This window comes from Diceros bicornis, chromosome 4 (genome assembly GCF_020826845.1).
Source record: "Diceros bicornis minor isolate mBicDic1 chromosome 4, mDicBic1.mat.cur, whole genome shotgun sequence".
NCBI lineage: Eukaryota > Metazoa > Chordata > Mammalia > Perissodactyla > Rhinocerotidae > Diceros > Diceros bicornis.
Genome location: NC_080743.1, coordinates 73,034,975 through 73,107,063, shown reverse-complemented (window position 1 = coordinate 73,107,063; position 72,089 = coordinate 73,034,975). Strand labels below are relative to the sequence as shown.

At 39.2% G+C, this 72,089-nt stretch overlaps 1 protein-coding gene and 1 pseudogene across 3 annotated transcripts; one reads left to right on the top strand and one right to left on the bottom strand.

Moving 5' to 3' along the window:
• Window positions 1-32,840: 32,840 nt before the first annotated feature.
• On the top strand, window positions 32,841-61,828 carry LOC131404738 (membrane cofactor protein-like). Of its 3 annotated transcripts, XM_058539748.1 has the most exons (12): window positions 32,841-33,088; window positions 39,196-39,384; window positions 39,727-39,829; window positions 47,093-47,178; window positions 48,305-48,502; window positions 54,395-54,577; window positions 55,367-55,411; window positions 55,750-55,794; window positions 56,136-56,180; window positions 59,688-59,741; window positions 60,947-60,978; window positions 61,486-61,828. In XM_058539748.1, the coding sequence occupies exons 1-12, from the start codon at window positions 32,968-32,970 to the stop codon at window positions 61,501-61,503; spliced, it is 1,119 nt and encodes a 372-aa protein (XP_058395731.1). In that variant the 5' UTR covers window positions 32,841-32,967; the 3' UTR covers window positions 61,504-61,828. The 3 variants fall into 3 exon arrangements, with proteins under 3 accessions (XP_058395731.1, XP_058395732.1, XP_058395733.1); XM_058539749.1 differs by lacking the exon at window positions 55,367-55,411; XM_058539750.1 differs by lacking the exons at window positions 55,367-55,411; window positions 55,750-55,794; window positions 56,136-56,180 and having other exon boundaries at window positions 32,842-33,088; window positions 61,486-61,827.
• Window positions 43,833-45,069, bottom strand: LOC131404741 (ubiquitin-like; annotated as a pseudogene).
• Window positions 61,829-72,089: the final 10,261 nt, after the last annotated feature.

The following is a 72,089-nucleotide window of genomic DNA, read 5'->3' as shown; positions in this document are numbered from 1 at the left end:
TTAATGCCAGTGTTGAAATCTGTAGGGAATATGTGGGGAGGAACTACATGACATTTAAAAATACACCAAAATTTATTTATTAATTTATTTTTTAGTTTTCCCATCAAAGAATAACCTCTGTGGGGGATCAGAAATGGCCACCTCAAAATGTGTCTCTTTGGCTTATTTTTTTTTTTCTTGTGAGGAAGATCAGCCCTGAGCTAACATCCACACTAATCCTCCTCTTTTTGCTGAGGAAGACCGGCTCTGAGCTAACATCTATTGCCAATCCTCCTCCTTTTTTTTTTTCCTCCCCAAAGCTCCAGTAGATAGTTGTATGTCATAGTTGCACATCCTTCTAGTTGCTGTATGTGGGACGTGGCCTCAGCATGGCCAGAGAAGCGGTGCATCGGTGCGTGCCCAGGATGTGAACCCCGGGCCACCAGTAGCAGAGCGAGTGCACTTAACTGCTAAGCTGTGGGGCCGGCCCACTTTGGCTTATTTTTAAGAACAAAAGACTGTGAAAGAAATTGTGACCTCTCCCGCTAACTGCCTGAAAGAATTTAAGATAGAAGGCCTGTTCCAGGAAGGAGCTAATACGAGAAGATAACATTGTCTACAGATGGCCCAACAAACACTTGTTTAACAAACATTTGCATTTCCGTCTCCAAATAAACTGTCTTCTGCTCCTTTGAATCCCCAAACCAGTACTCCTAACATCCTCCTTTATCTTTAGCTGAAAATGGTATTTAAGGTGGCGACCTCAGCCATTCTGGCGAGTTGCTCAGTTTTCCTGGGTTTCTCCCATGTATACATGTTATAAAGCTTTGTTTGATTTTCTCCTGTCATTCTGTCTCATATCAATTTAATATGTAAGCCAGCCAGCCAGAAGAACCTAGAGGGTAGAGGAATTGTCTTCCTCCCTTACAGTTTGGCAACTTGGATGGGAAAAACTTCACTGGCTGGACGCTGCTCACTCCTGGACTACTGCAACTGAGAGATCCTGGACCCCTGACAGGAGCTGGCAGGAGGTAAGAGTTCTTACAAATCAGTCTACCAGATCTCTACCTGTACGGTCCAATGGAAGTGAGAGTGGTGAGTTTTATGTCCTTTTCTAAATTTATATCAGCAGGAGAAAATATTGGTGAAGCTAGCTTCTTGGACTCAGCAACTCTAGGACATCTGGTTTGAGTACTCATTGGTTTATTGATCCTTTTCCTCCCAGAGATGGTCACTATTTTCCCTTCTTCTGTCTTTTGTGTTGTTTATCATAAAAAGGAAAAACCATAGGGTAAGACGCAGGCATCTATAAGCGTGTTGTCTAGGAATACGCGTGTGACGTCAAACCTGTTGCTAAGGGCATCTTGGACGCCAAAAAGCCTGCAAATTTGGTAGGCATGGGTTGAGCAGTTAAGAGCTATTAAGGTGCTCGCCACTTCAAGAAGACTCCCATGATAGGATAAGGTGGGTCACGGAATGGGGTATATGATACAGGACCCCTGCCAACTTCAAGAAAATGTCTGTGCAATGATGAGGTACTCTGTAAAGCACACACAATCCCTAACCTGGCAGCACCTCCCTCCTAGGTAGTAATCTGGCTGCAAGAGACCCAAGGTTTAGCTGAAGCTGTTAACGTAATGAGGTTTTATCTTTTGTCTTGTTCTATGTCTTGAGAGCTTGGCTTTGTGACTTTCCTGGTCCCTGCCATCCGGTGGATGCAAGTACCAGTGTACATCTTGGCAGCCAGTCAAATAGACTGAGGTTCTGAGATGCACTATCTGTGTCTGGCTGTGTCAGCTCACAGGGGAGTTTGTCATTAGGGTCCCAACTGCTTTCATGAGGCGCCTTTGTAGTCTCAACCTTCCTTGCTTGTTGTGCAATGATGGTCTTTGCTTTCTTAGACTATTTTTGGGAGTGAATTTTCTGGATCTCTTTTGGGGACACCTCTTGTGTCCATGGTTAAGCTGATTGGTTTGAGTTGCTATTAAGATCCTACTAGTCAGTGTGGCCAGACAATAGGTCATGTAAATTGGAAAAACTTCTAAATCAGAAAAAATTTTTGAGAGCTCTTATCATAATTGTTTTATTGGTACCTATGAAAAGACCAAATTAAAACAGAAATACAAAAAAGAATTACTAACCTTAAGACCCTGACTCAGGCTACAATTAAATTGAAAAAAAAATGTAAAAGTATAAATGTTGATAAGATTACAAAGGTTGGAATGTTTGAGCAAATTTTATCAAAAAAGGTTATATCAACTTTGTCTGAATGTGTTTTGAAAATAGACCTTATATCTGACTGGGAATGCTTCCCATATTCGATATTATAAGACCGAGACCTATTGATAAGGCCCCAATGAAAGCTATGATTAGAGGTATAAGAGTTGATGGAATTAAGTGATATCATTTCTTTTTGCATGATTGCATTATAAATTGTATTGTGGGGATAGACATTGTGTCTCATTGGGGAACATTTCACCTGCCTGAGTGTAAGACAGTAAATAAATCTGCCCTTTATGTTAATTAGACATACTAAAGGGAAGTCAGTAGGGTTGTCTGAGCCTGCACTGTATGACATAAAAACTAGAGGCCAGAGGCCGGCTTGGTTGTGTAGTGGTTCAGTTCACGTGCTCTGCTTCAGCGACCTGGGGTTTGCAGGTTTGGATCCCGGGTGCAGACCGATGCACCGCTTATCAAGCCATGCTGTGGCAGGTGTCACACATATTAAGTAGGGGAAGATGGGCACAGATGTTAGCCCAGGGCCAATTTTCTTCAGCAAAAAAGAGGAGGATTGGCAACAGATGTTAGCTCACGGCTAATCATCCTCACCAAAAAACAAACCTAAATTAGAAGCTAATATCAGGTGCTAATAAAAAGGATAATAAAAGCACCCCCAAAGGTAAATTGGTCTAGTGTTAAATTGTACACTTGGAAAAAAGGGCCTTTGTCCTGAAGTTTTAGAACATAAAATTCTTTTGATTAACCTCTCAAGTTAAAAATTTCCCCAATACACAGAAGCAATCAGAAAAATGTAGCTGGAATGGTGGGTCAACCTCTTTTTGTCATTCAGACTGTAATCCAGTTCTTTGGGGAACTGAAAGCAATCGTCTTTGTCTTGCAAATCTCTGCAAACCTGAAGGTTTGGCTCTAGAAAGTAGTTCAAAGTTCAGTTGTCATTTTGCCAATCCCAAAGCCTCCCCTGTTCCTCTCAAAATGCTGTGTAGACTTTCTGCTCCCATCTTCTCTAAGACCTGAGAGCCATTCTTTGAAATGCAAATGTTTCTGATAAACTAGTGAGTTTTGTGTTGCACCTGATTCATAACAAAAATTTAATGGAGGCTATAAATTCTCTGTCTGTGTCTACCTGCATCTTCAGGTATGTCTGTATGTATATGTTGTAAATGTGAGATATTTTTCTACCTCTGGATGGTATGGCAAAAATTAAGAGCACTAATTAATTGGCTTAAACTAAGCACTAACATAAATTATTTCTAAACGTACAAGAAACTAACCCAAATGTCTTTCAAGTTAACATGATATGAAATAATCTTTGGTGAATGAAAGCTTGTTTAAGTTTGTTGGTTTGATTAAAATAGACATGTCCTCAGAGTTATCAGCATTGGATACGATGCAGACATGCAGCCTGGGTTTACTAGTGAAATAAGCTCATGTTATCCCTGTTACAAATTTGTCAGCAAAATAATAGCTTTAAATAATAGCTAATTTTGTCTGTCTCATGCAGTTTTTGTGGGTAATCTAAACATAATTGTCAGGAACAAATGATTTATATGTAAGTGAGATAAGAGTTTATAGACAAACTTTTAGCAATAATTATTGTTTAACACATTTGTACTTAAAGTAGCTTCCAAAATCTCTTTGGTAACTGAAACTTTGAAGTTTTGCTAGTTTAATTTAAATAATAAAAATTCATTGAGTATCTAGATCATTTCCAAATAACAGAAAAATTAAAACAGTAATTGCTAAACATGTTTAAGTTTACCTACTTTTGTCTTGTTACAGAGAAACTAGAAAGTGTGTGGGTCTATTGGTAAATGTGTCTTACATCTTATTAAAAGATTATACTATGAAGTAACATATTTCTAGAAATTATGGAACGTGTTTATAAATTTTCCAAGCCACAGAATACTGATGTAAAAGACAGTTTCAACTGCTTATTTAGTTTTTATTTAATAATTAAGGGTTAAAAATTAATATGTATGATTAAAGCTACGAAAAATTAATAAGGGAAATATCTTTCAATTAAAGGAAAGTAAAATGTATGTTTTCAGTAAAAAAGGTATAAATAATAGAAATATTTTTGGTTTTTTAGCTAAGAAACATAAATATGTCCTAAAGTACTAGGGGGAAAGAAAAAAAGGCATGGGACAAATTCTGAATGTAAGAAAAAAAAAAAGTTATAAAAGGTTTGTGGAAGAGGAAGCCTGAGAAAAGAGTTGTACATAGTCAAGTTGGCTAAGATTGAAATGTTTAATTAAATGAATAAGTTTTAATATCAAAAGTAAGCTGGTACAAAATTAAAATTTTTTTCTCTCTCTCTTAAAATAATAATTTTCTTGAACTTTTAGTCTCCTCTTGATAAAAGAAATAATGAAAGGTTTTTTTCTTTGAGTACTCTACCAGAAGGGTAGGGATTTTATGTTTTATCAAAATAAATTTCCTGTATTGTTTTTATCAGGTCTTTAATCACAGGTGCTAAGGTTTTTCTTACAGCTATTTAATCTACTGCATTTGCCTAAAAATCTTTAATTTTTAAAGATTTTTAAAGTCATCATGATTAAATGGACAACAAAACATTGTATCATAGGGACTTATGATATTATGTGAGTAAATGTTATTGGTATAAGTGCTTTAAAAATTATACAACCTTCCTAAAATTCTAATCTGTCCTGGTTATCAGTCATAATTCTAGTTATTATCTTAAAGTGTTGTATGTCATAGAAATAGCCAAGTTTCTTTGTCAATTGCCATTTTACATCTTTTGTCATTTACAGACAAATTTTGTTTGACTCTGCTTTTACAAATGTTTTCATCTTTAGAGAGATTTATGGAAAGGACTCTGACACTTACTCCAGAATACAAATTACTGATAAACTTCCAGATCATAAAACTGAACTGGGTAAAAAATTGCAGAACTGTAACAGAGAAATTACTGACTTGATGAAACTGCTAACGAAAGATCAAGATCAAACATTGATTATGTGGGAAGGAATGAACTGATAAAGATAATTATAAATTTTATGACTGTTTGAAATATTGCTGATTTTTTTAAATGTTTTGTTTTTTTCAGATTTAAGGAAAACGTTTACTCTTTTCTCTTAAGCTAACTATGATTCATAGAAATTTGCTAAATTATACCTTTGTAAGCAAAATTGAAACATCTATCTTTTTCTCCCTACCTGATCCCTCCAGAATTTGAAAACCCTTAGTAAGTGAATATTCTTATTTCATGGCAATATAGTTATTTGTGTAAGTTCAATAAGAATCTGATCTCCTTATAACAGGACACAATTGGAATCATTGGTTATACTATCAAAGCTTTGACTAGAATGTCATGTTTGAGAGAAACAGGCATAAACTCAGACATGACCAGACAGCTTTTGAGCAACAAAGATTGGACTTTATGAAATAAAGTCACTTGGAAATATTGGCCTGGTACCTTATTGACAGGGTTCCCAGCAAGCTTACCAGCTGAGTAAAGAAGGTCACTTGTCTGGCAGGTGCCTGGAACCTCACAATATTTGGGGGATCTCGAGAAGAGAGAAATTCACCCAAATGTATAGGTATTACAGTCAGAGTCTGACAAGTCCTTGGCTTTCATGGCCTCGAGAGGCCTTTCAAGTTCAATCTGAGATTCCTTATTAAAAGTTCCAACAAAGCAGATTTAAAAGAGCCTATATGATCAATTGCTATTCTTGCTGTACTTATGTAAATAATTGGGCCACACTTATTAAAACTAGACTTACAAACCAGTTAGTCTTAATTTGGCTATCTTTGGTAAAAGTGAGGGTGATTTTAGAGAGAAAAATTTTATTTCAGTAAAAACTATAAGACACATTTGTAGATATTAGATTCTAGTTTTGTTAATTGTCTGTAAAGGTTTTCTACCTATAAACAGACTGCATCTTGAATTCTTCTAGTCTCTTGAAATATCTGGCTACAAATCTCCAAACTAACATTTTCAATATTTTTTCCATCATTTTCATTTGAAGTCATTGAGAACTGAAACTACCCTTTTTCCTGAAGCCTTGCAAACTGAAGCTGGACAACTTGATGTAAACTTTGCAGAGATCCCCACAATGGCATGCCTGGTGCTATGGAAGCCACTCAAAAGGATACCTAAACACCCACAGACATCATCAGAGAACTTTCAAGCCTCAAAAGATACTTGGACCCTGACATCTAGAAATCTTGACTGTCTCCTGGGTTCAAAAACTGGTTTATAATTCACTCCAACCATTAACTTTGTTTTTCTTTTTGTTTCCATAGAAATGCTTCTTATTAAATACCTTGTTGCTTGCTTCCACAATATAGGCCTAGCTTTGGAGCCCAATTGCATCACAGCCTTCTGAAATGAATTTAAGTGGGCTGATCTATTATCAGGACTAAGAAATGTGTTCAGTGACATGAAACAATCTACCAACTCAGCTTCTGGACTATGAAATTTCTTAAACATTCAAAGGACTATGAAACTTAAAGTTTCAAAGGTGGGACTTGGGGGATCAGAATTGGCCACCTCAAAATGTATCTCTTTGGCTTGATTATTTTTAAGAACAAAAGACTCTGAAAGAAACTTTGACCCCCCCCCCCACCTGCCTAAAGAAATTTGAGATAGTAGGGCTGTTCCAGGAAGGAGCTAATACCAAAAGATAACATTGTCTACAGACGGCCCAGCAAACACTTGTTTAACAAATATTTGCATTTCCTGCTCCATGTAAGCTGTCTTCCTCCCCTTTGAAGCCCCAAACCACTACTCTCAATGTCCTCCTTTGTCTTTAGCTGAAAATGGTATTTAAGGTGGTAACCTCAGCCCTTCTGGCAAGTTGCTCAGTTTTCCTGGGTTTCTCCCATGTATACATGTTATAAAGCTTTGTTTGATTTTCTCCTGTTATTCTGTCTCATATCAATTTAATTCATAGGCCAGCCAGAAGAACCTAGAGGGTAGAGAAATTGTCTTCCTCACCTACACCTCTCTTAAATGTTTATGTCCTTTTATCCCCCACATCTCTAAACTATTTATTCAGCCTGTTATTTAGTCCACAGTATTTACTGAGGAAGGGCTTCCCCTGGGCCAGGACTTACCATGTGGGGAGATGGCTGAACAGGAAAGTCTTATCCCTGCTGTCATGGAGTTTATTTTCTACTTGGGGAGGCAACAATGCACAAGAAAATAAATACGGAAACAAATAAAAATAGAATATATAAAAAGGTATGCTAAAAAGCGGTAAGTGTTATAGAGAAAATAAAGCAGAGTTACAAGATAAGTTAGTATGGTGCAGGCAGGTGAGTCAATATTTGAAATGATGAGGTGACATGCCCTTAATTTCAAAACCACCTGCTTAAATAAAATTCCAAATATTTGGAAACTGATAAATAGATAAAAGTGTTTCATACACCAAGACATTACTAATTTATCCTACTCTGTTTACTAAAGCAAGGCAAGACTTTGTTTAAATCCTATTCCCTAATGATTAAAAATTGTTCATTTTAATTTGGATTTCGTTAAAATATCTTTGAAATACCTAGAAATCTATTTGGACCTCTTATGGGATAATAGTGGAACTTTATAAGAACGTTCAATATGTATAACTCAGATATCCAACAAACTCAACCTTCCTGAGACACATAAAACTGAAAATAAGTATAGAAGTAAAGTTTTGACAAACACAAACACTCAGATATAATCCAGTAAGGGAAGTCTCTTGTTGTTTAATGCACTAAGGCCTTTACTTTGTTTATTCACACAGTTCTGACAAGCTTGGGAATCTCTTCCTAAATCCATATCAGATTAGAAGCAGCAAAGTAGTTTTAGGGTGAGAATACTAGAAGCAGATATACTAAAAGCAGAAAGAAATGACACCTGATAGCTTTGAAGAAAGAAAAATTCACACACACACACACACACACACACACACACACACAAAGGCTCCCTGGAGCCAATTAATCTGGCTATAAAAAGCCATAGAGGAATCAATGTATTCTGATGACACTATTCTATCTTTGGTATTGGTACTGAGGATAATGGTCTTGAGTCATCAAGAACACTTACATCTGCTGAAAATGATAATCTGTGTTTAAAAACTTTACAAAGATTTTCCTGGCACTTCAGATCTTTGAGGGCCAAAACCTTGTCTGTCTTGTGTCCTGTGGTCAACCCAGGACTGTTACGATGCCTCACATCAAGTAGGCTATCAAATGGTTGCTGAAAAAAACAAACTAATTACCTTCCAAGTTGATTAAAAACGTAGCTACCTGGAGAGTCTTTTGCACTTTTACAATAAACTGTAATTTAAGTCTCACATCAGTTAGTTTCTACTCAGAAAAAGCTTTACATATTTAAATTGCATCCACCTTATTATGTTCTCATAGAAAAAAATTTATTCATAACACAGTCCAAGGGCACCATTGTTGTATAATCATTTTTTTTGTGAGGCAGCCTCACAGTGGGGATGTTGACCCCAGCCCACCTCCCACCTCTATACACTGGCAGAAGCTGTTCATTGGGAGGGAAAACAAAGAAAAAAATTCATGTTTTGGAGGAAGGGTCTGCATTCAGGCAAGACATATTCAGTTGAGCTATAGTGGAGTGTCCACATAGATTGGATAGACTAGTGCTCCCTCAACTTTAACATGTGCACGAATCATCTGGATCATGATAAAATGAAGATCCTGGTTCAGGAAGTCTGGGTGGGGCCTGGCAGTCTGTGTTTCTAACAAGCTTCCAGGGAATGCCCATGCTTCTGGTCCCCAGGCCACACTTTCAGTGGCGAGCACGTAAACTGTTTGAAATGTAGATCTGGAACCCATAGGGGGATGGAGGTGTCCTCAGAATACAGGTCATAGCTCAAGCCCTGACAGTGGGCAGAATCCCCAGGGAGAGGCCACCCAACGGGGAGGGAAGGTGCCTAGGACTGAGCGGTGGGGGTCACCCCAGCTGGCAGGTCCAGAAGCAGGCAAGGAGCCTGAAGGAGACCAGAGAAGAACAAAGGATCAGAGGAGGAAGAGGGGAGCCAGCAGAAAGCTGCATCTGGAAGTCTCTTGAAGCTGGAAGGGCTACATTATTGTACAATCATTTTTGTTGAAACGCTAATGGAACCTAAAGCTCTTGTGTTCTTTCTAGAAATCTTTTGTCCAAATCCTCCAGTTATCGTTAACAGGAGCCACACAGCAACTTCTCTGGGATACATTCCCTATGGAAAAGAAATTACTTATACATGTGACCCCCACTCAGACAGAGGGATGACCTTCAACCTCACTGGGGAGAGCACCATCCACTGCACAGGTGACAGTCAAGGGAACGGGATTTGGAGCGGCCCTGCCCCTCACTGTGAACTTTCTGTTCCTCCTCGTCAGTGCACATTTCCCCACACTCCAGATGGATCAGGATATCTAGGCGAGAACCTCCACAATTCTATAGTGAGGGTCATTTCTGCTTGTAAACATGGCTGTGTTTTGAATGTCAGACACAGAATTACCTGCTGAGTGAATAACAGATGGGTTCTAGATGAGCCACAATGTGTCTCAATTGGTGGTATTCTGATGAACCTACTGGGGTGAGGAGTGTGGGATGTTGAGAGGAGAGAGTGGAGAGCAGAGAGAATCAGTGAGACCCACATTTTATTTCCAAATTTCCAAATATTTCCAAAGCACTGAAAACAAATGCCAAAGAAAATACTCTGTGATGCTGTCTCTTCTACTAGTTGTCTTCATACTAGATAGATGGATATGCAGAGCAAAACATATATGTTGATGGCAGTAATTCACTTCAGAATTGATAATGCTATAGAAATAATTAAAGAAACTCTGAGATAGGCATTTGTACTCCTTTTGTTAATTCTAATTGTTTTGCTCCAGCCTATAACTGTATTTTGTTGACTCTTCATTTGATCTTTAGCAAAGGGATCTCAAGATGCCCTTGAGAAGTGGAGTTCAAGGCTGTGCTCTTGGCCGTCTATAGCACATTCCTCTTACATATTAGTCTGGCTTTAAATGACGGTACCTGACAATTGTAGGCTCATTTGTGGCTGTGATTGTCCACACCAGCTCCGTCCTCCAATGAGGACAGACAGTGTTTAATTGGTAGTCTGTAGATCCCGGTGGCCCTCCCATCTGGTGCAGTTACAGGTAGAGAATACAGATGATCCAGTATAAAGGTTGAGAGGTCTGGGTTTAGAGAATTGGTCTTCCCACTGATCGGCCACCGTTTAGTGCTTTGGGAACCTGCCTGCCTTGGGTCCTCCTGTGGCTCTAACATCCAGAGATACTAATAGATGTGTTGGCGTGTTCATACTTCTATGTTTAACTGAATGTCCTTCCTTGTGTTTTGGGAGGAACTTGTCCTTAGCATGTCCACACGCACCCAAGATCCACAACGGGCATCACATTGGAGGACATGCATCTGCATGTCTTCCTGGGATGACTGTCACCTACACTTGTGACCCAGGCTACCAGTTGCTAGGAAAGGCCTTCATTTTTTGTACACACCAGGGAACCTGGAGCCAATTCGACATTATTGCAAAGGTAATTCTCTTTCTCTTGCTGGGTTTTTATGGAAAATTGATGCATGAGGCTAAGAAGGCTGAGAGATCATATCGGAGAGGATCATGAAATGAGTATCAACAGAGGAGCAGAAGAACCGAACAAAAGGAAGGGAGGATCCTCAACTCTACTGAACAAGTAGGAAGAACTAATGGAACTTCCAGTAATATGATAGACATCAAACACCAATTTAAAATGCTTTATGAGCTTTTAACTAATAAAAGGTTTCAGCTCTAAAGGACCTCAGAGGGTCACAGGTGACCCTCACAAATAGCCGTAGAAGGGAAATCGGAGACAAGAAGCGCACTTTGTTGTGAGGAAAATTGAAGCCTGAAGCAAGGTTGAGAGCAATTAATTCCTAGAATTACTGGATATGGAACCTCACTATAATCTCCAAGCCCAAAGGTGAGGTGATTATTTCATTTCTTCCCTGGAACAAGTCCCCAGGAATTACTCACTTTATTCCTGTCTATGTTGGTGAAAATGGCACCTGACTTAAAAATCTTTGTTGGCATTATTCTCAACAGCTACAAAATGTGGATATAAAAATAATATTCTCTGACTAGGCCTGGTACTGAGGTCTTTACAAAAGTTCTTTGTGTTAGTCTCCAAAAGAATCTGATGAGGTGGGATTATTATCTTGCCATCTTCCAGAGGAGGACACTGAGGTTTAGAGAGATCCAGTAACTAGTCCATGGTCCACAGCTCACGAGTGGTGGTGCCAGGATCAGAGCCCTGCTCGGCCCCTGCTTTTGAACACAGCACTGTGTACTGTCTCCTTTTAAATGTGGTTCTTTTGACTTTGCAAAACTACAAGTTAGTGTTTGCTTTGTTTCTCTTCTTCTTTCTTTTTAGAAATACTAGGATTCAGGCAGGGATTAGAGAGGAGAGATTTCAGTTCTGCCTGTGTTTCTAATGTTAAGGGGCAGTTCATCCTATGGTTGATGTGATTACAGGATCATAGGGCCCTCCCTAACCTAAACATCTCAGAAATCCTTCTTGTCCTCAGAGCCCTCTGATTTTAGAGACAGAGAAAATGAGGCCCTCCACAGAGATGGTAAGTGACTCCTGTGTTTATTTGCAAGACAGGACTGCACAAACTACAGAGTCCCTGTGGCTCTGCAGACACTGGAAAGCTCACCCTTCCTTGCTTTAGTTACATAAAGAAGCAGGAAGATTCAGGGAATAGTTCAAAGATCAATTACAATAACTAAGACTCTAGGAAGATTCTTCTGAAAACAAAAGAGTAAAATTCTATTCTCTTGTCAGCTGTTTTGAAAGTCAAACCATAGAAAAGCTAAAGTAGCAAAAAAAACAAAAGAATATTTATCAAACAGCTAGAAGAAGGCCAACTTTTGAAACTTTGTGATATGATAAAGAAAATCATAAAAGGCAAATAAATTTGATTTAGAACTTATATACTTTGAAAAGTAAATATGCAGGCAGTAGACAGATGGGAGAACGTGAAAAATATAATGAAGGGTTAATAGTGTTATCATACAAATAGCAGGAGTGGTGGTTGTGGTGGTAATAGTCGTCAAAGTTAACATATATTGAGCACTTAATACCACTGTTCAAAGTTTAGATACAGGTATTCTAATTTAATGCACACAGAAACCAATGAGGAGGATAGTAGTTTTTTACCTTCATTTTATAGATACAGAAACTGAGACACACAGGGTTTAGGTAACTTGCCCAAGACCACAAAATGGGGTAGCCTGAGTCCACCCAGGCAATCTACCTATCTGTAGAGCTAATGTACTTTAACAATAAATCAATGGACAAAGACCTTAAATACACAATTTAACAAAACAGAAAATTCCAGTGTTAGTCACGATGAAATGGAAAGCTATTAAGCCAAGGTCCCACACAACAGACCATAAGCAATTCTTCAGATTCATGAAGGAGATATATACAAAGTATTAAAATGGGCGAAAAAGCTGTTAACCAGCAGATTCCTGGAACTGAGACCTTAGTGTAAACTCCTCAGGAATTGGGATGGACCACATGTGAACTCATTTGGTCCCTCTGGACTCAGACCCAAACTAAAAGCAGGTCTCCTTGCACTCTTGTTCTTAGTCTCTTTTACCCTACCTAATCTTGGCCCTTGAAATCTTACCACTCTGTAGTGAGAAGAGGCAAAGGAAGGTGAGACCATGGAAAACAGAGAAAAAGGACAGTATTTTCCCCTAAGGCTTAAGACAGATTGCTCAAAATACCAGTCCTAGGCCTTCCTAAAAAAGAATCTAGGGAAATAGATTGGGAAGGTGTTCGAGGCTTGGAATAACACATCATAGGGAGTTTTGAGAGAGAATAGCAATCCAATAGGAAAAGGAACCTTTGAGTGCAAGCATCACAGAATCAAAAATGTCTTGGAATTCTCAAACCCACCACAAACCCTAAGTCAATGGCCCAATTATGCCAGTGGCCTGATGCATATCAACATCTTCCTCAGAGTAAGGGGTGATCTTGAGCTCCCCTTTAAGACCAGAACATGCTACTAACAATACATATAACCCACATTTAACTGTGCTGTCTCAAGACTAACCTAGCATAGTATTGCTCAATGGCTAAATAAAGTTAACTCCAAAAATCATATAAAAACTAAGAGAAGACTTTATTGGAATATCTCAAAGAGGCACAGAGAAGGATTACACTATGTGACACTCATAAAAATGTCCTAAAATCACTTTACCCATTTTCAGGTAAACCCCAGGGTTCCGTTCACTAAAGCAACTGCTTTTCTAGAACCTAGCTTCTCTCTCTCCCACCCAGACTCTCTCTCAAAAGCTCCAGCTCAAGTCGGCTTGTCTGATTTCTACTACTCCCCCCACTGTCTGGATCTCCTATGTCACAAAAGTCTCCATGATATTTCAGAGGTAAATGGAGTTTCTTCTACACAGTGCAACATAACACAACACTGAAAGAGGAGCAGAGAAGTGTAGACACTGTCTTGGAACGCAGGATTGGGAAAAAGGGTGTAAATATGTTTATCCTGGCACATAAATATCTAGAAAATGTTTAACCTCAGTAAAAATGAAGAAATGCAAAAGAAAACAACAGGGTACCTTTTTTCCCCCATTAAATTAACAACAACAAAAAAGTTCCTATGTGAACACCAATAAAAAGCAATGTGTAATGAAACTGATATCCTCATACGTTGAGTGTACCATTGTAATTGGCAAAAACCCTATGAAGAAAAATTATGCAATGTAAGTGAGGAGTAATACAAATAGGCATGCTGCTTAACCCTCCTAGGAATCCAATCTCATGAAATAATGTAAACTATGAAAAATATTTCATGCATTTTTATCAAGGGTTTCATTAGAAATAAAACTGGAAACACCTTAAATATACAATAGAAATCTTGGACTACTCTATGATAATGCACTAGAATAGTTAACATTAGTTTACCTCTGTCATGATTTGCATTTCTATTGTACAACTATGTAAAAACTTAGATGCATGGGAAAATGTACCAGAAGGGAATGTACCAAAACATTTCAGGGTAGTAGGATTATGGGTGATATTTTTCTTTTCTTCTGTTTTATATGTTTTCTGCTGTAGTTATATTACTTTTATGATAAAATATTAAGTTAAAAAGAAAAAAAAACCGAGGCCAGCCCCATGGTGTAGTGGTTAAGTTTGGTGTATTCCACTTTGGCAACCTGGGTTCATAGGTTTGGATGCTAGGCATGGACCTACACCACTCATCAGCCATGCTGTGGCAGTGACCCACATGTAAAAAATAGAGGAAGATTGACACAGATGACAGCTCAGGGCTAATCTTCCTCAGCAAAAAAAAAATTTTTTTAATTAAAAAAAGAAAAAAACAGACTTCACTGAGTGCACAGGAAAATGAGATAGTATTAGTATACCCAATGGCTTTTTACATTAGAGAAAATTAAACTGTGTACTGCAAAAAATCAGGAGGAATTGTCGCTGGCTGAGACCTTCTGTTTGATCATGGTGTGTGCTCCACTGATTTTTCCTGGCTTTTGTCTTCCTGTTAGGCCCATGTGATGCTCTACATACTCTCTAAGTTTTATGTAGGGTTTGCTGAGGAACTCTAGCATCTTCAACAACAAGTATCCACATTTAATGAGTGAAATGTAAAAAAGAGAGATAAAATTGTCTTATACTGCAATTTCAACTAGAAAGAAAATAATGAGGGGGATTCTGGGAAGACAGCAGTGTAGAGGACTCTGAACTCATCTCCTCCCTCAGACAAAACAAATCTTCAACTAACTGTGGAAGAATTACCTTGGAGAGAGATCTGGAAACTGGTTAAAAAGAATCCCCACAACAAGGGACAACACTGACAGGGGTGGAAGGGGCAGAAATACAGATCTGCTGAGAAAAAAAAAACCACATCCTAGCCACGGTGCTTCACGGCCAGCAGCAATCTTAAAGGTACGAAGCTTTTCCTGGAGGAGCGGGGGTATCTGAGCAGGAGATCTGTCACAATAGGCATCCCAGCCTTTGAATTTAACACAACTGAGATGAGTTTCCATAATATCTGGCTTTGTTGGCTTTTAAAAGTAACAGGGAATATCACCAGAAAAACAAGCAAATTTCAGAGAAAGAAAAGCCTGCTCTTACAGGGCCCAGGCACAGATTCACCCATTCCAGAAACTGACACAAAAACACCAGAAAGAAACAAGCATAGTCCTTTATCCAGTCCACACTGGATAAGCTCTGAGTGCATCTCAGAGAGGCAGGAGGCAGCTGGGCACATCTCCCCAGGGACTGAGACACTGAAGGCAGCCAGTTCTGACCTAGTGCAGTTGTGCTGACATGGATGCTGGCAGAGGCCATTGGGTTTCTTCCTGTGGCCTGTTAGCACAGGGGTTTGCCCCCTGCCCACTAGAGCACTGATTTAATCCAGCTCAGCCATGGCAGGCAGCCTGCCCTAGGGACTGGCTCTACCCACCAGCAAACCCTTGGGAAACTTGTAGTCCCAAGTAGATGGGGTGTGTGGGACCTCTGCAGCAGGACGAGTGGTCTGACCTCAGCAGGGCAGAGCATGTGCTGGGTGATGGGCCTGCCTTGGTGGGGTATGTGGGCCTCCAGGCTATGGGGCAGTAGATTTGTGCCCCTCATCATCTCAAACAGCCACATGGAGGATCAGCCTCACCTTCCAATGCCTGAAACAATGGTGTGCTGCCATGCCTGGGACCTGCCCCACCCAGCTCCCCTCCTAAGAGAGCTGACGACAGCCTCACACTGCAGGGAGCCTCACCAGAGGCCTGCAGCAATTTTGGGCCCCTGAGCCTAGTAACCAGCCACATTGGGGGCCTGACTCATTTAACAGCAAAACAGCAGGCGTTGTGTGCTATTAGACCTTGTAGCCAGCCATGCAGGGGCTTGGTCCGTCCAATAAAGTGAGGAAAGTGACCGTAGCAGCCTCATGTGGCTGAGCCTTACAACCAGCTGGCCCAAAGACCAGCCTAGCCTAGCCATGCACCCACAGCAATAGCAACTCCTCCACAACAGGAGGACACATGTAGCCCATACAGGGGACATTCCTGGAACATTTGGAACAGGTGACAAGAGGGAAGAACATTGCTGGGCCCCATAAGGCATCTCTTACATAAGGCCACATTTCCAAGATTGAGAGACATAGCTAATCTACCTAATACAAAGATATAAGCACGGAGAAGTAGGCAAACTGAGGAGACAAACGAATGTGTTCCAAATAACGAACAGGACAAATCCTCAGAAAAAGAACTAAACGAAACAGAGATAAACAGTCTACCCGGTAAAGAATACAAACTAATAGTCATAAGGATGCTCACTGATGTTAGCAGAAGAATAGATGAACATACTGAGAACTTCAATAAAGAATTGGAAAGTATAAAAAAGAACCAATAGGAACTGAAGAATACAGTAATGGAAATGAAAAATTCACTAGAAGGAATCAACAGCAGAGTAAATGACAGAGGAACAGATCAGCAATCTAGATGCAAGAGTTGAGGAAATCAACCAAGCTGAATAGGAAAAAGAAAAAAGAATTAAAAAGAATGAGGAAAGTCTATCAGACCTCTGGGACAACATCAAGCGCACTAATATCCATATTATAGGCATCCCAGAAGGAAAAGAGAGAGACAAAGGGGCAGAGAACCTATTTGAAGACATAACAGCTAAAAATTTCTCTAAACTAAGGAATGAAACAGATGTCTAGGTACAGGAAGCACAGAGAGCTCCAAACAAGATGAACCAAAGAGGCCCCCACAAAGACACATTATAATTAAAATGTCAAGAATTACAACATGGATGGACATTGAGGGTATAATGCAAAGTGAAATAAGTCAGAGGGAGAAGGTCAAATACCGTATGATTTCCTTCATTAAGTAGTAGATAATAACAACAATAAACAAACACATAGGGACAGAGATTGGATTGGTGGTTACCAGAGGGGAAGGGGGGAGGGAGGAGGGTGAAAGGGATAATTCGGTACATGTGTGTGGTGATGGGTTGTAATTAGTATTTTGGTGGTGAACATGATGTAATCTGTGCAGAAATAGAAGTACAATGATGTACACCTGAAATTTTTACAATGTTATAAACCAATGTTACTGCAATAAACAAAAAATTTAAAAAAAAAAAAAGGAAGAAAAAAAAAATGTCAAGAATTAAAGGTAAAGAGAGAATCCTAAAAGCTGCAAGAGAAAGGCAACAAGTCACATACAAAGGAAACCCCATAAGGCTATCAGCTGACTTCTCAGCAGCAACTTTACAGGCTAGAAGGGAGTGGAAGGATATATTCAAAGTGCTGAAAGGAAAAAACCTACAGCCAAGAACACTCTACTGGCAAGGATATCATTCAGACTGGAAGAAGAAATAAAGAGTTTTACAGACAAGTGAAAACTACAGGAGTGTATCACCACTAAACTGGCCATATAAGAAACGTTAAAAGGACTTGTTTAAGTGGAAAAGAAAAGACAACAAATGGGAATAAGAAAATTATCAAAGAAAAATAATCACTGGAAAAGGCAAATATACAGTAAAGGCAGTGGATCATCAACTTATAAAACTAGTATGAAGGTCAAAAGACAAAAGTACTAAAAATATCTACCTCCATGTTAAGAGGATAAGGGATACACACACACACATAAAAGAGATAAAATATGATATCAAAAACAAAAAATGTTAGGGGAGGGAGTAAAAGTGTGGGGCTTTAGTAAGTGGTCAAACTTAAGAGATCATCAACTTAATATAGATTGCTGTTTACATAGTTTATTATATATGACCATCATGGTAATCACAAACCAGAAACTTATAATCAATATACAAAAAATAACGAGAAAGGGACCCAAACATAATACTAAAGAAAGCCCTCAAATCACAAAGGAGGAAAAGAAAAGGAACAGAGAAGAACTACTAAAACAACCATAAAACAAGTAACAAAGTGGCAATAAGTACATGCTTCTCAATAGCCACTTTAAGTGTGAATGGACTAAATGCTTCAATCAAAAGACACAGGATGGCTGAATGGATTAAAATACATGACCCATACATATGCTGCATACAAGAGATACACTTTAGACCTAAAACCACTGGCAAACTGAAAGTGAAGGTGTCTGGGACTAGGGGCCTCAAGAAACTCAAAGGTGGGTTTGGAAGCAATTAACTGTTTTTTCAAGTTGTTTCTTTCCCTTTTGTATGTTAAGGAGATGTAACCAGCAGCCATCCTGAAACTGACCAAGCCTCACCCCAAGAGCTATGCCCATGACCTTTGCCTTATTTTTAATGCAAAGATCTCTCCGGGAGGAGCTTACGCCTCATTATGTGGAAGCATGTTCCCCAACTGAGCCTGTGAAAGCAAATACCCGCCTCTCCCTTTTGAATATTCATTCCCCAACCAAATAAAAGTTCCTGCCTTCCTTTCTTCTTAGACACCATGACTTTGGAAATGATTCCTCATGGCCTCCTATTTGCTGCAAATACCCTTTACTTTGTGAGACAACTTCCACTGGTGTAGAGCCTTATATAACTCACCAGGAGGCGCGCCCCGTTGGTTCGGTATCAAAGGGATGAAGATACTCCATGCAAATGGAAATGAAAAGAAAGCTTGGGGTAACAACACTTACATCAGACAAAATAGACTTTAAAACAAAAACTGTAACAAGAGACAAAAAAGAGCACTACATAATGATAAAGGGAACATGGGCCGGCCCCATGGCTTAGCAGTTAAGTGCTCGCGCTCTGCTACTGGCGGCCCGGGTTCGGATCCCGAGCGCACACTGACGCACCGCTTCTCCGGCCATGTGAGGCTGAGTTCCACATACAGCAACTAGAAGGATGTGAAACTATCACATACAACTATCTACTGGGGCTTTGGGGAAAAAAAAAGGAGGAGGATTGGCAATAGATGTTAGCTCAGAGCCAGTCTTCCTCAGCAAAAAGAGGAGGATTAGCACGGATGTTAGCTCAGGGCTGATCTTCCTCACAAAAAAAAAAAAATGATAACGGGAACAACCCAACAAGAGGACATAACACTTGTAAATATCTATGTACCCAACATAGGAGCACCTACATATATAAAGCAATTATTAGCATTATTAACAAACACAAAAGTAGAAATTGACAGTAACACAATAATAGTAGGGGATTTTAACACTCCAATGACATCAATGGATAGATCATCCAAACAGAAGATTAATAAGGAAAAATGCTGTTATCTGCACATTTGATATTTCACTGTGTATTTACTACATCAAGAACTCATGACAAATGTTAAACAAGATAAGTCTGCACTGATGACTGAGGAATAATACCGTTGGCCTCCTCCATTCAGAGCCCATTTATCCTTGCCTCTGTTTCTGCCTCTCATCCATTCCCATTTCTATACAAAACAGCCTTCTTGTTCATAGATAAAACTTGAAAGACATCACTGGTATGATGCTTGGAGTGACAACACTATTACATCTACTCTCTGTAAAGCCTCCTTGCAATAGCCTGTGTCCACACTAACCACCATTAACCAACCGGATAGCCATTTCTTCAGCATCCACTCATTAGGGTGGTATTCTCACACCCCTTGGACCACTCATCATCCATGGCCGCTTTCAAGACATTCCTCCTGGAACCACTTAGTCACTGGCCCCTGGAAGCCCATGCCACCTGGCTGCTCAACCCTCTACTCTGCCTCATGCGTGGATCTCAAGTTTGCACTTCCTCATGCTGTGAACACTGGCTCCTGACTCACAGTCTTCCTCTGTCTCAAGTGGTGCTGTCCTTCTAATGTCCCTGGTGGGTAGAGTGACCGAGTAATGAGGAGGTACTGGCAAGTGGTGGAGTGAGTTAGCTCTTTGTGTTTCCATTCTTAAATCCCTAAATCCAATGCATACCTGAAATCTAAAGGTACTGGTATTATATTATTTATCGTTTCATTTATATAAAATGAAGTGCTTATTAAATAACACCCACAGAGGCAGAGTCGCAGACCAGGTAAGAACATGGGCTTTGCAATCAGTTAGACCTGAGTTCACACTCCCTCACTAGTTCTGAGACCCTGAGCGAGATACTGATCCTCTTCACACTTCATTTTCCTTGCCTGTAAAGTAGGGATAATAGTTCCTACCTCACTTAACACAGTGCATCGTTTATGATGAATGTCAGAAAATGTTAGCTATTGTTATTTAACATGATTGTTATTACTGACATTTAAAAGTAATTAAATACTTTCTTTTACTGTCAGTTCTCATATACCTCATGACAACTAGTGCTGCTCTCCTAACTGTAGATACTAATTGAACAGAAAACAGAACTTATATCTTCACTATAGGGGAAAAGGAAGCCTTGTGTAAGACTGCAGTGCAAAGCTACTTACATTGTGAAGCTTAAATGTCACAGTCTTGTGGTAAACAATATTTACTAATCAAATTTCTTTGGGAATAGTGAAATGTGTTGTTTTAAGGCAAGGACACTTTTCTGTAAGCAATTTAGAGTCTTCTGACACAATGCATAGAATAGCGTTATTTAGCATTTAGTATTATTTTCTAATCTAAGTTTTTACTTAATCTTGAAAGGTGGGATTTGGTTATGTCTTTTCTTGTAAATATCTTGCAAAAATTTCAGAACATTGAGGCAAATTACATCGTAAATTTCAAAATGAAAGCTACTAATTTCTTTCAAAACTGAAACATATAATTAAGATATTTTCCAATTTTTTTCCTTGACCAATTAGCAATAATACAGATGAAAAATCTAAAGAAGTGATGTCCATTTACATCCCCAAGAAGGCAGCTGTGTTCATCCTCAAACTCTGCAAACAAATCAGGAAAATGACACATACCTAATACACATATTGAATTCAAAATGTTTTCAACAACTGAAATACCGAAAATGGAAACAGGATTTGACTATGATATTGCACTAGTTGGATCACTGATACCAAAGAAGTTAGAATGTACTTCAGGAGCTGGACACACCTTTGCTGTTGTTTTTTCTTGGATTATGTTGTTTCCAGTGATTTGGGGTGATGACTCTGTCAGTGCTGTGCACAGGCACTGTTTTTTCAAGGCCTCCTTATATTTTTGTGCATTTATGCTGTAAACATTTGAGAAGTAGCAAGCTTTTCTTTTTCTGGTGGAACCCAAGCATTTGCCACGTGGGTGTGCCTCCAAGGCCTCCAGCTCCCCTTAGATGTGCAGCATCTCTTAGGGACCCTGGGGAGACTTTGGCTTTACCTCCTCCCCTGCTTTCCCACTGTCACAGAATTCTCCACCTCACCCAGCCTCCTATGACTGCTTCTCCTTTCTGTCCTCCTCCACTTGTACTTGTTCCCATTCCTTATCCTTTCATTCCACCTATCCACAGCAGCCTTACCACAAGCTGTTGTGTAGTAAACGTTTAGCTGTTTGCTAAAGGTTTGGGGTGAAGAGGGAAATTATACTTCAACCCCAAGTGGCACACAACACAGAATTGAATATTAGAAATTACTGAACTAAAAAGTAACTGTTCTGGAAAATAAAGTTTTACTGGGCCAGCCACACCCATTCATTTACCTATAGTCTGGCCTCTTTCACACTGCAGAGTTGAGTAGATGCCAGAGACCCAGAGACTGTGCGGTGCACAAAACCAAAATACTTACTATCTGGTCCTTAAGAGGAAAAGTTTGCTGACCCCTGAACCCTGCCACACTGTGAGGATCTTCTCACTGCTGGTCCCTCTTTAGGCCTTGGCGTTCCAGCCTTTTCCCAGGCATCTCTCACGTTAGACACTTGTCCCTTTTGTTTAAACGTTTAATGCACTCTCAGGGTACCTCACTTCCACTCTGGGTTTTCTTGTAAATTCAGAACTTCATTTTTCTTTATCATACAGAGCAGTTCACCTGGGCCTTCCTGACTCTGGCCATGCCCAGGAGTCCTAAACTTCCCATCCAGAAGATCCTCAGGGCATTGTCAGAATCAACAGCACCAAAAGCCCTTGAAAGCGATTAGGTCACTCCTGTAGAAAGCAGAATCAAGAAAACCCCACATTTTTTGGTAAATTTCCTTTCTTTCTGTCTTACCTCTTTCCCACATCAAGGGGCATTAACATAAACCTGGCATTTCATATCTACGCACATGTCAGAAGTCTGAAATTCAACAGAGTACAGTGGAAGTGGCCACAGAAAAAGGTAAGGGGATGGGAGAGGCATTGAAGAGTTAACCAAGATATATGCAATTCAGAGTTTTCCAAACAACACAAAAACAGATTATGTCCTATTTTCTCCTAAAAAGAAATGAATTTGCAAAGCCCTATGTTTATTATCTGGCTTTTACTCACTTTGCTTCTGTCTAATAGCTTGTTTTTCATGACTGTTTATGTAAGCAAATGAAATGTGTGTTGCTTTTTTTTTTTCGTGAGGAAGATCAGCCCTGAGCTCACATCCATGCCAATCCTCCTCTTTTTTTTTTTTGCTGAGGAAGACCGGCTCTGAGCTAACATCTATTGCTAGTCCTCCTCCTTTTCTCCCCAAATCCTTGGTAGATAGGTGTATGTCATAGTTGCACATCCTTCTAGTTGCCATATGTGGGACGCTGCCTCAGCATGGCCAGACGAGCAGTGCGTCAGTGTGCACCCGGGATCCGAACCCAGGCCCCCAGTAGCGGAGCGTGCGCACTTAACCGCTAAGCCACGGGGCCGGCCCCCTGAATTGCTTTTTAAAAATTCAGAATTGGTAATTTACTTTTGGAAGTTTTGATGATCATCTAGCCTGATCCTTCTCAAAGGGACGTTGAGAAGGGGATCAAGGGGTTACAGAAGTCTCGAGTGAAAATGGCATGGCTTCCTAGAAGAACATTTTTTCTAACATTATTCCAATAGTTTGAAGGGAAAATGCCATTATTTCTATATTAACACAGATACACAGATAAGGGAGCAGAAGGCAAATAATTCAGGAGATTTCAAGATAAAATCAGACAGAATATTGAGCTTTCAGGGATGCTTTAAGTTCTGCCTCCAGGGCTCTTGGGGTGATGCATTTGCTTCCCTTTACTAGTGGGGTCTATGATGGAAAAGCTGTGAAAACTGACTCACAGCCGGCCGTGCCGCCACCACGTATAACCAGACACAACAACAGCAGGCTGTGAGGGCAATGGTTGTCTTTACAAAAGTTCACCTAAAAATATTCCATATCACTGGATTTCACCTCATTCCTGCCAGGTTACCTGCTGAAAACACTTTGTCCCCTTTCTTCCGATCCAAGTTGCATTAACCCAGCTCAGATTCACTCTCCCAGGAGCTCTCCCGAATATCTCCAGTCGAAAGGGACGTCTCTGTGGAACTCACAGCACTTCCTGTCTGTACCATTTTTTAAATAAACCATTTCTTTTAAGAGTAATATGTGCTCATTATTGAGAATACAGAAATTACAGAAAAATATAAAGAATATTAAAATTACCTGTCATAACCTCCACCCGTGCTTTGTATTATTAAGCTTCTTTGCATATCGCTGGACATTTGCAGGGTTGTACCTTCAGATTATATTGTCTGTATAACATTAAATCCTGTTTTTATTTCACCAAATGACAACTCTTTCCCCATCATTAAAAGCTCTATCTAAACACATGCCATAGTAGTCAACATTTCATGTTGTTTTTGCCTATTAACTTTATTGCATTCATTCACTTGCTCATTCATTCATTCTTCAAAGGTTGATTAGTCACTTATAATGTACCAAACACTGTGACTATGTGTTTTCATTCCCATGCTAAATTAATTTATGAGTAAGGATCCCTTAAAAATTTTTTTTAAAGGTGACTTCTTTTCTTTTTTTTTTTTTACTGGCTAAGATTTGCCCTGAGGTAACATCTGTTGCCAAGCTTCCCCTCCCTTTTTTTCCTCCTCAAAGCCTCAGTCCATAGTGGTATATTCCAGTCATAAGTCCTTCTAGCTCTTCTATGTGAGCTCTTGCCACAGCATGGCTACTGACAGATGAGTGGTGGTACCTCGACTAGGAACCAAATCTGGGCCACAGAAGCAGTGAGAGCATCTAACTTTAACAAGTAGGCTATCAGGGCTGGCTCCCCCTTTTTAAATTTGCCCAAATTTCTGAGTGTAGACTTAATCAAATGAGAAGTGTATAGTCAATATTTGAGAATGAATTTATCAAAATTTCATTTATCCTCAACTTTTTGGAAACATCAAAGTGCATCTCAAATTGTATACCTTTTCTATTGACCACTTTTTAATAAAAGGAGGAAGTTCTTAATGAATTTGTCTCAAATTTCTCTTTTAAGATTGGAATTTTGACCACACTGTTCCACAGGAGCAAGGTTAAGCATTTGTGGCAACATATGGTAGACAAGGAATGAGCTAGAGTCTGTACCAAGCTTAAGACCTGTGTGCCCAGGGCAGATGCAGGGGCAGAGAGGGCGATACAGGTAAAGAGGCAGACTCCCAAGACACAGCCGTGTGCTGAAGGACATGGGAGGGTTCAAAGATGACGCAGGTAATAGATGATGTTGGGAAGTCCTGTGAGGTAGAAAGGGAACAATGATGAGGGATCAGGTAGCAGTGACAACTGGGGGTGCCAGGTGAGCTGATTGCCTCAGCAGGGGTCTGTCCATTGGTGGAAGAACAGAGTTCCTGGCCTTAAGGAAGAAGAGAGCCTCCAGCATGGCCAAGGAAGCACTGCCATGTCTTGGACTGTACAATCCTTCTTTGCATCTTGACTGTGATTAGGGAAGGAGGACATGCTCTCTGAAGCTGACCCTCCTCCAAACCACCAGCTCCTGTTTACAGTCCCCTGTCACATCATTGGTTCAGAAAAGAGTCTCAGGGAAATATTTTTTTTGTCATGAGGGACTTATATGTTTTCTGGAACAAGGCTCCTTTTATTTAGCTGCTCAACTCTGAGAACACTTTTCCTTTGGCAAAAGAAGCAATGAGGAAAGATCAAGTTAGTCATCAATCTCTCTCTTAAATAATCAATGTCTCAATTTATGCCATAATTTCTTGTGCCTAACAAAGCAACTACGACAGAGATCAATAAACACTTCTTTTGAATTTGTAATATATGTGTAATGCTAACATGATTATCAGCATATAAATTCTAGGTAGTTCAGTTGTCAACCATGCTATCAGGTAAATTAAAATATCCTGTTATTTCAGTGTCCTTACTCAAAAGTGTAATATAAGGCTGGAGAACATCTCAAATTAAAATGTTGGCTGGAGGGCTGGTCTGCTGGCATAGTGGTTAAGTTTGGCGCGCTTGGCTTTTGCACCCCGGTTCGCAGGTTCAGGTCCTGGGCGCGGACCTATACCACTTATCAGCCATGCTATGGCAGCAATCCACATACAAAATAGAGGAAGATTCGTGACAGATGTTAGGTCAGGGCACATCCTCCTCAAGCAAAAAGAGGAAGCTGGGCAACAGATGTCAGCTCAGGGCAAATCTTCCTCAGCAAAAAAGAAAAGAAATAAAATGTTAGTTGGAAAGGAGATCATTTCAACAGAAGATCTGAGACTCATAAAATCTTTGAAGTGATTTCATAGAGATGCAAATATGTGCACTTGAAGATGCTGAAGCTCTCCCAGGATCTGATGAAGCTCCCTCCTGTTAGTTTGGATTATTGTCACTCCTTCACCCTCTTTCCTTGTGCTGAAAGCACACACCATCTAGTCAGGGGAAAAGACTGCACTTAGCAGATATAAATAGTCTCCATTACTTCGAAGAAGAAGCTGTTGCTAGGATTTCTGTTTACAAGTTTGTCATTTTTTTCCCCTTATCTTAAAAGGTTTATAATATGGAATGGGCTCATTAAGGAGAATTTGGAAAATGCAGGAAGAAGATACAAAAAACAAATAAGTCACATATAATTACACTACCCAGTGGTAACCACTGTTAATATTTTAATTCCTTTTCTGCTAATCTTTCTTCATATATGTTTCTTTATACACAGACATGTCTTTGTTTCTTAAATAGCATCTTTTTCTTTTATAGGGCAGAATCCACTCCTTTTACACATTTTGGAGTAAAATATATGTTATACCAGGTTTCACTTTCTCTAGGAGAAAAGTAATTTCTGTTTATTAAAAAGGCATTAAATGATTATAGAGGAGAGGGGTCAAGAGAAATATCTGGAAAAAAATTAAGCTTTGGATATATCCTAAGCTGTATTTCAAAAGCACTTTGTACTATGCTCTGTTTAAAAAACATACTAAAATTTAAATGAAAGAATAATTTTTATCATAAAAGTAACTAGCCTACTTTATTATGGATTCAGAATTCACTAAATTAACTAAGAAAGCATGACTTCTAAGAATTTACAAAATTAATAAACATATATTGACACTTTCTAAATAAATGGCCCTGGAGTCCTTAATGGGTCCACATCTTTATAGATCAAAAATTTATTTGGTACAATATTATGGGCCACACTAATCATCACTAGAAAATATCAGAATCTTTCTGGATATTTAACAATAGATTTGTATATGACTACTGCTAACTTCTGTGTAATTCTGGGTTTTAATAGTTGATTTTAGAGTGTATTCTGACATATTTACCTTGATAAATATAAAGATTGAGCTGGATAACTTGAATTTCAATTAAAAATCATACAAAATAGAAAAAAAACAGCATAAACAAATTCAACTGACAAACTAGGAGAAGAAAATACAACTTATATTACGGACAAAGGGTAAGTGGCTTTTAGAGTCAAATATTCAAAAACCAACCTTCCTCCCACCTCCCCCAAAAGGAGCAAAGGACATACACCCAGGCCACCAGAAAAAGAAAAGCCAGTAGCCCATGAGTATAGGAAAAGATGCTCAATGGTTTTGCTTAGTTGAAACTTTAGCAAATCTCTTATTATTTCCTGGATTTCTGAAGAAGTAACTGTGAAAGGTGCCATGAGGGGAGCCATATTGAGATAGAGCCAGAGCAGCCATTTCAGATGAGTTTCTATGCAAGTCTTGTTTTCTTTATCTTCCAAACTTGACCAAACCACCAACATTCCAAGAAGTCAGTGAGGACAAGAATATTCTGTTCAGAAGGACTGATGAAACTGGACTTTGCTGATGACCGAATAGCTAACCAATCAATGACATACAAACCTGGCCTTATCTCATCCAGGACCAAGGAACTCTTCTTTAACACAGCTTACCTCACCCTCCTTTCTTTTTCCCATAAAAACCCTGAACCCCTCTACTGTAATGGGAATACTTATTAGGGTTTCTACCTGAATCTGTGTTCCCCAAATTGCAATTCTTTAATGCCCAAAATGCTTGGGTATTGGCCGTTTTTAGAATTAAATTTCTCCATCACAAGAAAAAATCTTGGCTTTTTTTCCCCCAGAACTGAGTAGGTCCCTGATCAATATGATTAACAAATAGCTGATGCCTGTGACTTTTTAATTACAAGAAACCCATAAGATTTTTTTTTCTATCACACCAGTTATCTATGGAAAATGCTGTTTAGGGGGCCAGCCCAGTGGCGTAGCGGTTAAGTGCGTGCGCTCTGCTGCTGGTGGCCCGGGTTTGCATCCCGGATGCACACCGTTGCACTGCTTGTCAGGCCATGCTGTGGCGGCATCCCATATAAAGTAGAGGAAGATAGGCACAGATGTTAGCCCAGGGCCAGTCTATTTATACTAACTATATGTAAAATCTTATATTGCCTATCTTAACATGCATATTTGAGCAATTCTCTTAACTTCCAGCCTTAACATATTTCATCTGAAAAGCAGGGGCTGGACTAATTGTTCTCCAAAACTATTCCTAGTGCTAACCTTCTAATTTTTTTTGTTAGCCTTTTTGTACACTTAAGGGTGAAATGTAAGTTAGTTTAAGTCTATGACATTTAAATGAAACATTCTGTCTCCACCATTATAAGGAAAAAGAAATAAAAGGTTTTATCTTTGTAAATCTACTTATGGAATATGGTTTGTAGTCTATTTACTTTTTAAAGCCTTCAAAAGCTAAGAGGAAATAAAATGAATATGCGTTCCTTCTGAGAAATGCCCTCCTTTCTGTACTTGATTGGTTTCAGAATCCTTGCAGGGAGTGTGGCACACCACAGTAATGCTCTTGCTGGGAACAGCTAAATACAAAGGTCACTTGGCTGGCAGGTGCTTACCAGGTGTAAATAGAGATGGCAGGGCTCCCAGGGCCAACATCAAAAAGTGGCTTAACTGTCCTCTGTTTAGCCATTCTCTTTCAGGTTTTCACAAATACCTAATGTGTAATTCCCCATGACAGTGGAAAGCCTTTTCTGAGAGCATTCACAGGCCCATTCATGCTGCAACCCACACCTCTGAAAAGCATAATATAAATATACTGAGGAAGCAAAGAATCATCTAACATTCAGTTTTATTTGAAAGAAGTTGGCCTCTGCTGAATGACATCCTCACACACCTACCTCACCCTCCTGCCATTCATAAAGCCTAAGGAGATCTACCACACAGCTCAAAACCTGGTCTACAAACAAGCGTTTTCTCTTCTCTCCTCATTCTCTCTTTGGCAGTTTAACAAAATCTTGAGGGGGAGTTGGCTGAACCACTAGTATTTACTCCCCTACTTCACTCAAAGCCTTGACTCTTGAGTTCTACTCATGTCAGGACCTTAGAAAGTTCATGGTCAACACTCTCCCTTTGAATTCAGTCACTAAAATGATCTAATGGCTAAGGGAGAGACAGTAGCTCCATTTCATAGGTCAGCTTACAATGCCTGGTTTAAGAGAGCTTTCTGTGCAGACAGTTGTAGCTCATTCCTTTCAGAGACAAATCCCACTTTGTTCCTAGCGTCTAAAAGTACTAAAACAAAAATCTCGCAGAACTTTCCCAGCGTTTGGTAAATCTATGCTGGGGCTGAACTGGCAGAGACACGTGAAATACACTTGACAGCAACATCCATTTATTTCACTCAGGATTTACTATGTAGTGTTAAAAAACAAAATTCCACTGAGTAAATGTGAAGACCTAATTGGCTTTATGAAGCGATTCATGAATCGAGCAGCATTCCATCCAGAAAGTAGAAGGGTGCTCTGAGGGGTTGTACAAAATGGAAAGTTTTTATAGGAAGAAGGGTGGGGCAAAGGAGCTACTGGCAAAAGAAAAGACAAGACATTTTCTTTTTGCGGGGAAGGGAACTGTCAAGGGTTTTATCATGCAAATTGTCTCTTCTTCCTCTGAGGGGTGGAGGGGGCCTACTGGACAGATTACTTTACTGGTATTTGACTAGAAAATTCCAGACTGGTAGATTCAGATGGCATTTCTGGGAGCAGGTGAAACTGCAGTGAGATCAGTCATTAAATCTACATTTGGTATTGTTACTGCAGAAAGGGCACCATCTGCTCCCTGCGAGACAAAAGCCAATCGTCAAGAGGCAAGATGGTGGAAAAGAAAGGGCAGTTTATTACAGCTTCCTAGCAAGTGGGAAGATGGCTGACTAATGTCTCAAAGAACCATCTTAAGGGGGCACAAATTCTTACAGCAGTTATATAGGCTGGTGGGTTATAGGGGAGGAGGTTAGGAACGTTGACCTTCTTGTGTTACAGACTGGGAGTGCCACACCAGATCTTTCAGTTTTCATTGATGATGGCCATCAGCATAGACTCTCTGTTTGGGGGTCATCACATTCCTAAGGAACTCAAAAGAACAAAGTTATCATCTTATGGCAGCTAGGAGGTACATGCACAACCAGGGGTCATAATCTACAGGGCAGTTAGATCTCCTGCCGGGTGCATATCCACCTGGGTTAGTTTGTCAGAGGTCATTCAAAGTTACAATGGGGTTTCTTTTCTACAATATGGCTTCCCTTATGTCAACCTTATCTTGAGCCCGTATCAGTATCATGGGCGTTTGGCATGAGTGATGCCATTTTGGGCCTGTGGTTTTCTTTTTAACAATAGGTATTTAATAGGCACCTACTACATGTCTAGATCAGTCTCCTCACTGGAGATCCAGCAAGAAAACTCTATCTCTGCCTCATGGAGCTTGTCCAGAAAAATAAGGAACAAGGCTCAGAACCTTTCAAATGGAGCCTCAGTTGGGTCAAGTCAAAATAAGTTAAAGAAATCAATGTGAAAGTCTTCAATTATATTCAGAATGGCTTGATGAACCAGAGGTATAAACATTTCCAACTCCAATCCTTGAATCTAATCTAGCACTTGTGACTAGGAAATCAAACACTAGCCATATTTCTCCTCTATTTTGTAAATTTTCTTATGAGAAAAAAAAACTTACTTTAAGTCTAGAAATAGAAGAGAAAGGTTTTTTCAGCTTTATTGGGATATAATTGATATACAACATTATGGATCGTTGGCAGCAGAGAACAATAAATAGATTCTCTGTTTTCACAAATAAGTGCCAACATTAAGCCTCAGAACTTTTCTGTTCTATCACTCTTTTACAACTGTAAGAATCAACAGAAATAATTCCCCCTCATTGAGTTTCCTATTTGCTGTCTCCTTAATTATACCTCCTTCAATTAAGTCTCATCATGGAGTGTCTGGATTTTATAATCCAAGATACTAAGGTGTATATTTTATACATCACATCCACAGTTCGTGTCTATATGCTCTACCAAGAATTCAAACACGGCATTGGTCTGGGAGGAAGAGGAAATTCCATGTTTTTTGAACCCAGTAAGTCTTTAGTACATCTCAGGTATAGAATTGTTTAAATATATATAAAGTGTTATAATTCCAGAAGACGCATTTGAGGTTCATACGGAGAACTTCCATTTCGTCACCATCCTCGCATACCTGAACCCTGTGCAATACAGGCTCTATCTTCACCATTCTATGAACAAAACAGCAGTTGATATACAGGATAGATTAAAAAATTTTTTTTCTTTACTGATTCCAAATGTAATACAGTGTCCATATAGAAAACTGAAGAGCACAAAGCAAATGAAATACCCCTAATCCTATCAACTATTACTTAATTTGGGTATATCTCCAACTAATCTCTTTTTGTGGGTATCAACATACTACTTTTTTTTGTGATGAAGATTAGCCCTGAGCTAACATCTGATGCCAATGCTCCTCTTTTTTTTCTGAGGAAGATTGGCCCTGGGCTAACAACCATGCCCATCTTCCCCTAGTTTATATGGGACGCCATCACAGCATGGTGCGCGCCTGGGGTCCGAACCTGCGAACCCCAGGCGCTGAAGAGGAGTGCATGACCTTAACCACTACACCACCAGGCCGCCCCCTCAATAAACTACTTTTAATAAAAGGAATGCCAAAAGGCACCTTCTGATTTGGAGTCTGATTTTCCCACTTACGAATATATCATAGTTTCTCACATTGATTTTTTTTTTGCACTTGCTGCATAGAATTTCATCCCATAAGGCCACCTATGAAAGATTCTCTATATTTTTGCTGGACACTAAGGAGTTTATATTTTTTCCTAAATTATACATCTTTGCTCACAGCTCTGATGATTTCTTTGGGATAAACTCTAAACGGAACTCGTGGTTTAAAAATCATGTCTCTTTTAAAAGTTTTAATATATGGAAGAGTTATGTTAGAAATCCCAAGTCTGAGGGGGCCGGGCCCCCAATATGTTTACTCACATTGGTTGACGTTTTTATTCTTTGCCAACTAATAGGAAGAAAACGTCAGCTCCTTTTGTTTGTTCTTTTAATACCAGTCACGTTACCTTTTTTTTTTTCACTTTTGTAGTCATACAGGTTTACTCACAACTCTACAAGTAAATCTTGCTCTTTCTTAATTTTCCAGCACTGACAGATTGTTTCACCACAAAACTTCTCCCTCTGATCAACTCCTACCCAAGCCAACAATAATGGTATTCATTGCTTACAGGAATTTGGCGCTTAATACACCCTCGTCCTTACCTTTTTCATACATGTATATTTCCTCCTAATAAACATTTAGTTGCTGAAGGGCAAGGGCCCATCCCATTGAGTTGAGGGGCAGTACCTAAGGGCCCAGTGTTCTTTAATAATTTACCTTCCCGGGCATCCCTTCAAGCGAGCAGGGGGAGAGTAATTTACATTAGGGGCTGTGAGTGCAGAGGCCAAGTCTTTGTGGATTTGAAGTCTAGCAGGCCTTGATGGGATTCAGGAGCAGAGGCTCAACCACGGTTCTCAAGTGTTGTCCCCAATTATGCCTGATTAACGCCGAATAGTGACCAAGGGCCCAGGCAGTCCTGACACATGGAGCGCCCGGGACAAAACTGAAGCCCTGAGGGGTGTTGGCCCCACGGTGACCCGCTCCTGGGCCCCGGGTTTCTATTTTCAGGTCGATGCGCTTTATTCTTCCAACTAGCGTTCCGGGAAAGGGACAACGATGACCCCGCCGCTCTTGTTTCCTTTCCACCCTTCCTGAGCGGGGTGTTAACCGTTCTTAAACGCGGCGGTGACCCAGCGTTTCCCGCAAGCCTCCTCGGGCTTCCGGGCAGGTCTGCAGGGGGTGCGGCCAGAGAAGAGTCGGGCTCACGCAGGAGGGGCCGGGGCCGCCCGCCAACGCCAGTCCGTCAGATGCCAGTCAGGGTTACGCCGCGTCCCCTCCGGGCCTGACGCCCCGTCCCCGCGCCGACGCCCCGCCTCGCAGCCGCCAGATCGGCCCCGCCCGCCCACAGCCCCGGCCCCGGTAGGTCGAGTCACTTCCGCTCCGGGCGCGGTAGAGGCCACGCCCACCTGCCGTTCCGCGCTGGACTCTGTGCGAGTGTGGGAATTGTTGCGTCCGGTGACCAGACTCCAGAAGGTCCGCTCCGTCGTCTCTCAGGAATCCCGCGGATCTCCCCGAAAATGACGGCGTCTTGTGCGCCGCGCACGGCGCCTCCCTGCCGCCCCGAGAGCCACTTCTCTTCTCTGGGCCTCGTTGGGGTCCTTTTGGGGGCCCTAGTGCTCCTGCTGCCCGTGTTCTCCGGTAGGAGCCTGGAGAGGGTGTGCGCTCCGGCGGCGAACGGAGCGGGTCGGGGAGCGGGCGGACCGGAGCCGAGGGCGGGGGAGCCTCGCTCGGTGGGTCGGGTGGGAGGCGCGGGGCTGGGTCGAGCCGGGCCGTGCGGAGTTGGCGCTCCGTGGCCAGGCTTCCCCCCGGGTGGTGCTGTGCGGGGCTCCGGGGGGGTGAGGACCGCGTAGTGCGGGGGGCGGAGGCGTGCTTGGTGGTCGGCACTGAGCGGGGCGGGGTGGTGGGTGCTGCCGGCGTTTACCGGGGCCAAGCCGCGTCCCTGGCCAAAGCTTGCAGGGCGGTGCCCGCGCTGAGCCAAGTCGGGATGGGCGCGCGGACCGCTGCTTGCGGCGAGGGCTTGCTCTTGAGTGCCCGGGTGCGCGGGGCTGTTGCTAGGACTCGGGCTGTGCCCGTGGGCAGGGTTTGTCCTTGTTCCCTGGGCAGGGTGGTGCCTTGTTGAGAGGGGTGTTTGTGCCCCGCTGGGCTGGGCTGCGGAAGCCCCGGCGGGTGTTCTCGGGTGTGTGCTTTATGGAAGTGGCCAGCCCCGCGGTGCCGAGTGTGGGGCAAGGAGGCTCACTGCTCGCTTTGTAAGGGGGCTGGGAAGTGCCTGGTGTGCCTGTAGCGCTGGGGTGAGAGCAGGTTCTGGGGGCCTGGGGTTTAGAGGGTTTGGAAAGGGCGCTATGCTTTTGTACCTGACGTTCACAGGCTCCTTGTTTCCCAAGATCCTATTGGTATTGCTTTGCAGCCTGTTGCTTTTTTTTTTTTTTTTTATGGCCGTGTAGTTATATTCCTGTCCCCTTCCTGTACAGACAGCCAATTCTATCACTGAATGGCGTTTTAGCATTGTTCCCTTCTTTTCTTAGCTGGGATCATATTTGAGGGGACATCCGAAGTAACCTAAAAATCATTGGTAGCCAAACCTAGTGAGAAATGATTATTCTAAGAGATGAACGATAAATAATGTTAATCTGGTTTTCCCCTACAGCTCAAAAACTATAGCTGAAGGCCCATCTACTAAGTTTGTTTAGTGTTTCATTGAATGGAAATAAGTACTTTAAAAATACATGTGGTAAACAAAGGCCATGTTATTGTAAAAAACTTACACAATCAAAGGACAATCATTTTTAATACTTTGGTATATTTCCTGTGTCTTCATATGCACATGTGTTTCTATGCCCAAGTTATTTTCGGGGTCCTCTTAGATATACTGTTTGTATGCTGCATTCTTTCCTTAGCAGCGTTCATTCCACAAAGATTTGCCTTCTCTGGGCCAGGTCCTGTGCTGGTCCTGAGGATACACTGGTGAGCAAGCAAACCATTCCTGTTTTCATGATCTTTATTTGTCTGTCTGTGCGTGCACACACAGGAATATAAGCAGGGACTGTGTTTTGCTCACTGTTATATCCCAGTAGGCAATCAAGAAATATTTGCTAAAATTTATTGGGAGTGGCAGACAGAAACCAAAACATAATATTAATGAATACATTATAACACAAGAGAGGTGCTCTGGAGGAAAGGAGAACCAGTCTCTGAGAGCGTTTAACAAGTGACTGGAGGCAGGGAAGACTTTTCTGCTCATCACACAGGCCGACTCTGCCGCTTTGGGGCTTCTGCACTTGTATTCCCTCAGCCTTGGAACATGGTCCTCCTGCCTCTTGCATAAGTGGCTCCTTCTTATTCTTCAAATTCATTTGAGATGCTACCCCCTCAGAGGGACCTTCTCTGACCACCCTGTCTCAGGTAGACCCACACACACTCTCAGCTTAAATCCCCCCTAACTTGTAGTCACCCTTCCAAAACTATCTTTTCTGTTTTCTGCCCCCTAGAATGCAGAGATCTTGTCTGTCCTGTCACACTTGTGGTTCCACATGCCCATTTTTTTGGCCTCCGTATCAACACTCTTTTATTTCTGTTAAATACCAGAAAATTAAATATACTGTTCAGCGGGGGCTTAGAGCTCAGGAAAACATGCCTCCAGGAGGAAGGTCTTTTAAAGCGCCATGCTTAGGATGGCCTTTCTGTGGTGTCTAAAAAGCTAAGGCTGGGACAGCTGAGGTCAGAGAGGCTCTGTCTTCCTCTGTTAGTAGACTCTCCAGGGCTCACAGTATTGCAGGCTTGCTTGTTACAGATCATGAACAAGTTCTTTTCTGTGTAAGAGGGGGGGTGGGTGGTAGAACAGTGGTGGTAAAAAGAAAACAAAAGGAATTTTTAAAGAAGAATAATTTTTAGAATAGGCTTAAAGCTAGAAGTTGAAGGAGACTGAAAGCTATTTAAAACAGAGGAAAATAGAGAACTGAAATGAATAGGATGCCTCATGGAAGGTAACAAAACTAGAAATGAGGAGGAAAAACAAAGTTAAGGTTAAGGTTGAAAGGTAAAATCAGGAGAGGTGTGAGACTTAGAGGAAGCAAAATGAGAACTCACTATGCTGGGCAGGGAAGAATGAGGATAAAATAAACATTTCACTTTTTTTTTCTCTCTCTTTTTTTTTTTTTTCGGTGAGGAAGATTGTCCCTGAGCTAACATCTGTTGCCAGTCTTCCTCTATTTTGTATGTGGGTTGCTACCACAGCATGGCTTGATGAGCGGTGTGTAGGTCCACACCAGGGATCCGAACCCCCGGGCCCCAAGCCACTGATGCAGAGTGAGCAAACTTAACTACTATGCCATGGGTTTGGCCCCTAAACATTTCACTTTTGAAGCAGCTCATGAGGAGAAGGTTTGGTAAGCAGACAATGTTGAGCCCGGGAGGTTTGTCATCTCAGAGGTAGTTGCCAAATGGTGTGAGATCGCAGAAGGGAACATTTGCCGAATTCGGGGACCGGTCTCATTTCTCCAGAAGGAATCTGCTTTTTTGGACAAAACCCACAATCTTCTGTTATGGGTGGTGTCTTCTGTTTGTCTACTTGAGCTCTTTTCTTTCTTTCCTTCCAATAAAGAAGCCAAGATGAATAAGTGCCCACACAGTAGTTACTTAGTTTCCTTCCTCTGTATGTTACAGTGCAAACAGAGCAGTCCTTATCTGGTAAATTGCTAGGTTACCAGAATCCTGGGAGATAGGCAACAAAAGAAATTATGTGGCCAAATCTCTCACCAGTGCATAAAGCTTTAAGATGATTATCTTCTTGTCTGGAAGACAAGACTTGAGCAGGAGTTGCTGCTGAGCAGGGAGGAAGGGTGTTCTGAGCAGAGGGAGGAGTGTGTGCAAAGACTTGGTTGTGACAAGGCTCGGGGATTCATGGACTGCCAAGCTACCCAGTGCGGCCGCAGTAGGGCAAAGCAGGCGAGAGAAAGGAGAGGACTAGATAACAGACAGAATAATTGTGAAAAGCAGCAGGATAGTCAGGAATGAACAATCACCATCATAAAATTCAGACATGATGTTATTGATGCCGGCCTTGATATCAGTTCCCCTAAATTAAGCCCAGCGTATATGGGGTTGAAACCAAAAGCACTCATCCTCTTTCCCTGCTTCTCTAAGTTACATTCATATGTAAATATTTGTTTTTTAAGCCTTTGTGTCCCTGAACTTGACAAGACAGTTAGAAGTTACAAATCGTTAAAACCCCAGGTGGCCTCAAGCTGGGCTCACACTGAAGTTTTGGCTGATTACCAGTTCTTGAGGTTTGTTACAGGGAAACTGATACCCAGAAAATATCAAGAAAGCAAAGCTTCCCAGACCTCAACTCCTTGGCCTCCTGGCACCAGAATCCACCATCCACCACGGAGAGACAGTTGAAGGACATCCACCTGCGATTCCCTTATCTCGCCATCCTCCTCCCTGCCAGCAGCCTCACAAGGCCAAATGCAGGCTGGTGGGAAAGCACCGACCAGCAAGGCCACAGGCTCCCCCTCGCCACAAGCAGCCACATTCCTCACAACCTTTAAAACCCCTTGCTTCCCGTCTTTCACGGAGACAGTACAAACTTGAGAGCTCTCGTCTCCTGGCTGATGTCACCTGAAATGAAAACTGTTTCCTTGCCCTAACCCTGGCGTTCCAGTTTCATTTGGCCTCTCCTGTGTGGTGGGTAAAGAAGTGGGGTATGTGTCCCGTAACAGAACCAGGCTGCCTGGCTTGGCTCCTGGGTCTGCTCCTACGGGAATGTTTCTTGCGCAAGTTACTTCACCTTACTGTGCCTCAGTTTGCGCATCTTAAGGAGGGGGAAATAGGACCCAACTCATAGGATGATTATGAAGATTAAGTTAGTTTAAAAGCACTTAAAATATGGTTGGCACAAGTAGTGCTTAAATATTTCTACAATTATTATTATCATCGCTATTGTCATAAGAACCAACTACTGCGATCTTTCATTACCATACTTTAGGCAAAAATATAACCCACAATATTTGGGCTTCACTTTTGATAATGTTAAAATACCATTTCATATAATAGCAGTAACAAAGAATGGGTATAATAAAATAATAAAGCATAAATATTTTGACATGAAAGAAATTTAAAACTCTGATAAAAGGATTTCTCTATAACTAAACCAATGAAATAAAATTGAAGACAGGCATAAAAACAGCAAAGAAACAAGTCATGGTTTGCAGATAGCGCTGGAACAGGTTGGCTGAACAGTAAAGAATTTGAATTTGGCCATTAGAGTGTATAGAACTGAGACCCGTGCTCAGTCAGCTCTGGCCCGAGGTCCTAGAAATGCAGTGATGAGTGAGACATGGTCCTCAAGAAGGTGACAGTCTCGCAAGGAGTGTCAACAATAAAGAATTACAATATGCAAAATGCTATGAAAGAAGTAAATTGGGGCAGCGTGAGGACGCTTAACCCAGTGTTTTGATTGAGAGATGTCAGGAGGTTCAAGGAATCAGTGGCGTCTAGGGTGAAACTGAAGGATGAGCGGGTGGGAGGAATGGCAGGTCTCTGGTCAAAGCTGAAGTAAAATGGTGCATGGAGGCCGAGAGTGCTAATGTCATTTAAGTAACTTAATGGGCTCGACATGGAATGGAATATGGCTTGAGAATAGTGTGCAAGAGTGAGCAGCGTCCTGATAGTGACAGGTTTTAAGAGTCTGTTAGCCGTGTTATGGAGGCTTAGACATTATCTTGAGGGCAATGGGGGGCCATTGACAGGCATCTGACTTGGAAGAGGGTTGGTCACTGTATCATATCAATATTATTCTAGTTGCAGTGTTAGGAATTGCTGAAGTAGAAATGACATTATTTTAAGGAGAAAAAATCCCCCTCCCCCTAAAAAAAATCCAGAAGTAAAAAATTTATCTAAAAGCCTAGCAATATAGTAGCTTTACTGTAGGGATATATTGGATAAACAGCTCAAACAGGCACCTCAAGGAGATTCTGAGGGAATGCACGCTCCATAGATCAGCAAAGGAAATTTAAATGATATAAAATAATGTCCAAGAAAGCAAAATTTTTTTCATGTTAGGCTATGAAAGTAGTTCATTTTGATATTTAAATGGCCATCTGTTCACTGACAAAACGCTCCATTCACTAATATGAAAGCGATGAAATGATGGCTTCTATTTTGAAGTACTGCAGTCCATATTTATTTTGATCTTTGAAATCCACGATGCTCATTTCATCATTGCCTCTTACATTTCGTGAGCACCCCCTGGGTATAGGGTATAGTAGAAAAAGAAGGCATGTAGTCCCTGACCTCTAGGAACTTGCCTCCTGAGAGGAGACTGAGCCCAAAGTGACAAATGGTCATGAGTTTGTGTTTCCAACTATGGAAGCGTAATCCCAGCAGAGTGGTACGTACTATAGAAGACTTCTTAGAGGAGAGGTGAGTTTTGGAGTGAATTTAGAAAAAGTGGGGAAGGGTGCGTACCTATAAATATATTTTAAAACCAAAACCATTGATATTGTCTCTTCAGTTTACTGTTGAATGGAAATTCACCTTATTCCCCAACAAACCAAAAGCTGATAGAATGTTATTTAAAATGAGCTAGACACAACATCCATAAGTATCACCATTTGGGTAAAAGCCTGGGCCAGTCATTTAGTGTCTTGCCAAGAACCTTTCCATTTATTCTGTACTACCTGCCTGCTGCTAGGCTGGTGAAAGAGGTAAAGTACTTTATTTTCATGTTCTTATCCTCTTCTTCCTAGATGCCTGTGGTGATCCGCCAAGATTCAATTCTATGAGGGTGAGGGGTGTTGCTCAATCTTCTTATAGGCCTGGAGACACAATAGAATATGAGTGTCGTCTAGGATACACGCTCAAGAGACCTCCTCTTGCCACCTCTACTGTCTGTCAGCCTGATAACACATGGACGCCTCTCCAGGAGGCTTGTACAAGTAAGCAAACAAAACTTTTTTTTTTTTTTTTTTTTGTTGCTCTACAGATATTCACACATTTTATGGTGCATATTCCACTACGGCACTGATGATTTTCTCATATGAATGTAGCTTTTAGAGAGCAGTGTATATTTTCAGGCTTTGAAAAATCTCCTTTTCTGGGAATCCTTTTCTGGGTAGTTGGTTGCCTAGGTAAATCTGAATCTTAAGTTTGGCCTTATAATAGTTAAAGAAAATAAATAATAGTCCCATTAATTCAAAAGAACAATGTAGAATTTTGATTTTGATTCAAATCTGCCTTGAAATTCATATAAAACAATGAACTTGAAAATTATCTTTTAGGAAAATTGTGTTTACAACCAGGAGAACCCATAAATGGAGAAGTAAGATATGTAAATGGAACTTTGGAGTTTGGTTCACAGATTCACTATGCTTGTAATGAGGGGTAAGTAAGTTGCTCCTTAGAGGAAATAAGGTAAATGTTATGAATTCCATTTGTGTTTTGCTTCTCTTCCTAAGCGTTCCCATGAAGTTGATTTCATTTTGCTTTCTCTGTGACAAGTTGTACTTGAAGCAAACAACTCTTGGTCTTTTTATGCAGACTGAAAAGATGTGTAATTAATAGAAAGAAATTTAAATTGAAGGAAAGGAAAATTATATGATACTATATGTAATAATAAGCCTATCACAAGCATTAAAATGTAATAACCATGGTGATTTTATCCTTGACATCAAAGCGCACCCTATTTATTTATTTATTTATTTATTTTTTTAAATTTTTTTTTTTTATAATTTTATTTATTTATTTACTTTTTCCCCCAAAGCCCCAGTAGATAGTTGTGTGTCATAGGTGCACATCCTTCTAGTTGCTGTATGTGGGACGCGGCCTCAGCATGGCCGGAGAAGCGGTGTGTCGGTGCACACCCGGGATCCGAACCCGGGTCGCCAGCAGCAGAGCGCATGCACTTAACCACTAAGCCACGGGGCCGGCCCTAAAAGCGCACCCTATTTAAAATGTCAACTCTCAGAGTTGAAGTGGGGCTTGTGGAAATGGGAGGTAGAAATGCCATCCAACGATATTCTTATATCGAGATACTCTGTAAGGTATTAACAGACCAAAATTGCCCTGGTTAGCCTGGACCGTAACATTGATTAAGATCTCTAAATTGGAAAACCTTATCTTTGAGACTGCTACAAAGTAATGAATCATCTCAAAAAGAGGTACTGAGCACTTAATTATAACCTTTGTTCTATGGGGCTCTTTTAATAGTATGTATTGGGAATACTGGGCATTTATGAAAAATGTGCATTTAGAGGGTAAATGTAATACACCATAGAAATGCAACTGATTTTTTGTATCAACTTGGTATCCTGCTACCTGCTAAATTGATTTATTGGTTCTAATTTTTTTGTGTTTGTGTGTGCGTGTAATCTTTAGAGTTTTCTACATATGAGAACATATCGTCTGCAAACAATGGTAATTTTACTGCTTCCTTTTCAATGCTGTTGCCTTCTATTTTTTTTTTTTTTTCTCTTTTCTAATTGTTCTGTCTAGAACTTCCAGTACTATGTTGAATAGAAAAAGGTAGGCATCCTTGCCTTGTTCCTGATCTTAGAGGAAAAGCTTTCAGCTTTTCACCATTGAATATGATGTTTGTTGTGGGTTTTCCATGTATGGTGTTTATTATCTTGAGGTAGTTTCCTTCTATTCCTCATTTCTTGAGTATTTTTATCATGAAAATATATTAAATTTTGTCAAATGCATTTTTTGCTGCAGTTGAGATGATCATGTGGTTTTTTCCCTCTATTTTGTTGATGTGGCATATTACATTGTTCGTTTTTCATATGTTGAGCCATCTTTCCATTCAAGGAATAACTCCCATTTCGTCATGGTGTATAATCCTTTGAATTTGCTGCAAAATTGTTTGCCAGTATTTTTTTGAGGATTTTTACGTTAGTGTTCATTAGGGATATCGGTCTGTAGCTTTCTTTTCTTATAGTGTCTTTGTCTAGCTTTGGTATCATGGTAATGCTGGTCTCATAGACTGAGTTTGGAAGAATTTCCTCCTCTTCAAATTTTTGGGAAAATTTGGTAAGGATTGGTATTAGTTTTTCTTGAAATATTTGGTAGAGTTCACCAGTGTAGCCATGAGGTGCAGGGCTTTTCTTTATTGGGAGATTTTTGATTACTGATTCACTCTCCTTACTAGTTATAGGTCTATTCAGATTATCTATTTCTTCATGATTTAGTCTTGGTAGATTTTGTGTTTCTAAGAATTTGTCCATGTTATCTAGGTTATTCAATTTATTGGCATAAATTTTTTCAAAGTACTCTCATAAAATTTTTATTTCTATCAAATCAGTAGTAATGTCTGCACTTACATTTCTGATTTCAGTGATTTGAGTCTTCTCTTTTTTCTTAGTCCATCTGGCTACAATCTTGTCTATGTTGTTGATCTTTTCAAAGAACCAACTTTTGGTTTCATTGATTTTCTCTATTGCGTTTTTTCTTCTCTGTTTATCTCTGTTCTAATCTTTATTGTATACTTCCTTCTGCTAGCTGTGTTTTAATTCTTCTTTTTCTACATCCTTAAGTTGTAAAGTTAGGTTGTTGATTTCAGATCTGTCAATTTTTTAATGTAAGCATTTGTAGCTATACATTTGCCCTTTGGCACTGGTTTTGCTGCATCCCATAAGTTTTTGTATGTTATGTTTTCTTTTTCATTTACCTCAAAGTATTTTCTAATTTTCCTTGTGATTTCTTCTTTGAGCCAGTGGTTGTTTAAAAGTGTGTGGTTCAATTTTCACAATTTTGTGAATTTTCCAGTTTTCTTTCTTTTTTTTTTAAGGAAGATTGGCCCTGGGCTAACATCCTTGCCCATTTTCCTCTTCTTTATATGGGACGCCACCACAGCATGGCTTCACAAGTGGTTCCTGTGTCCACACCCGGGATCCTAACCTGCAAACCCCCAGCCGCTGAAGCAGAGCATGGAAACTTAACCACTACACCACTGGGGTGGTCCCTCCAGTTTTCTTTTTGATATTAATTTCTAACTTCATCCCATTGTGGTTAGAAAAAATACTTTGTACAATATCTATATTTTTAAATCTATTGATTAATTAATATTAATTTGTGGCCAATATAATTATGTTGTTATTTATGTATTAGGTTATATATTATATAATTAATTGTATTATTAATAACACTAATTTGTTTTATTAATTTGTGGCCTAACCTATTGTCTATCTTAGAAAATGTCCCATATGCACTTGAGAAGGCTATATATTCTGTCGTTGGATAGACCACTCTATATATGACTGTGAGGTCTAGTTTGTTTATTGTGTTGTTCACGTCCTCTCTTTCCTTACTTATCTTCTGTCTAGGTGTTCTGTTCGTTGTTGTGAATGGGGTATTGAAGTCTCCAGTTATTATTGTAAAAGTGCCAGTTACATAGAAGTGTGTATTTATCCTGTCATTCCTGTCAGTTTTTGCTTAATGTATTTTGATAGCCTGTCATTGGGTGCATAAATGTTTATAATTGTTATATCTTGTTGCCGTATTGAACCCTTATTCATATGTACTGTTCTTGTGTCTTGTAACTTTTTTGGATTTAAAGTCTACTTTTTGTGATATTAATATAGCCACCTCTGCTTTCTCTTGGTTACTATTTTCGTGGAATAACTATTTCCATCCTTTCTCTTACAGCTTGTTTTTGTCTTTGGATCTCAGGTGGGTCTCTTGTAGACTGCATATAGTTTAATCATGTGTTTTTATCCATTCTGCCAAGCTCTCTCTTTGATTGGAGAGTTTAATCCATTAACATTTAATGTAATTACTGAGAAGGAGGGACTACTTCTGTCATTGTACTATTTCTTTTCTATATGCCTTATGGCCTTTTTTGTTCCTCAGTTGCTGTAATACTGTTTTCTTTTGTGTTCGGTGGATTTTTGTAATGAAATGGTTAAATTCCTTTCTCATCTCCTTTGGGTATATTCTTTGTCTATTTTCTTTGTGGTTACCATGAGGATTACATTTAACATCCTGTAGTTATACCTCTCCAATACTGACTTTACTTCAATAAGTTATAAAAAATGCTCCTCTACAGATCCATCCCACCCCTTTTGGATTTTCATGTCATACTAGCATCTACACTTTATAATTGTAATACTAGCTTCTACACTAATAATTTCTTTAAAAGGATTAGAGTCTTAAATCACATGGAAAACAAAAATTGCAGTTATAAACCATTATCACAGTAGTACTAGCTTTCATAATTGCCCATATATTTACCATTAGTGAGATCTTTATTTATCCAAATGGCTTCGAGTTACTGTCGAGTCCTTTCATTTCACTTTGCAGGACTCCCTTGAGCATTTCTTGCAGGGGAGGTCTAGTGGTCACCAACTCCATTAGCTTTTGTTTATCTGGGAATGCCTGAGTTTCTCCTTCACTTTTGAGACACAGTTTTGCTGGATCGAGGATTTTTGGGTGACACTTTCTTTCTTTTAGCACTTTGAGCACATTGGCCAACTGTCGATGGCTTCCAAGTTTCTGATGAGAAGTCTTCTGATAATCTTATTTAAAATCCCTTGGATGTGATGATTCACTTTTCTCTTGCAGCTTTCAAGATTTTTGCTTTGTCTTTGGCTTCTAAAAGTTCGGTTATTATGTGTCTAAGTGTGGGTCTCTTTGAGTTCATCCTATTTGGAGTTGCGCTTATTGGATATTTATTTTCGTGTGTTTCATCGAATCTGGGAAGTTTTCAGCCATTATTTCCTCAACTATTGTCTCTGCCCCTTTTTTTCTATTTTCTCCTCCTGAGAGTCCCACAGAGTTTATGTTGTCTGCTTCTTGGTGTCCTGCACATACCTTGGGCTCTGTTCACTTTTGTTCAATCCTTTCCATTCCTCAGACTCAATAATTTCCATTCTCCTATCTTCAATTTCAGTGATTCTTTCTTCTTCTTGCTCAGATATGCCTTTAATTCCTGTAGTGAATTTGTCCCTGAAGTTATTGTACTTTTCAACTCCATAATTTACTTTTGATTTCTTTTAGGTTTTCCATCTCCTAATTGATATTTCCATTTTGTTGACACATTTTTTTCATTACTTCCTACACTTCTTGTGATGGTTCTTTGAGCATCTTTAAGACAGTTTTTTCTTTTATCTTTGAAATTTTTTTGAGGCCCCAGGTCCTTGGGGCTTGGTCAGGAGGCCACCCTGCAGGCAAAGGATGAGCCAGTGGAGAGGACTTATTTGACCTTCTTTTTGGGGCACAGGTTGTCGGCGTGGCCATCCTTCTTGTGACAGTTGACAGCACAGGGGTATAGACGAGCATAATACTTGCAGATCATCCTGTAGCAGTGGTATTTCTGGGTGAGCTGGCACCGAGTACTTGGTGGACTCTTTCTGAACGTTGTAGTCTTTGCGAGTGCGACTATCTTCTAGCTGTTTGCCTGCGACAGTCAGACACTGTTGCTCAAGTAGGATGTGCTTCTTGTCTTGGATTTTGTTTTTGACATTCTCAATGGTGTCACTGGGCTCGACATCAAGAGGGGTGGTCTTGCCCATCAGGGTCTTCATAAAGATCTGCATCTCTGTGTCTGCTACTCAGCCCCTGAATGAAGAAAAAGAGGGTGGCAGTAGTGGAAACCTCTGATTTGCCACCAAGAGCACCTGCACAAGACAGTTATTTTAAAGTCTTTGTTTAGTAAATCTACCATGAAGTCTTTTCAGGGACAATTTCCATTGATTTATTTTTTTCTTTGAATGGGGCATACTGCCTGTTCCTTTGTATGCCTTGTGACTTTTTGCTGAACTGGACACTTGAATCTAATAATGTGGTAACTCTGGAAAGATTATCCCCCTCTCCTAAGGCTTGATGTTTTAGTGGTTTATTTGTTTGTTCATTGTTGTAGGGTGCCTCTGTGCTGAGGATCAGCCTGACATGAAACTGAAGGACTTTCTGAGCCTTTTCCTGGGTGTGCATAGTCACTTTCTGATGTTCCCTGTGTATGCAGTTGTTTTTGAATGTCCTAGTTTTTAATATCTGGTCCCTGAAAGGGGAAAATTGCAAAATGCAGGAGTGGCAAAGGGCGCTGAATCTGTAAATCCCTTGAAAGTCACTTCAGCTGGCGCAGAAGGGGCTTGCAAGAGTCAGGGTAAGTGTGACAGCAATGGCTGCCAATCTGTTTGTCACCTTCTCTGTCATCAGAGGCAGCAATCAGTGATAAGAGCACAGATCCCCAGTAAATGGAGGACAGAGTCCTTTTTGCCCAATCTGGCTCCTACAGGCTGCTTCTAAGCTGCTCTAGGGACACATGCACAGTTGCCTGTTGGGGGTGTGGTTGGGTAGCTGCCACTGTGCTAGGAGCTGAAGTTGACTGAAATTAAGGCAGATTACCTGTCTAATCTTGCCCTGGAAATTGCAAGCTGTGAACAGACTCCGAAGTTCCAAAATAGTTACATCAGGCAGATTCTACCAGTACAATTGTTGTCTAGGTGGGAAACAGATTCTTGGTGCTTCCTACTTTGCTGTCATCCCAGAATCCACTCCTAATATATTCTAATATAGAATGAATGAGTGAGACTTGGGGGAAAAGTTGGCTGGAAGTGTGTACAGGCAGTTTCAGTTACTAGTTTTTAACTCGATCAAGTAAAAATATTGGATCTTCCAGTTAATAGTTTTAGAGAGAGAGCCTGCTAGGCACTTTGGAGGACACCAAAAGTAAGACAGAGACTCTTCTCAAAGCAGTTGTACCCTTCTTGAGAAACACAGTATATCCAGAGAGGTGTCAAAGCAAAATAGTAAATGAGAAGTACCAAATACATAGAATTATTCATGATCATTACAATGAGAGTTCAGAAGGAGAGAGTACTGTGATTTTAAATCATCAGAGAAGATTTTATCCAGTAGTATTCCTGAACTGTTCCTAGAAGGATATTCTGATCTAAACAATATTAATAAGAGCTAAAACTTACCTGGCACTCACTGTGTGCCAGATACTACCTCATCTAATCCTCAAAACAACCCCCTGAGGTACGTACTATATCCCCTCTTCATAGATGAGGAACCTGAGCCAGAGAAACATTAAGGGACTTGCCCAAGCTCAAATAACAAGTCAGTCATGGAGCTGGACTCGAATCCACCCAGGCAGGCTCTAGGGCCTGTTCTCTCTACTCACTCGTTGTCCTTACTGAGCAGAATGGCGTGAGCAAGGGCATAGAAATGAATGTGTAATGTGATTGTCAGAGATAGCAAAGAGTCCATACCAACAGGTATGACAGATTTATTTGGACATTTTTCCTCTTGTCCAATGTGCGTTCAAATGCAGAAACTGTTTAAAGTTACATATTCTATTAGCAGTTTCATTATTTTAGAAACTTTTCAAACTGCTGTTGTCCAAGAAAACAACCATATAAAAATTTTCTTCAGGCTGGCCCCGTGGCTTAGTGGTTAAGTGTGCGCACTCCGCTGCTGGCGGCCCGGGTTCGGATCCTGGGCGTGCACTGACACAGCGTTTCTCCGGCCATGTTGAGGCCACATCCCACATACAGCAACTAGAAGGATGTGCAACTATGATGTACAACTATCTACTGGGGCTTTGGGGGAAAAAAATAAATAAATGAAATTAAAAAAAAAATTTTCTTCATTATTTGCATCTTGTTAACTGTAAAGAACACAGTCAGTTTTTCTTTTTACTTTTAGTTTTAACTTAATTGGACAAAAAATTCTATATTGTGAACTTGTTGGAGAAACTGTGAATTGGAGTGACAATCCCCCATTATGTCAAGGTAAGCGTTATTCTCTCTTTAGAATTTAGAGCAGCGGTTCTCACACTTTGTGGCCTCAGAATCCCTTTCCCCTTTTAAATTGACAAAGACCTTGATGAGCTTTCGTTTATGTGGCTTCTATCTTGATATTCATTATATTGGAATTAAAACTGAGATGTTTTTAAATAATTATTTGTTAATTCATTTTTAGGAATAGTAAGCTCAGGGCCGGCCCAGTGGCGCAAGCGGTTAAGTGCTTGCGCTCCGCTGTGGCGGCCCAGGGTTCACCAGTTCGGATCCTGGGCGCACACTGACACACCGCTTGTCAAGCCATGCTATGGCGGTATCCTATATAAAGTAGAGGAAGATGGGCATGAATGTTAGCCCTGGGCCAGTCTTCCTCAGCAAAAAAAAAAAAAAAAAAAAAAAAAAGGAGGATTCGCAGATGTTAGCTCAGGGCCGATCTTCCTCACACACACACACAAAAAAGAATAGTAATCTCAATACATGGTAACATATGCAACATATTTTTCTGAAACATCAGTTTTCCAAAACCAATAGTGAGAATAGTAGCATTGTTTTACATTATTGCAGATCTCCTCAATATCTTTCTTAAAGGATGACATCTGGATTCAGTCTGTTGCATTATCACAAAATTTGTAGCCTCTGGAAAATTTCACACTCGTAAGGATGGATGTGAAAAAAGACAATAATATCTTGGTATTGTGAACTACCGATGTACCAAATGGATATATTTATAAATTACAAAGCATTTCTCAGGTAGCACTGAGTTTTATTTTTAATCACAGGAATATTTTGTCCTTAAATTGTCAGCATCTTTTATGATGAGAAGACAATGTAGCATGGCCTTGTAGATAAATGTAGATATTTCATATAGATATTTTATATACATATTTAAGAAAATAGGTTTTATTTTGAAAATTCATTTCATTGTTAATGGTTTGAATTGGGGATAATACAATTTCTCATAGAATCCTTCTTCTAATTGGATATTGGATTCACCACCAGATTGTACAAATCATATGTTAATGAATCTATTGAAGGAGTTTATAGGACTTTACTAATGCTGTCTTAATCTTTTACCTTTCCTTTTGCCTTTCATATTCTCTTTTTTCCCCTTTTTAAGTGATGTCTTGTAGCCCACCTCCAAAAATACAAAATGGAAAATACACCAGAAGTGACCAGGAGGAATTTAGCTACAATGATGTAGTAACTTATAGTTGTGATCCTTCCAATGGACCAGATGAATATTCACTTGTTGGAGAGAGCAGGCTCGTTTGTTCTGGGAATGACAAATGGAGTAGTGACCCTCCTGAGTGTAAAGGTAAAAATATTTCCATTTATTTCCTTCTTCATTTGTAAATACTGTGTGTAGAAATACTTTAAAAATCGTTTTACCTACAGGTAACAAAACAGTCACGTATGTGTTCTCCTCCTGTTAAATTGATTTCTAATTCAATTTAATAAAGGTCAAATTGAGTCAAAAACAGTTCTCGTTGCAGAGTTCCCCAACCCTCACCTCACATGTTCTTAGCATTCCAGTTTTACATTCTGAACTACTGTGTATATGCCTGAGTTAGGATTTTTTTGCTTGAAAGCATGAAAACACAACACACACTGGCTTAAAAATGAGAAAGTTTTAGCTTGTGTTATAAGAAGTCTGAGAGTTGTGGCTATACAAAATGGTAGAGTGCATTGTAAAGTACTAGCTCTCTCACTGATAAGATTGAAAAATATGACAAAACATGTTTAAAAAGGAATACTTCAGGCACTTGAGAGTGACCAAACAGAGGGAGACATTGGAGGGCATTTGACTGTTGAAAGAAAGGAACCAGTAAATCACAACAAACTATTTACTCTTTGCAAGTGCACTTGGAACATTCTCTAATACCATATTCTAAGCAATAGATAATTTTTTAAACAAATTTGAAAAAGTTGAAATCATTCACAGTACATTATCTGATCACAGTGGGATGAATGTAGAAATCCAATAAAGATACCGTAAATTCCCCAAATATGTGAAAAGTATGCAAGACACTACTGCCTAACCATTGAGTCAAAGAAGAAGTCACAAGGGATATTAGAAAGTGTTTTGAATTGAATAAAAATGAAAACACAACATATCAAAATTTGTGGGATACGGGAAAAGCATTGCATAGAGGATATTTATATCATGAAATACTTAGATAGGAAAAAGGGAAAAGTCTCAAAAGATTAAACTTCTACTGTAAGAAAATAAAGAGAAGAGCAAATTAAACACAAAAGAAGGAAACAGAAGGAAATAAGATAGAAATCAATGATACTGAAAAGAGAAAAAAATAGAATAAAACTAACCTCTTTTTCTTGGAGATCAGTAAAATGAATAGACCTATAGCTAGTCTGACACGAAAAAAAGAAAACATAAATGACCAGTATGAAGAATGAAAAAGAGCATGTCACTAAATATCCTGCAGACATTGAAGGATAATAAGGGAATAAAACAAACAACGTTATGCATATAAATTTGACAACTTAAACCTTCTCACAAAGAGAACTACAGGCCCCATGTGCTCACTGGGTAATTCTACCAAACATTTAAGGGAAAAATAATAGCAGCTCTACACAAACTCTTCAAGAAAATGGAAGAGGAGAGAATACTTCCTAACTTACATCACGGGAAGGACATTGCCGAGATACCAAAACCAGACAAAAACATTGCAAAAAAATAACAAACAATATCCATAATGAATATAGAACCTGGACCGGCCCCGTGGCTTAGCGGTTAAGTGTGCGTGCTCCGCTGCTGGCTGCCTGGGTTCGGATCTCGGGCGCGCACTGACGCACCGCTTCTCCGGCCATGCTGAGGCCGCGTCCCACATACAGCAACTAGAAGGATGTGCAGCTATGACGTACGACTATCTACTGGGGCTTTGAGGGAAAAAAAATAAATAAATAAAATTAAAAAAAAAAAATATATAGAACCAAAGTTTCTTAACAATATAAAAACAAATAAAATCCTGTCATATATAAAAATATGACTATATCGTAATCAAGTAGGATTTAATCCATGAATGCAAGGTTGATTCAAATTCAGAAATTAGTGTAATTTGCCTTTTCACGAGACTATAAAGAAAAAAATCACGTGATCATCTTAATAGGTGCAAAAAAAGAGCATTTAACAGAATTCATCATCTTTTCATGATAAAACTTCTCAGCAAACTAGGAATAAAAGGGAACTATCTGAACGTCATTGAAGGCCCCTACAAAAATCCCACAGCTAACATTATATTTAATGGTAAAAAGACTAATTTATTTTCCACTAAGGTAGGAACAAGGGTGTGTATTCTCATCGCTCTATTCAGCATTGTATTGGAGGTTCTAGCCAGTCCAATAAGGCAAAAGGTAGAAATAGATAAACATTTCAGAAAGGAAGAAATAAAATAGAATTTATTCACTTATGACATGATTGTCTGTGTAGAAAATTCAAAAGACTAAAGTTTTAGCAAGCTTAGAAGACACAAGATCAACATACAGAAATCAATTGTATGTCTATACACTAGTAACAAACCATTAGAAATTGAAATTTTTTTAAGTAGTATTTACGACAGCTTCAAAACACACAAAATACTTGCATGTAAATCTAACAACATGTGTGCAAGATTTGAATGGTAAAAACAACAAAACACTTATAAAAGAAATTAAAGAAGACCTTAATAAATAGAGAGTAATTCAGTGGTCATGAATTGGAAGACTCAGTATAATAGAGGTGTCAGTTCTCCTTAATTGATCTATAAATTCTGCACAATCCCAATAAAAATCCCAGCAGAACTTTTTGTAGAAATTGACAAACTCATTCTAAAATTTATGTGAAAAACCAAAAGTAGAATAGTCAAAACAATTTTGAAAAAAATTAGAAGACTCATTCTACTTGGTGTCAAGACTTATTATAAAGCATACTATAAAGCATATAATCAAGACAGTGTGCTATTGGTGTAAAGATAACCATATAGAGCAATGGAACAGAACAGAGAACCCAGAAATACACCCTTTCAAAAGTGTCCAGTTGACTTTGTCACAGGTGTGCAAACAATTCAGTGGAAAAATGGTAAAATATAGGCACAATTGGACATAACATATGCAAAAAAAAAAAAGAACCTCCACCCGTGTTAGCACCACGTACATTTACTCAAAATGGATCGTAGAGTTAAATGTAAAACCTAAAACTATAAGACTTTTAGTAGAAAACATTTGCGGCCTAGCCAAAGATTTGTCAAATACAACCCCAAAAACATGATCCTTTAAAGAAAAAAAATTAAGTTAGACTTCTTAAATACTCAAAACTTCTGCTCTTAAAAGACACTGTTAGGAGAATGAGAAAACAGAGCCATAGACTGGGAGAAAATATTTGCAAAGCACATATCTGATAATGGACTTCTAGCTACTATATATAAACAACTCTCTAAACACAATCATAAGAAAACATCCCAGTTCTTAAAAAATGGGCAGAATATTTGAATCACTCTATTTCACCAATGGAGATGTACGGATGACAAAAATTACGTGAAAAATTGCTCAATGTCACTAGTAATCCCAGAAATGTAATTTAAAAGCACAATGAGATACCTCTATGCACCTATTAGAATGGCTGAAAGTAGAAACAAATACGAAAAAGTAAAAATACCAAGTACTGGCAAGGTATGGAGCACTTGGAACTTGTGTACGTACATTGCTGGTAAGAATGCAAAATGGTATGAGCGTTTTGAAACACAGCTTGGTTATTTCTTATAAAGTTAAACAGACACTTAACACACAACTCAGCAATCCAAGTAAAATGAACACATGTTCACATAGAAACCTGTATGAGGATATTGATAGTGGCCTTAATCATAATCGCCCCACACTGGAAACAACCCTCATGTTTTTCAACTGATGAATGCATGAACAACTGTGATATATCCATACAATGGAATAAGACCCTGCAATGAAACAGAATGAGCATTGAATCCATGCAGCAACAGGAATAAATCTCACATGCATTACACTAAGTGAAATAAGCCGTAGTCAGAGGCTGTGATCCCATTCTGACATTCTGGAAAAGCAACACAGTAGAGATAGAAAACAGATCAGTGGTTGGCTCCTTGGGGCAGGCAGTTGGGGGTGTGTGGAGAGTTGATTATAAAGTGAGATGAAGAAATGTTCGGGGCTTATGGAACTTGTCTGTCTTTATTGTGGTGGTGATTACATGATTATTTGCATTTGTGAAAACGCATACAACTGTGCACTTAAAAGGGTGAGTTTTATTGTATGTAAGTTATGGCCACTAAATCTAACTTAAAGAAAATCATTAGTGCAATTAAGAGCAGTTTAGCACAACAACAGAGAAAAGAGTAGTGAACTGGAAGTCAGGACAATAGAAATCCAACATGCTTTGAAAAGAAATGTTAAAGAAAGAGGGAGAGACTTGCAGACCTGTGGGAGGGTAGCAAGCAGTCAAACATACATGTAATTGGAGTTTCAGGAAGAGAGGAGAAGGAACAGTACACACAATTATTTGAATAAATTTGGGCCAAACAATATCATATTTGATGAAAAACAACCCTACAGGTTCAGGAAATTCAGTAACCTAGCAGGATAAATAAATTTTTAAAATTTACCAAGAAACTCTCATTGGACTAAAAACACATCCTGATAAAACTAGTGAAACAAAAGATAAAAGAAAAAGCAGCCAGCGAGAGGGGAAACAAATCCATTATCTCCCCTTCTCTCCCCCGCCCTGACCCTCACAAGGAGAATGACAGCTGCTTCCCTTAAGGACCTGTGGAGGAACTGTGGACACCAGAGGACAATAATACCTGCTAATGTGCTGAGCGAGAAAGAAAACACCTAACCCAGAACTCTCTGTCGAGGGGAAGTCTTCAAAACTGAAGGTCAAATAAATAAAAACATTTTCAGATAAACAAGAGCTAAGAGGATTTGTCACTAGCCAACCTGCACTACAAGAATTGCTCAAGGATGTTCTTCAGGCTGAAGGGAAATGACACCTGAGGGAAACTCAGATCCCCGGGAAAGGAGGAAGAGCGCTCTTCTGTCTCACAAGCCTCTACACCATCTGGCCCTGAGCTATTGCTCAGGTTTAATCTCAAAAGATGTTGTCTTGTGCTCAGTGCCCAGGCCAGATGTTTTGTTCTGTTTTTTTCCCAAATTCTGCCAAGCCCATTAATGGATCCTGAAATCAATCCAGAGGGTGATGACCAGCGTTTACTTCTTCAGAAGTAGAGTGGAATGGGAAGTACCAGAGTGCACTGGTATGGAGGCTAAGTACTCACTTTGTTGCAGGCCTGTGTGCTTGTATACTGGTTTACAACGTAAAATGTGTTTCTTGGTCTCTGGGTTGCAGGCCAAAATGTTGGGAAAGCACTGCCCTAACTCCACTGGCCTTTCTGTTCTGTAAATAGCCTAGTTCGTGTATGTTGTTGCTACCTCTGAACTCTCTGTGTGCATATCTTTGCATGGCTAGCTTCTTTGCAACTTTTAAATATGATCTCAAGTATTACCTGCTCAAAAAAGTCTTTCCTACCTTTCTCAAAAAGCAGGGTACTGTAATCGGTGTTTGCATGCTTAAAAAAAATCTCTAAAGCTAGAGTATTATTAAAAGTTGCTCTTTTGGGGGGCTGGCCCAGTGACGTAGTGGTTAAGTTCATGCGCGCCACTTGGTGGCTCTGGGTTCGCTTGTTCGGATCCCGAGATTTGATCTCCGCACCGCTTATCAAGCCATGCTGTGGCAGGCATCCTACATATAAAGTTAGACGAAGGTGGGCACGGATGTTAGCCCAGGGCGACTCTTCCTCAGCAAAAAAAGGGTGAGGACTGGCAACAGATGTTAGCTCAGGGCTAATTTTCCTCACCAAAAAAAAAAAAAATTGCTTTTGAACTTACCTGGAATTTGTGTATGGTAGTCAGACCTTTCTCAAAACTTGTCAGTCATGGAAAAAAATGTAGGAAAGCCAATAAAGTATAATGGTAGTCTATTCTAGGTGGAAAAACAGATAGTAGATTTCTCTAAATCTGGTTACCTGGAAATAAAATGCCCACATAAAGTTTTGTTCTTTTAAATTAACATCTTGTCTTTTATTCCTTGTCTCTTTGTTCCCACTGGAAATTGCTACTTTGCACTAGTTTTTCTGGTGCTCTGTTAAAGTACCTTTCTATTCATTCTGTACTTGTCTCCACTTTTCAGTGGTCAAATGTGAACATCCATTACTCGAAAATGGAAGACTGGTATCAGGATTTGGAAAAAAATTTTACTACAAAGCAACGGTTGTATTTGAATGCGAAGAGGGTTTTTACCTCAGTGGCAGCAACACAGTGGTCTGTGGTGCTAACAGTACTTGGGAGCCTGCGATGCCAACGTGCATTAAAGGTACAAAGTGTCTTCTTCCTTCTTGTTTTTCTTTCTTTTTTAGATTTTATTTCTTTGATGGTTAATATCAGTGTTACGGAATAATTGAAAAGCAGTAATTTTACTATTTTACTCTGTCTTGTATTCATTTCCATGACACATATTATGATATAAAATCCACAAGGAATTCTTCTGTTGTGATTTTGCATGTTTTCATAGGGTCTTAGCACATTACGTACATCACACAGGTGTATAAATTTCTAATGTTCTGCGTTAGTATGTGTAAAAATGAATAACAACCAGTTTTGAGAAAATTGAAGCATGGGAATTTTTACCTAAATAAGTCAAAAATAAAAAACATAATTCAGGGCCGGCCCTGTGGCTGAGCGGTTAAGTGCACGCGCTCTGCTACTGGCGGCCTGGGTTTGGATCCCGGGCACGCACCGACGCACCGCTTCTCAGGCCATGCTGAGGCCGCGTCCTACATACAGCAACTAGAAGGATGTGCAGCTATGACATACAACTATCTGCTGGGGCTTTGGGGGAAAAAAATAAATAAAATAAAAATTAAAAAAAAAAAAACATAATTCATATAAATGAAAAGAAAGCACTAGTTCCCAAGTGGGTGATCTAGTCTATGTTATTTTATTTTCCAGTGCTGATTGCTCTCAGTACCAAACCTCTGATTTTGAATCATTCTAGTTTACTAACTCCTGCTTATATTTTTCAAAAATCTTTTCAATTCCTGCTGCAAATGCCAGCAATCGCTCTCAAGTGTTTGAGCCAGTCTACGTTGTTTTGTTTTTCCAGTGTCAACTCTTCCCAGTACAAAACCTCCAGTTTCCAGTGTCTCAGGTTGAGTAACTTCCTGCTTATATTTTTCAAAATCCTTTAAGTTTCTGGTGATTTTTTCAAAATTCTTTAAATGTCTGGGGATTTACACTCATTTATCATTGTAGTATTTCTACTGTTGGGGACTGTACCACCCCTAGCTCTTATTCTTTGTAGTTATCTCTGGTGCTAGCTCTCTTCCTGGAACAGGCCCTCTGTTTAAATTCTAATTCTATATATCATACTTTATTGAGCTATTCTTCTATGAGGGGTCATTTGTATCTGTAGAAGTTTTGCATTAATAGGTAGTTGATGTACTGATCTTTTCCCTAAAGTATGAGTGTTGTGTCTTTCTTTTCCAGTGTCGACTCTTCCCAGTACAAAACCTCCAGTTTCCAGTGTCTCAGGTTGAGTAACTTCCTGCTTTTTTTTTTGAAAATCCTTTAAGTTCCTGGTGATTTTTTCAAAATTCTTTAAATGTCTGGTGATTTACACTCATTTAGCATTAGAGTATTTCTACTGTTGGGAACTGTACCACCCCTAGCTCATATTCTTTGTAGTTATCTCTGGTGCTAGCTCTCTTCCTGGAACAGGCCCTCTGTTTAAATTCTAATTCTATATACCGTATTTTATTGAACTATTCTGCCATCAGTGGTCATTTGTATATGTAGAAGTTTTATATTAATAGGTAGTTGGATGTATTGATCTTTTCCCTAAAGGCTGTGAGTATTGTCTCTTTCTTTTCCAGTGTCGACTCTTCACAGTAGAAAACCTCCGAAGTGCAGTGTGTCAGGTTGAGTAACTTCCTGCTTATATTTTTCAAAATCCTTTAAGTTTCTGGTGATTTTTTCAAAATTCTTTAAATGTCTGGGGATTTACACTCATTTATCATTGTAGTATTTCTACTATTGGGGACTGTACCACCCCTAGCTCATATTTTTTGTAGTCATCTCTGGTGCTAGCTCTCTTCCTGGAACAGGCCCTATGTTTAAATTCTAATTGTATATATCATATTTTATTGAACTATTCTGCCATCAGTGGTCATTTGCATATGTAGAAGTTTTGCATTAATAGGTAATTGGATGTATTGATCTTTTCCCTAAAGGCTATGAGTGTTATGTCTTTCTTATAAAGTTTTAGGTCTTCCCCATGCTAAATTATGTCAACACTTCAGCTATGCATTCTAATTGCATTCTTTGTGTTTAATTCATTGGTACATCTGAAATTCATTATTTCAGAATAATGGAATGAGATAGGGTTCCTCTCCACTTCACCCACCGCATCCAATGGCTAAGTGCACACTTTGTTGAATAAGTTTTTCTCTCCAACTGTTTTGAAGTGCCAGTTTTTATTGTACATTAAATTCATAGGTGTTCCAGTCGTCTTGCTGTTCCCTTGAACGCTGTCCAATCCTGTGCCAGCACCACATTGTTTTTTTTCACTGTAGTTCTATGATATGTTTTAATATCTGGTAGAACACTTCCTTTTCAGAAATGTTCAGGCTACTCTACTATGTTAATTTTTCAAGCTCAACTTTTATTTTAATTTTTACCATTTTAACCCTTTTAAGTATACATATCAGTGGCATTAAGTACATTCACATTGTTGTGCAACCATCACTACTTTCTATCTCCAAAACTTTTTCATCATCTCAAACTGAATCTTTATACCCAAAAACAAGAACTCTCCATTCCCCCAGGCAGGTAACCACTATTCTACTTTCTATCTCTATGAATTTGACTATCCTAAGTTCCTCACAGAAGTGGAATCACTTCTGGCTTATTTCACTCAGCATAACATGTTCTGGCTTATTTCACTTAGCATAATGTTTTTATTTATTTATTTATTTAGAAGTTTGCTCACAAACCTCTTTATTTTTTTTATTTTTTTTTTTATTTTTATTTATTTATTTTTTCCCCCAAAGCCCCAATAGATAGTTGTACGTCATAGCTGCACATCCTTCTAGTTGCTGTATGTGGGACATGGCCTCAGCATGGCCGGAGAAGCAGTGTGTCGGTGCGCGCACGGGATCTGAACCCAGGCCGCCAGCAGCAGAGCACGCGCACTTAACCGCTAAGAATAATATTTCATTGTTTGTATATGCCACATTTAGTTTATCCATTCATCTGTTGATAGACACTTGGGTTGTTCCCACATTTTGGCTCTTCTGAGTAATACTTCTCTGAATATTGGCATTCCGGTATCTGAGTCCTTGTTTTCAATTTTAGGGAGTATATACAGAGGAGTAGAATTGCTGGGTTCTGTGGTAATTCTATGTTTACTTTTTTGAGGAACAACCATCCTGTCTTCCACAGTGACTGCACCATTTTACTGTCCCACCAGTGATGCACAAAGGTTCCGATTTCTCTGCCTCTTTTGCCAACACTTGTTATTTTTCTGTTTTTTGGTAATAGACATAATAATACATGTGAAGTAGTATCTCATTGTGGCTTTTATTTGCATTTCCCTAATGGTTAGTGATTATCTTTTCATATGCTTATTGGTCTTTTCTATATCTTCTTTGGAGAAATGTCTATTCAATCTTTGGCCTATTTTTGAATTGGTTTTTTTGTTTTGTTTTTTTATTTTTTTTAGTTTTAGAAGGTCATTGTAGATTTTGGATACTAATCACTTATCAGATATATGATTTGCAGATGTTTCCTCCCATTCTGTGGATTGCCTTTTCATGGTTGATAGTGTCCATTGATGCACACATTTTTTAATTTTGAAGAAGTCCAATTTATCTATTTTTTCTTTTGTTGCCTGTGCTTTGGTGTCACATCCAAGATGTCATTGCGAGATCAACGTCATGAAGCTTGTCCTCCATGTTTTCTTCTAAGAATTTTATAGGTTTAGCTCTTAAGTTTAGTTCTTTGACCCATTTTGAATTAATTTTTGTATATTGTGTAAGATAAAGGTCCAAATTCATTCTTTTGCCTATAGATATCCAGTTTTCCAAGCACTATTTGTTGAAAAGACTGCTGTTTCCTCATTGAATGTTCTTAGCACCCTCGTGGACAATCATTTGACCATATATGCGAGGGTCAATTTCTGGGCCCTCTGTTCTATTCCATTGGTCTGTGTGTCTGTCTTTATGCCAGTACCACTATGTTCTGAGTGCTGTAGCTTTTCAGTAAGTTGTAAAATCAGGATGTGAGAATCCTTTCAACTTTACTCCTCTTTTTCGAGATTGTCTTGACTTTTCCTAGTCCCTTGAGATTTCTTATGAATCATAGGTTGGAGTTTTCTATTTCTGCGAAATGCATGTTCAAGATGTGATAGGGGTTGCGTGTAATCTGTAAATTCCTTGGTATGGTATTAACTTCTTAACAAATTAACTCTTCCAATCCATGAACACAGGATATCTTTTCATTTATTTATGTCTTCAGTTTCTTTCAGCAATGTTTTGTAGTTTTCAGTATACAAGTCTTTCACCTCCTTGGTTAAGTTTATTCCTAAGTATTTTATTCTTTTTGATGCTATTATAAATGAAATGTGTTTTTAATTTCATTTTTGGATTGTTCATTGTTAATGTATCGAAACGCAAGTGATTTTTGTGTGTTGATTTTGTAACTACAACTTTGCTGAATTCATGTATTCTAACAGGTCTGTGTGTGTCTGTGTGTGCATGCATGCATGTGTGTATCTTTAGTTTTCTATGTAAAAGAACATGTCATCTGCAACAGGGATCATTTTGTTTCTTCCTTCCCAGTTTGGGTGTTTTTTATTTCTTTTTTTGCCTAATTGCTCTGACTAGAACTTCCAGTATTATGTTGAATGGAAGCGACAAACGCAGGAATCCTGTCTTGTTCCTTATCTTTAGGGAAAAACTTTCAGTCTTTCACCATTGAGGATGATGTTACCTATGGGTTTTTCATAAATGACCTTTATTATGCTGAAGTTCCCTTTTATTGCAAATCAACTTCTAAATCGGTTATTAAGCCCTCCTGTATCTTTTCATTTTAAGGAAAATCACATTTAGTCCATAGGCTAATTTTAACAATACACTAATGATAGATTTTCTTGCTGTACCACAGAATTGTCACAGGAAATGTTACTGGACAGGAAGAAGAGTGCTAATGACATTAAATATAACTTTATAAGAATTTGTGATACTACTTTTAATGAGAAGCATTAATATAATTTATATATGAAAATGAGGTTATAAGGGTTTTTGTACAAAGGCAAAAAATCAAACCTATGAATTTAGCAGTCTTTAAGCCTCATTATTTTTTCTTCTTCTTCTTCTTCTTTTTTTTTTTTGACTCATTTCCATTTCCACTGTTTTCTTTTTTTCCAGGACATCCCAGTTCCGGTGATGAATCACCACCACTTAAAAACGTGAAAACTTTAGGTATTATTTTGGTTACTAATAACCCTGTACTATGAGACCCTAGAGTTCTTTATGGAAATATCATATTTCAATATTCTATAGTTAGAGAAGTAACAATGTGTCACAAATTGGTGATAATTGACATTGTTGTTATTTTAATAGTGCCAATAGCATGACACCTGGAATCGGTAGTATGTGTAGACACGTGTAGAACATATGTTTCTTAAGAGGTGCCCCACATTAGGATTTCTAGCAAGGTGAGGTAGAACACTTTGTGTAGGCTCACATAGTGAACACAATTTGTGTTAAAGAAAATAATGAAGTATAGTTGTGACAGTTAAATGAAATACAAAGAGGTCTTGATAAGTAAATGAAGAAAAATATTTATTACTTTTATTTATATTAGACGAGCTTAGTAAGGTTAATCATTTTATAAAATGCACTTTTGGCTTTTTATATTTTCCCTCTGAACACTGGTCAAATTGTCATTGTGCCGGGAACTCCAGTGCCATCTTAAGATGTGAAACACTTGATGATTTTTTTCTGAAATGAAAACAGCAGAGTTAAACATGACATTTTATGCTTCGATTGATAGAAATTTAGTAAAATAATGGCAGTTTAGAAACAGTGGTACTACTGACAAACATTTCTAAGAATTAAGATTTTTGTAGTATTATTTATTGCTAGTTTTTTTGTTGAGGAGGGAATAAGGAGGGGTTGGTGATAAGAAAATATTGTTTGTGAAGACACTGCAGATAGCATCTCTGTTTGATTAATGAAACTTTATTTATGACTTATTCCACAGACTCACTTTTGGGGAAAAAATATAAATTAAATTCCTAACAAAATCATAAGAAATGATAAATGAATACTGAACTAAACCAAGTATAATGGGATAATACATTTTTAAAACAATTTTCCTCTAATCTAGTGAATTCTAATTGTTCTGATAACCTTTACTAAATATCCTGGTGTGGTAGCTACAGCACAAGGAAAAGTGAAATTCCTATGAAGAGTTTCACAAGGTGGATCCTATATCTTGAGTCTGATTAGAAGGGTTCTGTGATCAAAATGACCTGGATGCACTAGCAGTCACCCTCAAACTAGATAGATAAACTTTTTCTTTGCTGTAGTTTTTAGATGATATGATGAAAATCAAAATGCGGCTGCTATCTGCAGGCCCATATGTACCCAATTATGTTTAGACTGTTTTCATTTTTTCTCAGGTGGAGGAATCATTGCTCTGATTGTTGTTACTGTACGTATCCCAAACTTTGATTATACGTAAATCAAAATGTTACTGTGAAGAAGTGCATTATTTTCTCATGATTTTTCAGTTTCTATAGTTTTTATAGCTTCAAATAAGTGAACCAGTCTAGAAACCTGAGCTTTTCTATGATATGCTACGTTGTCTTGGTGATTGTGTATTCTTTTATAGTCTATATATCCACTTAGTAACAAACCCTAAATAATACATGTTTTTTCAAGATAATTAGTCATATGAGTTTGCTTCCCAAATATGCTTTGGGTAGTGGTCTAAATTAAACAAGGACTCTTCTCTCACTGACTGTGGACTGTTTCAGTGATTCCAGGGAACTGGGTTTAGATAATAGAGTCCAGATGGAATATAAATGTATATGTGCTTGAATAAAATAACCTTTTCTGACCACTGAAACGTAACCAACATTTATTTCTCCTGCTAGATTTTGAATCTTGGTAATTAGTTTTCAGACTGACATGTCACTTGTTTCCTGGTTTCTTGTAGTTGTTGGCATCGCAGTAATTGGCACCTGCCTGTACAAATTTCTGCACACCGGGAAGAGAGGGTAAATTAAAGCTTGCTTCTTCTAACTTATTGGTTCTTCTCATTCTTGACATACTTTTGTGCAGCTTTTGTTTGTACTCCATATTGCAGGCCTTCTTTTTTAAAAATGTGCCTATGGGGCTGGTCCAGTGGCACAGTGGTTAAGTTCGCTCGCTCTGCTTCTGCGGCCCGGGATTCACAGGTCGTGATCCTGGCCACAGGCCTGCACACCATTTATCAAACCATGCTGTGGCAGGTGTCCTTCATGTAAAGTAGAGGAAGATGGGCGCAGATGTTAGCCCAGGGCCAATCTTCCTCAGCAAAAAGAGGAGCATTGGCAACAGATGTTAGTTCAGGGCTAATCTTCCTCACCAAAAACAACAACAACAACAAAAAATGTGGCTACATGAATGTCCCAGATGAATTGCATTTCTTTGCTAAAAATATTTTCAGCTGCTTTTAATATAATTGTAACAAGAGTAACCTGTGCAGAGTTGCTTCCGCTATTAACACTGCACGAAAAATTTCTGTGGGATTTGAGGTTTAAGTTCTGCAGCGAATTATAGACCATCATGGGACCCACCCTACCCTAGGTATACCCTATTTCCTGAATTGGAGTAGTGGTGAAGATTAAATTTAAAATAATTCACTGTGGAGACTTGGACAGTTGAATTCACAGGAATTTTCATGATGAAAGTTCCATTTGTCTGTGTAACGTAGGTTGTTGTAAGGAGCTCTGTAGTTGTCTCATTCAGATACACAATTTGATTTCTTTCCGTATAGAGTTGTTATTTATACATGTGAAACTGGGGAATTAAAGCAACACTACTTGATTTCCGTCTTATGTTCTGCAGTAAAACTGATGGGGTTAAACTTAAAGTTGCTGAGAGGGGTAAGATTTACAAGGCACATTAACTTTATTTCTCTTTTTATCTATAAAAATGAAAAAGGAGGGGAGGTGCTTAGAATAGAAAAATATGTACAAATACATATCTTCTAAGGAAAACAGGGCTTTTAAACAGAAAACTTAAATTTTAATGAGACAATTTACAATTGAATGAAAGACAGAATAAATCCTGAAGCACTGACCAAGATTAGGTGCTTTGAAATTTCTGATTTTTAGTGAATTTTTTTCTGCTGTAGCTTTGGAATCAAACCAAGAATGTTAAGACTTTTGATGTGCATTGTTTTCTGATGTTTTTTCCTTTTATATTACTCACTGGCTTTGGGCCATGTAATAAAAGTATCTTCTTCACTCATAAAGAGCTCAAAGTCTTTTTATATTACTTGATTGTCTTTTTAAAAATACCCACGATGCCTTCATTTGAATCTTAAATCTTATATTTGTGGAACACCTGATATGCATATTTGATTTCTCTATCAGTAGTGTCTTTTTAAAACTACATATGTACAGCAGTCTGACTAGGAAGTACTATGGTGGAATATTTTTACAAGTCCAAAATGTTTGTGTAGAAATGACTTCTCAAGAAAGTAAAACAAAATAGTTTTCTGCTCCTCACTTTTCTTCTTTGTTTAAAACATCACTGCATCAAAATCCTTAAAGTTTCCTTAATAAGTACCAATCAAAGTCTCTCTAGCTACGGTTAAAGGACCCTTTAAAGCTGAACAATTATCTGAGGTTGTTCCCCCGATAAAGGCTCAGTAGCATCAGTGATCTGAGAGTCCATTTCTAATGAGCTCCCAGGTGACGCTGCTGCTGGGCCTGGACGTCACTTTAGGGATCCAGGGTGTAGACTATTATTGACGGGCCATGTTCTTGAAATGTGAAGAAACAGCATCCAGTTTACTGGCAAATTTTTTCCTGCTTAAGATAATTGGATTTTTTAGACTCCTCATCTATGTGTATGTTTTTAAAAAGAGTGTGGGGTAATACTTAGCTTTCCTTTGCTTTTCTTTTAAAAAAAAGTCAAGATTTCTAGTATATTCTTTGCACTATTTAATGTCTATAATCTTCTCCCTAAATTGGCTGTTGTTGCCTGAGAAACTCCTTTACAAGACGACAAAATATGTGCAGTTACTTCTCTATTTCTAGGGGTCCCTTGGAAGCAGGGCACCAGGCACAGATAATCCCAAATTCCTGTTATAACTTGGTACAAAATGGATTTGATGTAAACTGTACTCATCATGATTTGGGAACACAATTACCCTTCTATGGCCTTCATACCACAGTACAAAAATAGTAGAAGTAGTCATTTTAAGATCATTAAACATATTTAAAGTACTGGTGAAAAATGGCCACAAGGTTGCAGTATTCTGCTATAGTTTTCTGTTTCTTGTTCTTCAGCCAAGAATAGAATAAGGTCCCAATTGGTCTGAAATGCACCCTATCCACACAGGCTCCTTCCTTTTCCCCTCCAGTGTCTTTTCTTACCTAATGTTTCTACCAAGACTTTCTCGTCTTGGGATCCACAGCTCTTCCCTGTCCTTTGCTACTGCTTGAGTCCTGTTTCGCATGTCATGACTGTGTGATTCCGAAAAACAGATGCCTTTAGTTTACATTAATGTTTTCACTTATTTGTAGTTTTCTTTTTTCCCCATAAATACATGATTTTCTTTACTCTGGTTAAATCCTCCCTGGATAAGTTAGAGTTCGCTAAGTTCTTTAGAATTCTGTGCATAATTGATGTGTTTTTTCACCTGTGACTAAATTGTTTTTTTCTTTTTTTTCAGTTCAGGTTATTTATTATTTATTATAACCTATTTTTAATGTTATATTAATAATGCATAATTTAATAACTTCATAATTTTTAAGCTGTCTGCTTAAATAAATGTTGCAACAGTTTTTTGGATTTAATATATATAGTGGCCAGTTCAGGTAGTGGGAAGTGTAATGACATGGGAAAAAAAATTGAAGGATCAAATTAACTTAAATGTTTTTCTACTTGATTCTCAGATTCTTGAGCATTGAACAAACTCTTCAAAAAATTTTACACAGAAAATTAGCAAATAAAGATTTTTGTAATTAGTTTAGATAGCACATTTACGAAATTTAGATCTGTCCCAGAAAAATGGGAGGTCATGTACTGAGTTTTAGAGGGATCTTCCTCTGGTTGAAAACAAATGTGCCCAGGAAGAAACTGTACTCAATGCAAAAGTCCAGATGCATCTGAGAATGTATGACGTCATAAAATTGATTTCCAACACAATATTACATGGATTTAATATATGCTCTGTGTATTCCCTCAAAATAAGGTGCTAGAGTCCAGGACCCCTTCTCCTCACACAGTCTGTTTTCTGAGAGAGAGAGTTTACAGTATTCACTTCAGGCTAAATGGTTTCAGAGGTAAACAGATTGCACAGAAATTCAGAATCTGTTCATCTGCTGGGTGATCTATAAGACTTCCAAGTTAAAGTAGCTTCTTGCACAAACTTCCCGTTTCAAGTTCCTAAGTGAGAATCAGAAAAGTCGTAATTTATGATCCTAATGATCAGTCTTACCTCCGTTCTCCTCTGTCATTCATTTGACCCCACTTATTATGCCACTCTCACTGTCTTTTGTTTTGATGTCACTGTTTTATGCAGCCCTTTTCCCTTCCTCTGTTCAGCACATACCTAACTGCTGAGAGCCACAGAGAAGTAAAATTTATTTCCCTCTGAGAAGAAGAGATGAGAGAAAGGTTTGCTTTTATTGGTAAAAGGTGTCTGCTTCCTGTTACGTTTCTTTACAGACATGTCGTTTCTTTTGAAAAATAATCAGTGAACATTGAGAAAGCAATGACCTGAGCTAAGATATGTGGGCAGGAAACATCAGAGGACACTCAGAGTCCTGTTGCCTTTGCTCAGTGATTGGTGTTTTCTTCTACCATTCCTGTTCTAAACATGACATGAAGTGTCCTGATGGCTTTTGTCAGGCCTCCATTAGAGTAATGTCCCCCTCGTCCTTTTATTAGACTATCTAGCTTCCTCTACTTTCTCGCAGCTGTGAATCCAAAAGTGAGGAAATTTTTTAGCCAAATTGGAGATAATCACAGACTCTGTTCAAGTACAGGGAGGAAAAAAAGTCCTTTTGCAGAAACCAAAATACATTTTACTTAATTTTGTAAATATATTCAATGTCACCTTGTAAATAATTCTGTAAAGGCATTAATCTGTTTCCTTTGACCAGAATACTTTTAGCATATGAAAGAGAAACCAACAAAAAAATCCTCAGATTTTGAAAAATTATGACTTGCAGTAATTTAAACCCTTTGACCCCATCCACCCTCTGTCTTTGAGTGAAATGAATTGGAAATGTTCCTCTATTTGTGCCAAAATGTGTGTCCACATAGCTGGGCAGAGAGGGAGATGTGTATCCCACCACTCACAACGTGAGGCGCTACCCGAGGTTACAACCAAGAGTTTGAGAGAGATTCTGCAAAGGGCAACAGGAAGGGCAATTTCTTGGTAAAGCCGAGTGGTGTCTGTGATCACAGGGGAAAGGGAGAGACAGAGCATACCAGCTAGAAGGGCAGTCTGGGCCCACCCAGCCCTGTGTGTCTTTCTGGGCTCCTAGCATTCCTTTGAGGCTAAAGCCAGCCAGGAAAGTAGTTTTCACACTGTTCTGAGCTTCAAAGGTGTCCATCAGCGTTTGAAGTTAATCAAATGAATGCTGAAGTTAATAGAAAATGTCTGTAATTAGTGATTCTGTTTCAGATTTTTATCATCTTCAAATAAGTTCATTGTGATATCGAATAAATATTTCTTTCAATTTATATTAATGCTTACTTATCTTTCTCATATATTGGATTTCTATTTTAATTTCTATTTAAAGAAAAGGATTCCACTACTACAGAAAAAAAATGTATTGACTTCGAAAAATAGAAGAATATAGTGGTCTTGGAGAAATACTGACAGGCCTAATTATTAAGTCACTCACCACAACTGTCCTTAAAAACTGCCATCTTACAAGTACAGGACTGTGCTAGTGATGGTTCATAATGATGGGCTCCCCCACAAAGAGAAATAGTCAAGTATCCGAAATTAACATGGTTAGCTGTTACATTGGTAGGCATCCCTGAAGTGTTTGCTGTGGCAGGCATAACTGACTGGCCCAAATTTAGTTTTAGTCTCTTAGAGTCAATTTACTAATAAGGCAGGGACTAGAACTACATTTTCCAATTCAATAGTCAATAGTCAGGTTTGGCTACTGTGGACTTCAGAAGTGGCTAGTCCAATGGAAGATGTGCTGGAGGTGTAAAATACACTCCAGATTTTAAAGACTTAGTACAAAAAAAGTAAAACAAATGGCAAAATATTAATATTTTGGCTGTATTGGGCTAAGTAAAATATCTTAAAATTAATTTTTCCTGTTTCTTTTACTTTTTTAAATGTGGCTCCTAGAAAATTTAAAATTACCTACGTGATTCACATTACATTTCTTTGGGCAGCGCTGGACTAGAATAGATTTTAGAAAGATATCTACTGTTACAATGAAAGTGTGATGGAAACTCTAGTTATTTAGGAGAATCTCCTACTGTAACACAGGATTTCATTGACAGTGAGGGGTAAATGAGGCATTATTGAAATCAACCACTCCAGCACAGCAGACACACTAAATGGGTTCCACAAACCAGTGCATCAGTTTATATTTGATTCTGTTAAAATGTTAAAATCTACAGTGAATTTGTATAGCTACTATGGAAAACAGTATGGGGGTGCCTCAAAAAATTAAAAATGGAACTACCATATGCTCCAACAATTCCACTTCTGGGTATTATCCAAAGGAAACTAAATCACTATGTGGAAGAGATTTCTGCACCTCCCTGTTTAATGCAGCATTATGTATAATAACCAAGACATGCAAACAACCTAAGTGTCCATTGATGGATGAATAGATAAAGACAATGTGGTATATATGTGCAATGGAATACTGTTCGGCTATAAAAAAGAAGGAAATTCTGCTATTTGTGACAACATGGGTGGATTTAACACAATCCCTGGTAGTATTAAGATGGGGAAATTATTTTTTTAATAAAATATCCAAATTTAGAGAAATATAGTCCAAAATGAAATTACATTTCATTTGTAAAGTGATTTTGAAATCTTTTTTGTTCAAAGATTAATGCCAACTGTGAAGATTCCTTCTTTCAACAAGTCTAAAGTTGGTTTTATATATTGTTTATTGTAAAAAGTCTTTACAAATATGTCTGTACTCCTTCAGACCTTAAACTTTAAAAACAAGAACACTGAAAATTGGAATTTTGAACAAGTTTGACTTCCTTAATGAAGAATACTATTGGAAAATACTCTTGAAGATAATAGGCTAAAATTCTATTTTTTAAAACATTATTTGTAACTTCATGGTGATGTAAAGAAGCTATAAAGTTTATGGATGGCGTTTGTTCTTCACCTTTTTTAATATCAATAAACCAGTCTAAGGAATCAGTAAGGATTCAGAATCAGTTGCTACTTCTGTAAAAGTTAGAGAGCTCTAACCCCCATAGCAAGACGCCAGCCCGTGGTACAGCGTGAGCACTGGGGCCTTGTGCTTTTCTTAAAGAGAACTCCATCTTTAAGAGAATTAGAATCCACTCTAAATTCTGGCTATAGGTGGTTTTCTGTCCCTACTTGAATAAAACGATGTCTTGTTTTGAACATGTCATCTAAGAGTAGGCAGTTTTGTCGAGAATAAATTCATCAGATAACCTCCAGTTGTATCAGAATCTTAGTCTTTCTGTGCATCTCACCTCATCTGCTAAAAGCCATGTATTTCAGAAAAGGAAACTTAACTTTGTGTATTTGCTGTTGGTCGTAGGAAGGGACTGAAAAAGGGAACACAGCTCGGGTAGCTCTTTGTGCTCAGGTAGAATAGATCCCTCTCTTCTGAGTCCTCACACCAGGCAGGGTCTCTCTCAGATAAGCCAGTGGGAAAAGGAGGGACCACCACGCTAATTCAAATTACATTTTTACAAGTTTTGTTTTAAACTTTTATATTTAGTAGCACAAATTGGGCCAAAGAAACATTGCCTGAGGAGGATATGAAATGGGGACTCAAGTAGACCGGAGTAAATACTGTTTTACTCTGTAAAGACATGTCTGTATTGCACTGTAAGTGCTCCTTCCCTTGTAATCTCTGATGAGGTACTTTAGGAAGATAAGTTCAGGCAGAAATAAACCGGAATTCTGAATTAAATATAGAGTTGAAGTTTTACTGTACCCATTTTCACATACTTTTCAAGAATGTAGCACTTGCTTAGAAGCAAGGGATGGCTGTACTGGTTACGTTTTAAAGCCTACTTAAAGTATTTTCAACCAAAGATAGTTACGCTTACCAAAATAAATTGACTTTTATAGTAGTTTCACTTCAAATTTAGCTTTTTCAATTTGATATATTTATTTGTGAGATTGATATATTTCTGATAATATAAATTATGTTCTGTTTGTCAATTACTTAACTATGTAGAGAAACTAATTTTCTTCAGAAACGTGTTTAAATGACAGGGAAAGAAGCATATTTGAATTTAAAAGTTTCTTAAAACTGCAAGAATGTATTTCAAGTGAAATGAGAAGTCCCTGTATGTGGTCTTTATTGTTCATTTTTTGAAAATTGGATCTGCAAATCTGGTGTAAAATAAAATGTAGGTTTGGAGAAGTTTCATTTGTGATGATGCGTTTATGTCCAGTGTGTTTTATCTAAAGTCAGAGCATTCTTCTAATTGGGACCAATCTTCTCTAACCTTTCCACTCCCACAATCGTTACTCCTGCCCTCACATCTCAGAGCCGTAAGCATGTCTGTGCTTCTCCACTCCCAGCGCCGCAGGTGCCTCTCCTACTCAGAGGGTCAGTGACACCACATCACCTGCAGCAGGAAGTCCAAGTTTCCTAGTATGATGCTTGACGGCTTTCTACAATGCAATCCCAACTGTTCTTCCCCAGCCTTCTCTTTCTGCTCCCCTTCTTCAGATAACCTGCTCCCAGTCAAGCCAGACCATCTGCCCTGTGCTCTCGGCTGTATTCCTGGTTTGCTGTTGCCTTAAGCACCTGTGCCCCTGTCCAGATCCTGGGCGTCTTCCAAGGCTCAGCTCAAATACTGCCCATTCAGTGAAGCTTTTCCTGATTTCTGCCCAGCGCTCATAGCCTCTGTTATTACCTAACCTTGAGTTAACCACATTTAAGTATCTATATGCATGTGTCTGGCAGAAAACATATCTTCCACATCACTTTAATGTGGGGGTATGGGTAAGTAATTAAAAACACAAGTCCCGACAATAAAGCATAAAATTTAATTTCCACACTAACAATAAAATTCATTTTTGTTTATACAAAAAAAAAAATTCTTGCTCTCTTTGCAGATTTTATTAAATCAGATTACTAAACCTCTGAGATTAGGCCTTGTGAACCACGGCTGCAATTGGAATCACCCGGGGAGCTTTATTGCTGCCTGGGTCCCACCTCCCAGAGGTTTCTCATGCAACTGATCTGGGATGTGGCCTGGGTTCAAGGTGTCTTTAAAGTTTCTCAAGTGATTCTAATGTGCACGTAAGGTTGAGAACCTCTGTATTGGTGATTCTCAAGCCCCATAGTCCAATTCTACATATAAACTTATAAGGACACAAGATAAGGCTTATATTTACAAAGAAAATAGTAGTTTATTAATTCAACCTGTCTCAGTGGCAAGTCTTGTGCTGAACCATCAGCAACCAACAAGAGGTCTGGCCTCCTGGTGCTTAGGGCTTGTGGCTTCATTGCAAATTCTGGAGACTACTGTTGTTTAAATGAGCACTTATTTATAGTGTTCAGGAAAAGGATCAGTCATCTGATCACCCACCGCCACCTGAAAAGGCTCCTAGAGAAAATACTCCTTCAGTTTGTACTTGACGTGGGAGTCAATTATTGAGAATTCCCTGGGTCGGATCCAATAGAACCATCCTTCTCAAATTTTAGTATGCAGGTGAAACACTTGCTGATCTTCTTAAAATGCAGATTCTGATTCAGCAGGTCTCAGGTGGGGCCCGAGGGTCTGCATTTCTAGTTCCACATACTGCTGTTTGTGGTAGGCTGTATCGTGGCCTCCAGATATCCGAGTCCTGATACCTGGAACCTGTGAATGTTACCTTATATGGCAGAAGCTCTTTTGCAGGTGAGATCTTAGATTGGGAGATTACCCTGGATTATCCAGGTGGGGTCCTAATGTAATCACAAGTATCCTTATAGGAGGAAGGCAGAGGGAGATGTGACCACAGCAGAAGGCAATGTGACCGCTAAAGCAAAATGCTACGCTGCTGGCTTTGAGGAGGGAGGAAGGGGCCACAAGCCAAAGAACGCAGCTCTGGAAGCTGGAAAAGGCAAGGAAACTGATTCTCTCCTAGTGACCTCTGGGGGGAGCCCAATACCTTGATTTCAGCCCAGTGGAAGTGAGTTTGGACTTCTGACCTCCAGGACTATGAGATTAAGTGTGTGTTGTTTTGAGACACTGTTATGGTGTGAATGGTTGTGTCCCCTCAAATTCCTATGTTGAAATCCTATCCCCCAGGATGACAGGGGGTGGGGCCACAGGGAATTGATTAGGTCTGGAGCACAGAGCCTTCATGAATGGGATCAGTGTCCTTATAAAATAGACCCACGAAAGTCCCTCACCTCCTTGTGCCGAATGAAGTTACAGCTAGAAGGCACGTCTGCGAACCAGAAAGCTGGCTCTCACCAGACAGCGCGTCTGCCAGCCCCTTGACCTTGGACTTCCAGCCTCCAGAACTGAGAGAAATAAATGTCCGTTGTTTGTAAGCTGACTAGTCTGCAGTATTTGGTACAGCACCCGAGGAGACTAAGAGAGATGCCAAGTCTGTTGTCATTTGTTACAGCAGCCACAGGAAACTAATACACCGATGCTAGGGGTCCTCAGACCACACCTGGAGTAGTAAAGCCTCCTAGAAACCAGTCCATAGAGGAGTGGCTCTCAACCCTGGCTGCACATTAGAATCACCTGGGGAAACTTTAAAACCAACAAGTAATGTCCAGGCCCCGTTCCTGGAACAGTTAAACCAGAACTTGTAGGGCTGGGATTCCTAAGAATCACTAATTCAGAGGCTCCTTGAGTGAATCTAATCGGAGGGTAGGGTGGAACACTAGTGCATTAGAATAAACCCAAAATATGACTTTTCTTGTGTCAACGAAAACTCTAAAGCTTCTTCCAGATAGGAACACACTGGTCTGCGAGGAACCCCCTGAAACTGTACGCCATCTTCTCAAAATGCAGGCCTGGGCCAACATCTTACCTGAAGAAATTACCAAGTTCGAGACCTAACATGTTGTGTTTCACCTAAATTGGTCAAAGATTTGAGTTGTCTCCTATTTATTAAGCACTCATCGACATTGATGTCCACACATGGGAATTATTTGCTAGTACAACTTGCGTGAGGCGTGCCCTCAGTCTGACACTCCCTCTCCACTACACATTTACAGCTGAGTATGTGGCCAACTTAGGCAGGCGAGACCTAGGCCTGACCACGCATTTTCTGTCTAGGTTGAAAGCACGGCCTCGAAACCAGATCTAAGATGTCTCCAGAAGAAACATTCTGGTTACAATTTGTTATGAAGAACCTCACAATGGCAATTTTAGGGAAAGGGC

Excerpts from the sequence above, each read along its gene's own strand:
- LOC131404738 (XM_058539748.1), top strand. The coding sequence starts at position 32,968 with ATGACGGCGTCTTGTGCGCCGCGCACGGCGCCTCCCTGCCGCCCCGAG. Across the intron at positions 39,385-39,726 it reads TCTCCAGGAGGCTTGTACAA|GAAAATTGTGTTTACAACCA; the intron begins GTAAGCAAACAA and ends ATTATCTTTTAG. Across the intron at positions 39,830-47,092 it reads CACTATGCTTGTAATGAGGG|TTTTAACTTAATTGGACAAA; the intron begins GTAAGTAAGTTG and ends TTTTACTTTTAG.